This window comes from Triticum aestivum, chromosome 3B (genome assembly GCF_018294505.1).
Source record: "Triticum aestivum cultivar Chinese Spring chromosome 3B, IWGSC CS RefSeq v2.1, whole genome shotgun sequence".
NCBI lineage: Eukaryota > Viridiplantae > Streptophyta > Magnoliopsida > Poales > Poaceae > Triticum > Triticum aestivum.
Genome location: NC_057801.1, coordinates 70,617,724 through 70,689,812, shown reverse-complemented (window position 1 = coordinate 70,689,812; position 72,089 = coordinate 70,617,724). Strand labels below are relative to the sequence as shown.

General features: G+C 46.2%; 2 protein-coding genes across 2 annotated transcripts in view; both read left to right on the top strand.

The window, feature by feature from the left end:
* LOC123064825 (BTB/POZ and MATH domain-containing protein 2-like) overlaps positions 1 to 1,478 on the top strand; it is a 2,245-nt gene extending 767 nt beyond the window's left edge. The window contains exon 1 of the mRNA XM_044488228.1: positions 1 to 1,478. This exon is cut by the window's left edge and continues 767 nt beyond it. Within this exon, the coding sequence (XP_044344163.1) occupies positions 1 to 1,384 (1,384 nt within the window). The 3' untranslated portion in view covers positions 1,385 to 1,478.
* A 36,849-nt stretch (positions 1,479 to 38,327) lies between these two features.
* Positions 38,328 to 40,906, top strand: LOC123064824 (BTB/POZ and MATH domain-containing protein 1-like). The gene has a single exon (XM_044488227.1). It carries the CDS (start codon positions 38,370 to 38,372, stop codon positions 40,527 to 40,529), a length of 2,160 nt encoding a protein of 719 aa, XP_044344162.1. The 5' UTR covers positions 38,328 to 38,369; the 3' UTR covers positions 40,530 to 40,906.
* Positions 40,907 to 72,089: the final 31,183 nt, after the last annotated feature.

The window sequence follows — 72,089 nt, the reverse complement described above, 5'->3', positions numbered from 1 at the left end:
CATCTACACCGATCAGCTCGAATTAAAGAGCGCTGATGGTGGTCGTGTGGCTATGGCGCTCGACCTACTTGTGGCGGCAGATCGGTATGATATCGGAAGCCTGAGGCTCATGTGTGAGAACATATTGTCCGAGAGCATGGGTGTCGTGTCAGTCATGTCGACATTGATGGAGGTCCATGGCCGGCATAGCTGTCGGGCGGTGGAGGCCTTGTGCATCGAGTACATGGCATCAGATCCCGCCGTGTACGCAGCCGTGAAGGCGACAGAGGACTACAAGGAGCTAAAGGAGAGTTGCTACTCTTCCGTACTCGAGGTCGTCGAGAAAGTAGCAGCCGTCAACATGGCTCATAACATGTGCTCCAATGCTCCTTCTTCCTCCAGCAGTCGGCCGCAGATGAATGCGGCCACGTATTACTCACTGGAGGTTGTCGAGGGAACACACAAGTTTAAAATTCCCGGTTTTCTCTTTGTGCAAAGGAGGCATGGAGTTGGGAAAGAAATCAGTTCAGAAGCTTTCCAGGTTGGTGGTTACAGTTGGAAGATAAAGGTATACCCGTCGTCATCATCAGAGAAGGCACAAGGGCACATCTCCGTGTATGCTGAGCTGTTGACTGATCCTGGAACCGAAGGTGTCAATGTGACATTGGGCTTTAAGTTGGATGGTCATAGTGGCCAGTCACGCCATTTGATAAAATGGTCAGAGAAAACCTTTACAACCAAGTCAGACCGGGGATATGCGAAGTTCGTCACCGTTGAAGCCGCCAAGTCATGGCACCTAGCACGTGATGCCTCCCTTACCGTATGTTGCGATGTTGCCATCACCAAGAAGGTCTACACTAGCACTACTAGCACCAGCACCGTCGGCACCGGAGCCCCAATGCCACTGTCCAATATTACCTCGCACCTGAAGCAGTTGCTGGTGAGCGAGCACGGGTCGGATGTAAGGTTCCTGGTCGAGAACATCGAGCTCCGCGTCGTGATCGCCGCACGGTTACCAACCCTATGTGAAATGATGATGATGGGCATGAAGGATGGCGACGGCATACCGGTTGATGGCGTGACAGTTGCGGTTTTCAAGGCTGTGCTCCATTTCATCTACACCGACGAGCTGCCTCCTATTCAAGACCTAACCCATGATGGTGCTGCCCAAGATGAGGTGATGATAGCCGAAGATATGTTGGTTGAGGCGTGTTGGTTCGGTCTAGGCAGGATAAAGGCCATGTGCGAGAATCTGCTAGCCGGATTAATCGACTTGGAAGAAGATGCACTAAGCACGCTAGAGCCTGTCAGCGATCTCCAATGCTCGAACCTCAGAGATTACTGCAACCAGTTCATCGCGTCGATGAGTAATTACATCATAGTCGACTCATCGCAAATATATTGATTGATTTTCTTATTTCGGTCGCAGTTTCACCATGTGCACATAGTCACTTCACCTTTAAAACACTGGCACTTTGTTAAAATGGTGGATGTCGCTTACTCGATCACTTGTATATGGAATTTCATTTTTACCGAGGATAAAAAAAAAGGTTTCGTTCCTTTTGTAGGCAGCAAAATGAAGACACCTCTTCGTTGTTCTCTTGCTGGCCTGGACATTAGTAATCCTGGCATATGATCAAAGAATGGGACCTGGTGCCGCACGTGTAAAAAAGATGGTGCTATCTTAGTGAAATTACTATTGCATGCAATGAAATCCCATCCGATATGTGTACGATGGTAAGACCAGCCCACAGGGCCACGACCAATGGATTGGAGGAGTTTGGTTCGGTGATTCGAAATAACTGTGCGTACGACCAATTCACATACGAAGCTTGTATGATACAGTTATCAATGGCTGTGACTCATACGAAGGGATAAGATGAGCAACTGTTAATTAATCAGTGTCGAACTTAAATCATACAAGGTTGCTTTCTTTCTTCCAGGGGAAGAAAGAAAGGCGATCTCACCTCCTGCCGCTGCCAGGGCGTCTTCCTCCGCCGCCGTCCTCCGGCGGCTCCCCTCCGCTGACGACCTCGGTCGTCGGTGGTGAGGGGGGTCGCCGGATCCACGCGTGTGGATTACTTTAGGCATTAGTTTTTTAGGATTTTGGGTTGTTCATCGTCATGGCTTCGGCGGTGTTGATGGCGGCGCCGACAAATAAATCTTCAGATCCTTCCCCAACGAGGCGATCCGCTTTTGGGGTGGATTTGGAAACCAGACTGTTCAAGTAAGGATGGTGCAGCGGCGGCGGCATCCTCGTGGTGGACCTGTGTCCTCGGGCTCCGCCGTTGTGCCGGCGTTTGCTCCAGCGCCGCCATGGAGCTTGGGAGGCAGTCCAGGAGCGGATGCAGATTGTGGTCTGCATCGACGACATCTGGAAGATGGTGGATCTGGGTTCGTGGTTCGTGGTTTCCTCCTCCAACGTCTTAGTTGGGCGGGGGTGCCGGATCTGGAGTTTGATGGCGTGTCCGGGGTATTGCCCTGGTCTGATTCGTTCAACGGCAATGGCTTCGCCTTTATTGGCGAGCCACCTTGGAGGTCCGCAAAGCTGCATATCAGCGATGGAGCCGCGTCGAGCTCGGGTGTGGAGGTGATCCGTCATTTTCTCCTTTGGTGGCTGCTATGGTGGTGCCAGAGACAGGTGACGGGCGTTGATGTCAAGCTCAGAGAATTCTTCGGTCTTGTTTGTAATTTTACTTCTTGGCTGGTGTTCCTGTGTGCAAAGGCTAGTGTTCTGCTGTCTTTTCAGTTTTGTCAGGTCGGTATGTACATGGCTTGTATGATCCTTATGATATAAATGAGACACGTATTAGCATGCAAAAAAATAAATAAATCATACAAACAGAATCGTAGGCATAGCAATTCTCTCCTTGATTTGACCTCCCTCAAAACGTGCGCCTCTGCTGTCGTATTAAGTTTGTATATAAACAGGATTCCCCAGATTTCGGATTGCTTCCGAAGATTAAATCCAATCTAAAACCACGTGAGAATAACATTGTTATCAGATTTATTTTCTCTTATTTTTAGGAAAGTTTATTTGACAAAAATGTTTCCAACGTTTGCTTCTATTGATCAAAATTTTGTGTGTAATGTAGCCACACGTGTGGGCGTTAAGGGATCTGGCCACACGTTTTATATGGTGTTTAAGGGAACCAGCCCACACATCTACGTGTGGGCAAAACAAGTAATGTTCACACATCTTTTTTTTCTTTGTGGTCCCTCTCACACGTCTACGTGTGGGCGAAATAGATAACGTCCACACGCCCATACGTCAGGCCTCCTACCTCATGGTCCCGCATGCCCCGCGTGACAGTCACCGCGCGTCCCCGCCATGGTCCCGGACCCTCTTCCATGTTCGTTTAACTACAGTTGTCATGTTGCTGAACTACAGTTGCCATATCGGAAAACTACAACTGCCATGGTTGCTCAACTGCAGTTTTTATATCAGGTCAAGTGCCAGATGCCATTTTTGGAAAATTACAGTTGTTGCCATGGTTGTTACCGCGTGTCTACTACAGCTGCCATGATTTAAAAACTGTAGGAGTTACCACCTACTAACAATAGGCAATTACCATGTAGCACTACAAAAAGACATGGCAAAATAACATATTCGGGTAAAGAGAGATTTGCCATCTGCTTACAAGCACACTAGTGGCAGTTGCCATGTACTCCCTCCGGTCCTTTTTACTCTGCACATTGGATTTGCCGAAAGTCAAACTTAGCTAAGTTTGACCAAATTTATATTAGAAATTATTAGCATCTATAATATCTAATAAATATAATATGAAAATATATTCCGAGATGAATCTAATGATGTTGGTATTGTTATGTAAATGTCAATAATTTTTTATATAAACTTGGTCAAAGTTGGATGAGATTGACTTCAGACAAACCTAATATGCAGAGTAAAAAGGACCGGAGGGAATACCCTGCAAAACACATGACAACTGACAGCTTTGGGTGTGGGAGAGGAGACAGGTGTGTGGGCGCGGTGGTATCTTTAGGAGTTGACATCTACTAAACACTAGGCAGTTGTCATGTAGCACTACAAAAATACATGGCAAAAAAGCATGTTCGGGGAAAGAGAGAGTTGCCATCTGCTTACAAGCATACTAGGGCAGTTGCCATGTACCCTGAAAAACACATGGAAACTGATAGCTTTGGGTGTGGGAGAGGAGACGGGCGTGTGGGCGAACTGATAAACGCCCACACACCAGCCCCTCTGCGTGCGTTAAAAACTGGTGTGTGAGCGAACTGCTAAACGCCCACACACCAACACCTCCACGTATGGAAACGAACATGTGGGCTATCGGATGAATGCCCCCACACCAGCCCAATCCTACATGGCATAAAAAATTTGGCAAAACATGCCAAGATTCGTATAAACTCAAACCGACACTGATCCATGCGTGTGGCGAGATGCAAACGCATACACATGTGGGCGTTAGTGTTTCCGGTTATGTAACAGTGTTTTCCATGATACAACGAAAAATGTGTTTCCAATTATTAGCGAATTTGCATTGCTTTAAACACAGCTGAACGTTGCTCTTCGATCAAATTGTTTTATTTCCAACAAAACAAAAAAGAAATACAAATTTGGTTCTAGCTAAAAATCATCGACATGTGAAAATGTTGTCCAGCCAGAGGACACGCACGGTTCATCATGGTCATCTATTCTGCAGTGCCAGCCAGAAGTACACACACGGTGCAGGAGGCACTTGCGGGAAGCTGGTCAGGGGATGTTGGCCCGAACCTCACAGCAGAATTGCTATCGGAATATCTAAGGTTATGTGAGTCAACAGCGCAAGTTCTGCTTCCGAAAGGGGCCGAGGACAGGGTGTGCTTTGGGCCTGGGAGCCATCTGGTGTTTTTCTCTACGCAATCGGCATATGCGGCCAATTGCGGCCAAGTTGGGACGATCTCGCAGCAACGTTCACATGGCAGTCGCGAGCTCCTCTTAACTGCAAGGTTTTCTCCTGGCTGGCACTGTAGAATAGATGCTGGATATCCGATCATTTGGCTCGTCGTGGTCTACCTCACGAAGCCTCCTCTTGCCCGCTATGCGAACAAAGCCGGGAAACGATGGATCACTTGAAGGTGGCATGCCCTTTCTCGCCATCTATTGGCACAAGGTCATGACAGCATGGGGTTATGGCATTCAGCCTCTTGGCCCGGCGGATCAGCTCTTGGCGTGGAGCACGTCTGCCAAGCCAGGGTGACAGAGTCGATTCTGATGAGTCTTGGGTAGGGTGTCCTGATTTGATAACCTAAGTACGATGGTAACAAGAGACATGAGGTTTAACCGAGGTTCGGGCACTCTCGAAGAGATAATACCCACATCCTATTTTTGATTGTATTGATTGTCAACGAAGAACAGATTACAGGTAATTCTAGCACGAGGTTGTCTATGAGCCTCTATGTACCCACCCCTTGGTTTATATCGATACCGTGTGTGTGTGTGTGTGTGTGTGTGTGTGTGTGTGTGTGTGTGTGTGTGTGTGTGTGTGTTAGGGTTACAGACAAATACACTACGTATGGTAAATTGTGTTGTAGTCGACCTCTAGATACTTGAAGTATGTGTCAAGTCTTCGGGAACCTTCCTTGCATACGCTTTGGGTCTACTAGGTGCGGCCCATTATCAAACCACCATGAGGGCCCAGGCCCGGCCCACCTAGCTGGAAGATGACATGGTGAGTACTCTTTGGTCCAGGACACCATCACAGGGCTGCGACATACGAATGATGGATTGCTCTCATACGCCTCATAATGTGGGAGTTGCGGAAGCATCGAAATGCGATCGTTTTTGACAATGCCAATCCAAATGAGAGGATAGTCTTACATAGGATCCTAGAAGAGGGTAGGTCTTGGGCATCGATAGGTATTCTAAGATGGGACATGCAACCCTTCTTCCAAGCGTTGTATATGTTGTGTAGGCGGGATGTCGACGAGTAGTCGCCCGATGTAATTACGGACAGCCTTTTGGCCAGTGCTTAATATGGTGGCGGGTGTCTACCCTTTCTTCTATAAGAGATGATACACATGCTTATGCGCATTCAGGAAAAAAGTAAATTTTGTCCAATGTGTGTTGTTACATTTTCTTCCACCTGAAGAAATGTGTTCTCGGTAATACTTAAATTTTCGTATGGATTGCTTCAAGACGACGAAAACTTGTGTCTCACGCAGGTGTTTTTTTTCCTTTCCAACCACATGAATTTTATGTTTCGTCTGACTAGAGAACTTGCTTCCTTGGCGACATGGAGATGTTTCAATGTGACACGGTACAATGTTAGTATGCATGATGCCCCATGCTTCATCTATTTACAAATATGTTTCCGGCAACCTGTACATTTCCTTTTTCGCACGGATGTATATTTGCTTCTTTAAGTGGTCAGCGGTAGAGTGGTTCATATATTCATATGACATGCTTCTTACAGTCTGTAAATTTGTTTCCACCTACTAGAAAGTGTGATTTGGTACTTATGACACATGCTTGTAACTATTTGAATGATTTTGCAAAAGAAATAAAAAGTGCTTCTATCAAATTGACAAAAACAATTCATGGCAATGGAACATATGGTTTCATTGCTTGGACTAATTGCTTTGTGCTTGGGCCCCGGTAGTTCCTCAAGGACGGGCAGAGAGCACAAGCACTGATGGCGCCCAAGAATGTGTTGTGCGTTGTGTAGCTACTGGAGTTTACCGACCGCATCGAGCTCTCAGTGTTGTGCATCCACAAATCTAATATGAAAGCAGAGACATGAGGTGCATGATGACATGTGTTGGTTGTCGGCGGAGCACATGAATGCGCCCATGTCCATTATATGCAACAAGAACATTGGAAAATTCCTAGACGTATACGACATGGCCAGCGGAAGCCACACGGTCCACAATAGCTGCCCAAAGGCAGGTGGTGTCGGCCGCGGTTGCCACCACCCCACACCTACACCTGTCGAGCCCACTACCCACTCCGCCACCATGGACAAAAGGCAGGAGGTGTTGGAAATATGCCCTAGAGGCAATAAAACGATTATTATTATGTTTCCTTGTTCGTGATAATTGTCTTTTATTTATGCTATAATTGTATTATCCGGAAATCGTAATACACGTGTGAATACATAGACCACAACATGTCCCTAGTGAGCCTCTAGTTGACTAGCTCGTTGATCAACAGATAGTCATGGTTTCCTAACTATGGACATTGGATGTCATTGATAACGGGATCACATCATTAGGAGAATGATGTGATGGACAAGACCCAATCCTAAGCATAGCACAAGATCGTGTAGTTCGTTTTGCTAGAGCTTTTCCAATGTCAAGTATCTTTTCCTTAGACCATGAGATCGTGTAACTCCTGGATACCGTAGGAGTGCTTTGGGTGTACCAAACGTCACAACGTAACTGGGTGACTATAAAGGTGCACTACAGGTATCTCCGAAAGTGTCTGTTGGGTTGACACGGATCGAGACTGGGATTTGTCACTCCGTATGACGGAGAGGTATCTCTGGGCCCACTCGGTAATGCATCATCATAATGAGCCCAAAGTGATCAAGTGTTTGGTCACGGGATCATGCATTACAGTACGAGTAAAGTGACTTGCCGGTAACGAGATTGAACGAGGTATTGGGATACCGACGATCGAATCTCGGGCAAGTAACGTACCGATTGACAAAGGAAATTGTATACGGGGTTGCTTCAATCCTCGACATCGTGGTTCATCCGATGAGATCATCGAGGAGCATTTGGGAGCCAACATGGGTATCCAGATCCCGCTATTGGTTATTGACCGGAGAGCAGTCTCGGTCATGTCTGCGTGTCTCCCAAACCCGTAGGGTCTACACACTTAAGGTTCGGTGACGCTAGGGTTGTAAAGATATTAGTATGCAGCAAACCGAAAGTTGTTCGGAGTCCCGGATGAGATCCCGGACGTCACGAGGAGTTCCGGAATGGTCCGGAGGTAAAGAATTATATATGGGAAGTCGAGTTTCGGCCATCGGAAAAGTTTCGGGGGCACCGGTATTGTATCGGGACCACCGGAAGTGTCCCGGGGGTCCACCGGGTGGGGCCACGCATCCCGGAGGGCCCCATGGGCTGAAGTGGGAGGGGAACCAGCCCCTGGTGGGCTGGTGCGCCCCTCCTGGGCCCCCCTCTGTGCCTAGGGTTGGGAACCCTAGGGGAGGGGTCGCCTCCACTTGCCTTGGGGGCAAGTTTCCCCCCTTGGCCGGCGCCCCCCTAGGAGATCCCATCTCCTAGGGCCGGCGCCCCCTGGGGTCCCTATATAAAGAGGGGGGGGGGGGGGGGGGGGGAGGGCAGCCGCACCCTGACACCTGGCGCTCCCTTCCCCCTTGCTACACCTCTCCCTCCCGTAGTCGCTTGGCGAAGCCCTGCCGGGTCCCTGCTGCATCCACCACCACGTCGCCGTGCTGCTGGATCTTCATCAACCTCTCCTTCCCCCTTGCTGGATAAAGAAGGAGGAGACATCATGCTGACCGTACGTGTGTTGAACGCGGAGGTGCCGTCCGTTCGGCGCTAGGATCTCCGGTGATTTGGATCACGGCGAGTACGACTCCCTCAACCCCGTTCTCTTGAACGCTTCCGCTCGATCTACAAGGGTATGTAGATGCACTCCTCTCTCTCGTTGCTAGATGAACTCAGAGATTGATCTTGGTGAACGTAGGATTTTTTAATTTTATGCAACGTTCCCCAACAGTGGCATCATGAGCTAGGTCTATGCGTAGTTCTCTATTGCACGAGTAGAACACAAATCTGTTCTGGGCGTAGATGTTGTCAACTTTCTTTCCACTATGTAACGCCCCGGATACAACTTTCCATATTTGTAACTCCAACTCTTGCCTTTTCCGGAGATGCGATATGTTATTTCCGTCGTGGTTGGGTTTTTGTCGTTCGTTTTGCTTTTTGTTCTTGTTATGCATCTCATCTCATAGCATCATGCGCATTGTATCGGCATCGTTTTCATAAAACTTGCATCCGTTCGGGGTTTCCCCGGTCCTCTCTGTTGTCCGTTCGGAGTCCAGACACACTCGCACGCGCCCGCGGCACCTCCAAAATATTATTTTATAAGTGGCATAAAAATGTTCTCGGAATGGGTTGCAACTTGTCGTGCGGTCTTATTATAGTGTAGACAGGCCGCCTGCCAAGTTTCGTCGCATTCAGAGTCCGTTTGACTGCCCAACCGTTATATTTATAACCGCGATATAGTCGGTTCAATCATCGGACGTTTCGGTCTCCGAAACTGCCACCGGGCCGCACCTCTCTTTCTCTCCTCTTCTCTCAGCCCACTAAACCCTCTCCTCACAGCCCACCTGTAGCCCACCTAAACCCCCCTCCGCTCCGGACCGTCCGATCGAGATCGAACGGCTCCGAAACGGCCTCAAACCCCCTAACCCTAGCCCCTAGCCTATTTAAGCACACCCACATGCCATTTTTGGCCTTCTCCTTCCTCCTCCTTGAAATCCGCACCCCCAATCATCAACCAGCCACCTCCCACCTCCTCTCCTCGAATTCCGGCGCCGGCCAACCCCTCCAGCGCCACTTGGCGCGTTCCCATTCGCCGGCCGCCACCCGCGCCGCTGCACCCCTCCACTCCCGCGTCGCCACGTCCTCCCCCGCGCCCCACTTCACCGCGGCCCGCCAGGAACCCAGCTCGGGCCCTGGGAAGCCCATCGGGGCCTGATCCGTCCCGCAACGTGCCGGAGCGCTCGCCCGAGCTGCTCTGCTCCGAGCGTACCGCCGCCCGTCGCCTCGATCCCGCCGACCGCGCCCGCCGGCGTCAGCCGCGTCTCCGCCGTCCCAGGCCAGCGCCGCCTGCCTCCTGTCCTTCTCCTCCTTTCCCCTCCTCCGGTCCTCTCGCCTCACCCAACTCCCTCTCTCTCTCCCGCAGGGATCTCGCAGAAGCTCGCCGCCGCTGCTCGGTTCTCGTCGCCGGAGCCCCTCCGACCTCCTCCCGCGGCCGGATCCGGCACCGCGCCACCCTGATCCGCCCGTTCCCGGCCCTTCGGTGTTGCCCCGCTCGCCGGAGCGCTGTCCCGCCTCGCAGGCGCAGCGCCGCCGCCTCCCTTGCGTCGGCCGCAACGAGCAGGAGCTCGACGACCGGTGCCCCGCTGACCGTTTCGACCCCCCTGTGGGCCGGCCGCCCCTCCCCAGGCCCAGCCGCAGCTAGCCCCAGGCCCCGCCGAAGCCGCGCCAAGGCCCAGCCCAGCTACCGCAGCCCCATGCCGGCCTCCTCCAGATCTGACTGGGCCGAGCCCATGGGTGAGGCCACTCCCCCAGTGCCTCCTGTTTTTTTACTGATGGGCCTGCTCCAGTTTCAGTTTCAGCCCGTGACTCGTTTTTTTTCCTTAACTGTGATTTAATCAATTTCCAGGGAATTACAGTTTTACAGAAAACCCCCTAGACTTCATGCATTTAATAACTAATAAACCGTGCATCACATGTAAATAATTTATATATGTAACATGCTCAGAAAATTGTGTGGATTAATAATATGCCATTTTCATCCCATGTTTAAAATGTTTAACTTACTGTTTGTTTAAATTTGCATAAATGCCATGCTAAAATGCTTTATTTCATAACTAAATAACCGTAGCTCGGATTTTAATAAACTTTATATGTAAATGGGGTGGAAAAATGCCTAGTTTAACATGGTGGCATTGTTTTGCATGTCTAACACCTCTAAAATATGGTTTAGGGCAGAACAGTACCAAATCCATAATTTGCACATGGGGATATTCCGGAATTGTTGTTTGTAACTTCCGGCCTCATTTAAACTTGCCTAGTTAGGTAATTTTCATATGCTTCACATCTTGCCATGTTTAATAACATTTAACATTGTTGTGTACCTAAACGAGAGCGAACTAAATAACTCAGATGTGGTGTTTTGCCAATATGCAACTCGTTGCATATTGAGCTCCACTTAACTTGCAGTATTGTTTGTTGCACTTTGCCATGCCATGCCTCATTAAACCGGACATGCATCATACTTGATTGTGCATCATGCCATGTTTATGCTTGTGCATTTACCATGTTGTTTGTTTCTTTCCAGTGTTGCTTCTTAGTCCCAGTAATGTTGCGATTGTGAGGATTCGTTCGACTACTTCCGCTTGTCTTCTTCATGGACTCGTTCTTCTTCCTAGCGTGATTTCAGGCAAGATGACCGTTACCCTGGATCTCACTACTATCATTGCTATGCTAGTTGTTTCGTTCTATCGCTATGCTGCGCTACCTATCACCTGTTTATCGAGCCTCCCATATTGCCATGAACCTCTAACCTTTGACACCTTTCCTATGCAAACCGTTGTTTGGCTATGTTACGCTTTGCTCAGCCCCTCTTATAGCGTTGCTAGTTGCAGGTGAAGTTGAAGATTTCTCCATGGTGGACAGGATTTTGGTTGGGATATCACAATATCTCTTATATTATTAATGCATCTATATACTTGGTAAAGGGTGGAAGACTCGGCCTTTTGCCTGGTGTTTTGTTCCACTCTTGCCGCCCTAGTTTCCGTCATACCGGTGTTATGTTCCCGGATTTTGCGTTCCTTACGCGGTCGGGTGATTTATGGGACCCCCTTGACAGTTCGCTTTGAATAAAACTCCTCCAGCAAGGCCCAACCTTGGTTTTACCATTTGCCTCACCACCACCTACCCTTTCCCTTGGGTCGGCCAACCCGAGGGTCATCTTTATTTTAGCCCCCCCCGGGCCAGTGCTTGTCTAAGTGTTGGTCCGAACTGAGCTGCCTGCGGGGCCACCTCGGGGCAACTCGAGGGTTGGTTTTACTCGTAGCTGTCTCATCCGGTGTTGCCCTGAGAACGAGATATGTGCAGCTCCTATCGGGATTGTCGGCGCATCGGGCGGTTTGCTGGTCTTGTTTTACCATTGTCGAAATGTCTTGTAAACCGGGATTCCGAGTCTGATCGGGTCTTCCTGGGAGAAGGTCTATTCCTTCGTTGATCGCGAGAGCTTGTCATGGGCTAAGTTGGGACACCCCTGCAGGGTATAATCTTTCGAAAGCCGTGCCTGCGGTTATAGGCAGATGGGAATTTGTTAATGTCCGGTTGTAGATAACTTGACACCAGATCCGAATTAAAACGCATCAACCGCGTGTGTAGCCGTGATGGTCTCTTCTCGGCGGAGTCCGGGAAGTGAACACGGTTTCTGGGTTATGTTTGACGTAAGTAGGAGTTCAGGATCACTTCTTGATCATTGCTAGCTTCACGACCGTTCCGCTTGCTCTCTTCTCGCTCTTATTTGCGTATGTTAGCCACCATATATGCTTAGTCGCTGCTGCAGCCTCACCACTTTACCCCTTCCTTTCCCTTTAAGCTTTGCTAGTCTTGATACCCATGGTAATGGGATTGCTGAGTCCTCGTGGCTCACAGATTACTACAACAACAGTTGCAGGTACAGGTTATGCGATGATCATGACGCGAGAGCGATGCTTGCTTGCGTTGAGTTCTTCTTCTGCTTCTTCTTCGATCAGGGGATAGGTTCCAGGTCGGCAGCCTGGGCTAGCAGGGTGGATGTCGTTTGAGTTTCTGTTTGTGATTCATCCGTAGTCGGATGATGCTCTATGTATTGTGATGTTGTATTCGTGTGGCATTGTATGCCTTATGTATGTATCCCCATCTATTATGTAATGTTGATGTAATGATATCCACCTTGCAAAAGCGTTTCAATATGCGGGTCTATCCTTGGTGGGACCTTCGAGTTCCTTTTGGATAGGGTCGCATATTGGGCGTGACAAGTTGGTATCAGAGCCTCGACCGACCCTAGGAGCCCCCTTGATTGTTGGCCGTTGTTGAGTCTAGAAGAAAACTATTTTGAGTCTTAGGATTATATATATCGGAGAGTAGGATTCTTTTTACTCCTCAGCCCCTTCGTCGCTCTGGTGAGGTCTCCTGACGTAGATGTTTTGTCTTTCCTCTCCTCAAATTTCACTAAAATTTTTTAGGATCACGCGGGTATCTTGGAATCGTTCCGATGGTTTTGTGACGAGAACATTGTTCTTGGTGCCTCCTGTCTATTTAGGTGTGGCTTTGACCCGGGGAGTTGAGCTCCGAGGTGTTGTCGTCACAATTTTATCGTTGCAGTTCTGGAATACCTGAGATTTGCCGACATCGAAAATCTCTTTTATGCAGTTGTTGGTGAGATAACCCCGATAACCCAGTACTGGGGCGAGCTCGGGAGTATTGCCATAACTCGTATAACGGATGCTTTTCAAAGGTTGAGGTACACGATTTCCGAAGGTTTCTTGGTTATGTGTTGACGGATGGATACAGCTGGATGTAGGTATTGTTAGTTTGGGTGAGATATATTGCTTCCCCTGTATCCCCAACACCAGATTGCATAACCAGAAAGTTTCGGGAGTTTTATAGGTGGGAATTCAAGTAGCTCCTAGAATATCTTTTCGACAGATGCATGATATGAGATTGGGGTTCGACGTCTAGTGGTCCGCCTTTCCATGGTCGTTTTTACAGTGGTCTCGTTGTGTCTTAAAGAACCCTTGGCTATGCTGGTTCGGGGACACTTCGTATGTCATGTGCACTGCCTTGTACATGATGGTGCTGTACACTCGAGCCCGTGTGGGCCCCACCACGAAAACTTCGGACGGAATCTCTATCATATGTTTGTTCCGGCTTATTCTGCAAGCCAATCCTTTGTTTTGTTTTATTTGTGGTATTCGAGTTGCTTCGAAGTCAAATGTTGATTCCATACCTTTCTTAAATGGTGTTCTCATATTTCTATGGGAGTGCTAATCCTTTTGATCATCGAGATTGTCATGTCAATTCTTTCCAACCGGTGCGCTTCTCTTCGAGATGATCCCATCATTCTCCCCATCCGCAAGATCAATTCTAAGTTTTCTCAATGGTGTTTGTTCCGTTTTTCCCAAGTTGCCTTTGTTTTCCCGCCCTCCCACCCTTTTCTTCAAGGACTCAGATTTCTTAATCAAGTATCCATTTATTCATGTGAAGTCTCTTCACTCTTTTCAATCAATGTTTTGATCCGGTGATCCCTCGTGAAGATGCTCACGAGCTTCAAGTTCATCATTCTTCATTCTTGTATTCTTTTCTGGTGGATTTAATTCAAGCTTTCAGTGTTGATCATATTCCTTTCCTCGTGTCAAATGCTTTTTCATACCGGTGCACCTCTTAATCTTTCACTTCTCGCTATTCAATTGTTCCGGAGTGTTGAAGATATCTCAGAAGACTTGTGTTTCCATTCTCAATCCGTTCAAGATATTTCGAGGTTGTTATCTCATTCAAGCTATTTAATTCAACCGGTGCAATCTCCCTTTCAAGTAATCTTTTTCAATGGTGTTTCTTTTGAGTGGGCCCTAGCCCACAGGTCTTTTCCCAGGATCTTACCTGACTCTTCTAATTATTCCGGAGCTATTCCAAATTCTTTTCAAAGTTTGATGTAAGAATGGGTTATCATCAGTCATATGTCTTTCTCCAAGATCTTTCAAATTATTTTCATCGTTGGTTCATCATTTCTATTCTTCTTTGTTCCGGAGCATCTCAACAATTCATGGTGGTTCTCATCATCTTTCTCAACATTTGAAGACCGAAGAAGGATTTCTATTAAATCTTGCTCCATTCTCTTCAAGATTCATAGTTCAAGTTTGATGCCATCCTCTCATAATTGTTTTCGATTGTGAGAATTCTTTTCACCCATCCGGAGCAATTCAAGAGTCTTTTCAGATTGATTCTCTGTAGCCCATCATCTCATAATTCTTCATCCTCAGCTTGCAGCTCTCGTTCTCCAAATCATACCGGTGCATCGTTCAAGTATTATCTAATCAGCTCGGGATCTCTGTGTTCACTTGTATCTAAATTCTCTCAAGTATCTTTGTTCATTTTCAAATTCTTCCCGGTGTTTCTTTATTTTTTTCTTCGTTCATTTTCAATTCTTATGGTGGTTTGTTCAAGATTTCACTTCCTTTGTTATCATATCAAATATTTTTTGTTTCCAAATTCCACCGGTGATTCCATCAATATCTTCTCAAGTTTGCATTATATCTATCTTAATCCTTTCTACGAGAATAAGTAGTATGCCAAATCCGTTGCTTGTCATCAATTTAAATTGGTGAAGGATAGGCATGACATAATTCTTATTCTTGTTTCATCCAAGTGATTAATTCCTTCTTTCGGAGATTGTTCATGATGAAGTAATTCTCGGTTCTAGTATTCATCTTTTCTTTCCGGAATTCCAAGTTCTCTCGGTTATATCATCGCAAAGCTCCATCTAAATCATCGCAACGCTTTACCTTGTGTTTTCAACTTCTCTTTCTTTCTATCATCCTTTTTATTACCGGAGTTCTTCATGAAAGATCTACATGATGGTTCGTCAAGGATTCTTTTCATTCTTCAATTGTTCTTCAAGATTTCTCTCGAAGTTATGATCTGCTAAGCTATACTCTAAAATAAACATGGTGCCCAACACATGTTTTGTTTTGAGGCGTTCAAGTATTCTTCTCCTTGCATTCCGAAGTGCAATTCCTTCTATCTTATCTTTTGAGGTGGTTTTATGTCACTCTTGACAATTTTCATGTTTCGTGATTCAACAATTGTCAAGAATGAGGTATTTTAAATCCATCATTTTCTCTTTGTTCAAGAGATCTTTTCGACCAATCAACTTCTTCTTTGGAGTTATCTTGGTATAGATTTCACCTAAAGCCTTCCGTAAGGAATGTTGCTATTGTGGTGCTTATCAATGATTCAAGCTTTCTCCATATCCTTCTCGATGAAAGAGGTTTTTCATCTCTTCTTTGATCTCAAACAAGCAATTGTTTTTCGTTAGTGGCAGAATGTCACCTCATAGCCTTGCGATGTTTTTCATAAGCCCACTACAAGCTTGTCCTTCACGTTGTTGGTTTTCCAACAACTCCGTTATAACCTTCTTGCAAGGATGCTTTCCAAGCTCAATTGTGGCAGAAGTTGGCATTTTCTTCTTCTTCATTCTGTTATTCCAATGATATATCTTCTATTCTTTCTTCCGGAGGCATTGTGATGTTGCTCTTTTCTCTAATCATCTCGTTTTGTCAAGATCATGTCATTTTCGTGCTTATCCATTTAACCAGAGTGTTGTGTTCTCATTCATGTTCTTTCATCTTATCATGTTTTGCCTCCTTCCTCAATCGGAGTGCTGTCTGAAATCCTTCTTACCCATTGTGCCATTCTTTCAATAGTTCCGGAGGCAGTGTGTTGTTGATTTCATCAAGTTTCATCCCATCTTCTCAAGTTCATGTTCAATTTCTTCCATTTACAGTCGGAGTGCTGTCAAAATTATATCATTCTTATTCATTCTTATCTCGTTTCAACCAGAGTGGTTTCAATTCCTTCTTGTCCATTGTGCTCGTCATTAATGTCTTTGCAACCTTCAAGGTTCTCGAATGTTCCTTGTTCCTCTTTTCTAACGGATTGTTTGCAATCTCGTTCATCTCTACTTGCTCAACCTCTCAAGGTTCATGGTTTCACTCATTCGTCAAAGAAGCAACTTAGTTTTACCACTTATCTTCCTCTTCCTTTTCCCTCCGGTGCCATCCTAGATCTTGGGACGAGATCCTCTCGTAGTGGTGGAGTGTTGTAACGCCCCGGATACAACTTTCCATATTCGTAACTCCAACTCTTGCCTTTTCCGGAGATGCGATATGTTATTTCTGTCGTGGTTGGGTTTTTGTCGTTTGTTTTGCTTTTTGTTCTTGTTATGCATCTCATCTCATAGCATCATGCGCATTGTATCAGCATCGTTTTCATAAAACTTGCATCCGTTCGGGGTTTCCCCGGTCCTCTCTGTTGTCCGTTCGGAGTCCAGACACACTCGCACGCGCCTGCGGCACCTCCGAAATATTATTTTATAAGTGGCATAAAAATGTTCTCGGAATGGGTTCCAACTTGTCGTGCGGTCTTATTATAGTGTAGACAGGCCGCCTGCCAAGTTTCATCGCATTCGGAGTCTATTTGACTGCCCAACCGTTATATTTATAACCGCGATATAGTCGGTTCAATCGTTGGACGTTTCGGTCTCCGAAACTGCCACCGGGCCGCACCTCTCTTTCTCTCCTCTTCTCTCAGCCCACTAAACCCTCTCCTCACAGCCCACCTGCAGCCCACCTAAACCCCCCTCCGCTCCGGACCGTCCGATCAAGATCGAACAGCTCCGAAATGGCCTCAAACCCCCTAACCCTAGCCCCTAGCCTATTTAAGCACACCCAGATGCCATTTTTGGCCTTCTCCTTCCTCCTCCTTGAAATCCGCACCCCAATCATCAACCAGCCACCTCCCACCTCCTCTCCTCGAATTTCGGCGCCGGCCAACCCCTCCAGCGCCACTTGGCGCGTTCCCATTCGCCGGCCGCCACCCGCGACGCCGCACCCCTCCACTCCCGCGTCGCCACGTCCTCCCCCGCGCCCCACTTCACCGCGGCCCGCCAGGAACCCAGCTCGGGCCCTGGGAAGCCCATCGGGGCCCGATCCGTCCCGCAACGCGCCGAAGCGCTCGCCCGAGTTGCTCTGCTCCGAGCGTACCGCTGCCCGTCGCCTCGATCCCGCCGACCGCACCCGCCGGCGTCAGCCGCGTCTCCGCCATCCCAGGCCAGCGCCGCCTGCCTCCCGTCCTTCTCCTCCTTTCCCCTCCTCCGGTCCTCTCGCCTCACCCAGCTCCCTCTCTCTCTCCCGAAGGGATCTCGCAGAAGCTCGCCGCCGCTGCTCGGTTCTCGTCGCCGGAGCCCCTCCGACCTCCTCCCGCGGCCGGATCCGGCACCGCGCCGCCCTGATCCGCCCGTTCCCGGCCCTTCGGTGTTGCTCCGCTCGCCGAAGCGCTGTCCTGCCTCGCCAGCGCAGCGCCACCGCCTCCCTTGCATCGGCCGCAACGAGCAGGAGCTCGATGACCGGTGCCCCGGTGACCGTTTCGACCCCCCTGTGGGCCGGCCGCCCCTCCCCAGGCCCAGCCGCAGCCAGCCCCAGGCCCCGCCGAAGCCGCGCCAAGGCCCAGCCCAGCTACCGCAGCCCCATGCCGGCCTCCTCCAGATCTGACTAGGCCGAGCCCATGGGTGAGGCCACTCCCCCAGCGCCTCCTGTTTTTTTTACTGATGGGCCTGCTCCAGTTTCAGTTTCGGCCCGTGACTCGTTTTTTTCCTTAACTGCGATTTAATCAATTTCCAGGGAATTACAGTTTTACAGAAAACCCCCTAGACTTCATGCATTTAATAACTAATAAACCATGCATCACATGTAAATAATTTATATATGTAACATGCTCAGAAAATTGTGTGGATTAATAATATGCCATTTTCATCCCATGTTTAAAATGTTTAACTTACTGTTTATTTAAATTTGCATAAATGCCATGCTAAAATGCTTTATTTCATAACTAAATAACCGTAGCTTGGATTTTAATAAACTTTATATGTAAATGGGGTGGAAAAATGCCTAGTTTAACATGGTGGCATTGTTTTGCATGTCTAACACCTCTAAAATATGGTTTAGGGCAGAACAGTACCAAATCCATAATTTGCACATGGGGATATTCCGGAATTGTTGTTTGTAACTTTCGGCCTCACTTAAACTTGCCTAGTTAGGTAATTTTCATATGCTTCACATCTTGCCATGTTTAATAACATTTAACATTGTTCTGTACCTAAACGAGAGCGAACTAAATAACTCAGATGTGGTGTTTTGCCAATATGCAACTCGTTGCATATTGAGCTCCACTTAACTTGCAGTATTGTTTGTTGCATTTTGCCATGCCATGCCTCATTAAACCAGACATGCATCATACTTGATTGTGCATCATGCCATGTTTATGCTTGTGCATTTACCATGTTGTTTGTTTCTTTCCGGTGTTGCTTCTTAGTTCCAGTAATGTTGCGATTGTGAGGATTCGTTCGACTACTTCCGCTTGTCTTCCTCATGGACTCGTTCTTCTTCCTAGCATGATTTCAGGCAAGATGACCGTTACCCTGGATCTCACTACTATCATTGCTATGCTAGTTGTTTCGTTCTATCGCTATGCTGTGCTACCTATCACCTGTTTATCGAGCCTCCCATATTGCCATGAACCTCTAACCTTTGACACCTTTCCTATGCAAACCGTTGTTTGGCTATGTTACCGCTCTGCTCAGCCCCTCTTATAGCGTTGCTAGTTGCAGGTGAAGTTGAAGATTTCTCCATGGTGAACAGGATTTTGGTTGGGATATCACAATATCTCTTATATTATTAATGCATCTATATACTTGGTAAAGGGTGGAAGACTCGGCCTTTTGCCTGGTGTTTTGTTCCACTCTTGCCGCCCTAGTTTCCGTCATACTGGTGTTATGTTCCCGGATTTTGCGTTCCTTACGCGGTCGGGTGATTTATGGGACCCCCTTGACAGTTCGCTTTGAATAAAACTCCTCCAGCAAGGCCCAACCTTGGTTTTACCATTTGCCTCACCACCACCTACCCTTTCCCTTGGGTCGGCCAACCCGAGGGTCATCTTTATTTTAGCCCCCCCCCGGGCCAGTGCTTGTCTAAGTGTTGGTCCGAACTGAGCTGCCTGCGGGGCCACCTCGGGGCAACTCGAGGGTTGGTTTTACTCGTAGCTGTCTCATCCGGTGTTGCCCTGAGAACGAGATATGTGCAGCTCCTATCGGGATTGTCGGCGCATCGGGCGGTTTGCTGGTCTTGTTTTACCATTGTCGAAATGTCTTGTAAACCGGGATTCCGAGTCTGATCGGGTCTTCCTGGGAGAAGGTCTATTCCTTCGTTGATCGCGAGAGCTTGTCATGGGCTAAGTTGGGACACCCCTGCAGGGTATAATCTTTCGAAAGCCGTGCCTGCGGTTATAGGCAGATGGGAATTTGTTAATGTCCGGTTGTAGATAACTTGACACCAGATCCGAATTAAAACGCATCAACCGTGTGTGTAGCCGTGATGGTCTCTTTTCGGCGGAGTCCGGGAAGTGAACACGGTTTCTGGGTTATGTTTGACGTAAGTAGGAGTTCAGGATCACTTCTTGATCATTGCTAGCTTCACGACCGTTCCGCTTGCTCTCTTCTCGCTCTTATTTGCGTATGTTAGCCACCATATATGCTTAGTCGCTGCTGCAGCCTCACCACTTTACCCCTTCCTTTCCCTTTAAGCTTTGCTAGTCTTGATACCCATGGTAATGGGATTGCTGAGTCCTCGTGGCTCACAGATTACTACAACAACAGTTGCAGGTACAGGTTATGCGATGATCATGACGCGAGAGCGATGCTTGCTTGCGTTGGAGTTCTTCTTCTGCTTCTTCTTCGATCAGGGGATAGGTTCCAGGTCGGCAGCCTGGGCTAGCAGGGTGGATGTCGTTTGAGTTTCTGTTTGTGATTCATTCATAGTCGGATGATGCTCTGATGTATTGTGATATTGTATTCGTGTGGCATTGTATGCCTTATGTATGTATCCCCATCTATTATGTAATGTTGATGTAATGATATCCACCTTGCAAAAGCGTTTCAATATGCGGGTCTATCCTTGGTGGGACCTTCGAGTTCCTTTTGGATAGGGTCGCATATTGGGCGTGACACACTACTAGTCTTATTTTGCTTCAGCGGTATTGTGGGATGAAGCGGCCCAGACCGACCTTACACGTACGCTTACGTGAGATAGGTTCCACCGACTGACATGCACTAGTTGCATAAGGTGGCTAGCGGGTGTCTGTCTCTCCCACTTTAGTTGGAGCGGATTCGATGAAAAGGGTCCTTATGAAGGGTAAATAGAAGTTGACAAATCACGTTGTGGTTATTCGTAGGTAAGAAAACGTTCTTGCTAGAACCCTATTGCAGCCACGTAAAAGATGCAACAACAATTAGAGGACGTCTAACTTGTTTTTGCAGCAAATGCTTTGTGATGTGATATGGCCAAAAGTTGTGATGAATGATGAATGATATATTGTGATGTATGAGATCATGTTCTTGTAATAGGAATCACGAGTTGCATGTCGATGAGTATGACAACCGGCAGGAGCCTTAGGAGTTGTCTTTATTATTGTATGACCTGCGGGTCAATGATTTAACGCCATGTAATTACTTTACTTTATTGCTAAACTGTTAGCTATAGTAGTAGAAGTAATAGTTGGCGAGCAACTCCATTGAGACACGATGATGGAGATCATGATGATGGAGATCATGGTGTTGTTGGAAATATTCCCTAGAGGCAATAATAATTAGTTATTATTATATTTCCTTGTTCATGATAATAGTTTATTATCCATGCTATAATTGTATTGAAAGGAAACTCAAATACATATGTGGGTACATAGACAACACCATGTCCCTAGTAAGCCTCTAGTTGACTAGCTCGTTGATCAATAGATGGTTACGGTTTCCTAACCATGGACATTGGATGTCATTGATAACGGGATCACATCATTAGGAGAATGATGTGATGGACAAGACCCAATCCTAAGCCTAGCACAAAGATCATAGTTCGTATGCTAAAGATTTTCTAATGTCAAGTATCTTTTCCTTAGACCATGAGATTGTGCAACTCCCGGATACCATAGGAATGCTTTGGGTGTACCAAACGTCACAACATAACTGGGTGGCTATAAAGGTGCATTACAGGTATCTCCGAAAGTGTCTGTTGGCACGAATCGAGACTGGGATTTGTCACTCCGTGTGACGGAGAGGTATCTCTGGGCCCACTCGGTAGGACATCATCATAATGTGCACAATGTGACCAAGGGGTTGATCACAGGATGATGTGTTACGGAATGAGTAAAGAGACTTGCCGGTAACGAGATTGAACAAGGTATCGGTATACCGACGATCGAATCTCGGGAAAGTACAATACCGTTAGACAAAGGGAATTGTATACGGGATTGATTGAGTCCTTGACATCGTGGTTCATCCGGTGAGATCATCGTGGAACATGTGGGAGCCAACATGGGTATCCAGATCCCGCTGTTGGTTATTGGCCGGAGAGTTGTCTCGATCATGTCTGCATGGTTCCCGAACCCGTAGGGTCTACACACTTAAGGTTCGATGACGCTAGGGTTATAAAGGAAGTTTGTATGTGGTTACCGAATGTTGTTCGGAGTCCCGGATGAGATCCCGGACGTCACGAGGAGTTCCGGAATGGTCCGGAGGTAAAGATTTATATATGGGAAGTCTTATTTTGGTCGCCGGAAAAGTTTCGCACTTTATCGGTATTGTACCGGGAGTGCCGAAAGGGGTCCGCGGGTCCACCAGGGGGGGTCCACCTGCCCCGGGGGGGCACATGGGCTGTAGGGGGTGCGCCTTGGCCTATATGGGCCAAGGGCACCAGCCCCAAGAGGCCCATGCGCCAAGATATAAGAAAAAGGGGAGAGTCCTCAAGGGGGAAGGCACCTCCGAGGTGCCTTGGGGAGGATGGACTCCTCCCCCCCTTGGCCGCACCCCTTCCTTGGAGGAAGGGGCAAGGCTGCGCCTCCCCCTCTCCCTTTCCCCTATATAAAGGGAGGGGAGGGAAGGGCAGCCGCACCTGAAGCCCTGGCGCCTCCCTCCCTCCCGTGACACCTCCTCCTCTCCCGCAGGTGCTTGGCGAAGCCCTGCAGGATTGACACGCTCCTCCACCACCACCACGCCGTTGTGCTGCTGTTGGATGGAGTCTTCCTCAACCTCTCCCTCTTTCCTTGCTGGATCAAGGCATGGGAGACGTCACTGGGCTGTACGTGTGTTGAACGCGGAGGTGCCGTCCGTTCGGCACTAGGATCTCCGGTGATTTGGATCACGACGAGTACGACTCCTTCAACCCCGTTCTCTTGAACGCTTCCGCTTAGCGATCTACAAGGGTATGTAGATGCACTCTCCTTCCCCTCGTGCTGGTTTCTCCATAGATAGATCTTGGTGACACGTAGGAAAATTTTGAATTTCTGCTACGTTCCCCAACAGTGGCATCATGAGCTAGGTCTATTGCGTAGATTCTTTGCACGAGTAGAACACAAAGTAGTTGTGGGCGTTGATTTTGTTCAATATGCTTACCGTTACTAGTCCAATCTTGTTTCGACGGTATTGTGGGATGAAGCGGCCCGGACCGACCTTACACGTACTCTTACGTGAGACAGGTTCCACCGACTGACATGCACTTGGTGCATAAGGTGGCTAGCGGGTGCCAGTCTCTCCCACTTTAGTCGGAACGGATTCGATGAAAAGGGTCCTTATGAAGGGTAAATAGCAATTGGCATATCACGTTGTGGTTTTGCGTAGGTAAGAAACGTTCTTGCTAGAAACCCATAGCAGCCACGTAAAACATGCAAACAACAATTAGAGGACGTCTAACTTGTTTTTGCAGGGTATGCTATGTGATGTGATATGGCCAAGAAGAATGTGATGAATGATATGTGATGTATGAGATTGATCATGTTCTTGTAATAGGAATCACGACTTGCATGTCGATGAGTATGACAACCGGCAGGAGCCATAGGAGTTGTCTTAATTTATTGTATGACCTGCGTGTCATTGAACAACGCCATGTAATTACTTTACTTTATTGCTAACCGGTAGCCATAGTAGTAGAAGTAATAGTTGGCGAGACAACTTCATGAAGACACGATGATGGAGATCATGATGATGGAGATCATGGTGTCATGCCGGTGACGATGATGATCATGGAGCCCCGAAGATGGAGATCAAAAGGAGCAAAATGATATTGGCCATATCATGTCACTATTTGATTGCATGTGATGTTTATCATGTTTATGCATCTTATTTGCTTAGAACGACGGTAGTAAATAAGATGATCCCTCATTAAAATTTCAAGAAAGTGTTCCCCCTAACTGTGCACCGTTGTGAAAGTTCGTCGTTTCTAAGCACCACGTGATGATCGGGTGTGATGGATTCTTACGTTCACATACAACGGGTGTAAGACAGATTTACACACGCGAAACACTTAGGTTAACTTGACGAGCCTAGCATGTACAGACATGGCCTCGGAACACAAGAGACCGAAAGGTCGAGCATGAGTCGTATAGTAGATACGATCAACATGAAGATGTTCACCGATGATGACTAGTCCGTCTCACATGATAATCGGACACGGCCTAGTTGACTCGGATCATGTAATCACTTAGATGACTAGAGGGATGTCTATCTGAGTGGGAGTTCATAAGATGAACTTAATTATCCTGAACAGTCAAAAGATCTTTGCAAATTATGTCGTAAGCTCGCGCTTTAGTTCCACTATTTAGATATGTTCCTAGAGAAAATATAGTTGAAAGTTGACAGTAGCGATTATGCGGACAGTAGAAAGCTTATGTCCTTAATGCACCGCTTAGTGTGCTGAACCCCAATCGTCGTCTGTGGATGTTGCGAACATCGGACATACATGTTTTGATAACTACGTGATAGTTCAGTTAAACGGTTTAGAGTTGAGGCACCAAAGACGTTTTCGAAACGTCGCGGAACATATGAGATGTTTCGAGGGCTGAAATTGGGATTTCAGGCTCGTGCCCACGTCAAGAGGTATAAGACCTCCGACGATTTTCTTAGCCTGCAAACTAAGGGAGAAAAGCTCAATCATTGAGCTTGTGCTCAGATTGTCTGAGTGCAACAATCACTTGAATCGAGTGGGAGTTGATCTTCCAGATGAGATAGTGATGTTTCTCCAAAGTCATTGCCACCAAGCTGCTAGAGCTTCATGATGAACTATAACATATCAGGGATAGATGATGATCCTTGAGATATTCGCGATGTTTGACACCGCGAAAGTAGAAATCAAGAAGGAGCATCAATTGTTGATGGTTGGTGAAACCACTAGTTTCAAGAAGGGCAAGGGCAAGAAGGGATACTTCATGAAACGGCAAATCAGCTGCTGCTCCAGTGAAGAAACCCAAGGTTGAACCCAAACCCGAGACTAAGTGCTTCTGTAATAAGGGAACAACCACTGGAGCAGAATTACCCTAGATACTTGGTAGATGAGAAGGCTGGCAAGGTCGATAGAAGTATATTGGATATACATTATGTTAATGTGTACTTTACTAGTACTCCTAGTAGCACCAGGGTATTAAGATACCGGTTCGGTTGCTAAGTGTTAGTAACTCGAAATAAAAGAGCTACGGAATAAACGGAGACTAGCTAAAGGTGAGCTGACGATATGTGTTGGAAGTGTTTCCAAGTTTGATGTGATCAAACATCGCACGCTCCCCCTACCATCAAGATTAGTATAATTGTCATTTGGTGTTTGCATTGAGCATAGACATGATTGGATTATGTCTATCGCAATACGGTTATTCATTTAAGGAGAATAATGGTTACTCTATTTATTTGAATAATACCTTCAATGGTCTTGCACCTAAAGGAATGGTTTATTGAATCTCGATCGTAGTGATACACATTTTCATGCCAAAAGATATAAGATAGTAACGATAGTACCACTTACCTATGGCACTGTCATGTAAGTCACATTGGTATAAAACGCACGAAGAAGCTCCATGTTGATGGATCTTTGGACTCACTCGTTTTTGAAAAGTTTGAGACATGCGAACCATGTCTATTGGTGTATATGCATGAAGAAACTCCATGCAGATGGATCGTTTGGACTCACTTGATTTTGAATCACTTGAGATATGCAAATCATACCACATGGGCAAGATGACTGAAAAGCCTCGTTTCCAGTACGATGGAACAAGATAGCAACCTGTTGGAAGTAACACATTTTGATGTGTGCAGTCCAATGAGTGCTGAGGCATGCAGTGAATATCGTTATGTTCTTACTTCACAGATGATTAGAGTAGATGTTGAGTATATTTACTTGATGAAACACAAGTCTGAATTATTGAATGGTTCAAGTAATTCAAGAGTGAAGTTGAAGATCATCGTGACAAGAGGATAAAATGACTATGATATGATCATAGAGATGAGTATCTGAGTTACGAGCTTTGGCACGCAATTAAGACATTGTGGAAATTGTTTCACAATTGATACCGCCTGGAACACCATAGTGTGATGGTGTGTCTGAACATCATAGTTGCACCCTATTGGATATGGTGCGTACCATGATGTCTCTTATCTAATTACCACTATCGTTCATGGGTTAGGCATTAGAGACAACCACACTCACTTTAATAGGGTACCACGTAATTCCGTTGAGACGACACCGTTTGGAGAAACCTAAGTTGTCGTTTCTTGAAATGTTTGGGGCTGCGACGCTTATGTGGAAAAGTTTCAGGTTGATAAGCTCGAACCGAAAGCGGATAAAATGCATCTTCATAGGACACCCAAAACAGTTGGGCGTACCTCCTAATTCAGATCCAAAAAGCAATAGGGATTGTTTCTTGAATCGGGTCCTTTCTCGAGGAAAGGTTTGTCTCGAAAATTGAGTGGGAGGATGGTGGAGACTTGATGAGGTTATTGAACCGTCACTTCAACAAGTGTGTAGAAGGGCACAGGAAGTTGTTCCTGTGGCGCCTACACCAATTGAAGTAGAAGCTTATGATAGTCATCATGAAGTTTTTGGATCAAATCACTACCGAACCTCGTAGGGTGACAAGGACGCGTACTGCTTCAGAGTGGTACGGTGATCCTGTCTTGAAGGTCATGTTGCTATACAACAATGAACCTACGAGTTATGGATAAGCGATGGTGGGCCCATATTCCGACAAATGGTTAGAAGCCATGAAATCCGAGATAGGATCCATGTATCACAACAAAGCATGGACTTTGGTGGACTTGCCCGATGATCGGCAAGCCATTGAGATAAATGGATCTTTAAGAAGAAGACGGACGTGGATGGTAATGTCACCATCTATGAAGCTCGACTTGTGGCGAAGAGTTTTTCACAAGTTCAAGGAGTTTACTACGATGAGATTTTCTCATCCATAGCGATGCTTAAGTCCGTCGGAATCATGTTAGCATTAGCTGCATTTATGAAATCTGGCAGATGGATGTCAAAACGAGTTTCCTTACCAGTTTTCGTAAGGAAAGGTTGTATGTGATACAATCAGAAAGTTTTGTCGATCCTAAGGATGCTAAAAGGTATGCTGGCTCCAGCGATCCTTCTAAGGACTGGAGTAAGCATCTCGGAGTTGGAATGTGCACTTTGATGAGATGATCAAAGATTTTGGGTTTATACAAAGTTCATGAGAAACTTGTATTTCCAAAGAAGTGAGTGGGAGCACTATGGAGTTTCTGATGAGTATATGTTGTTGACATATTGATGATCGGAAATGATGTAGAATTTCTGAAAAGCATACAGGGTTATTTGAAAAGTGTTTTTCAATAGAAAACCTGAATTAAGCTACTTGAACATTGAGCATCAAGATCTACGAGGATAGATCAAAAATGCTTAATGGTACTTTCAAATGAGCACATACCTTGACGTGATCCTGAAGGAGTTCAAGATGGATCAGTCAAAGAAGGAGTTCTTGCTTGAGTTGTAAGGTATGAAGTTAAGAGTTAAAACTCGACCACGGCAGAAGAGAGAGAAAGGACGAATGTCGTCCCCTATGCTTCAGACATAGGCTCTATAGTATGCTATGTTGTGTACCGCACAGGAAGTGTGCCTTGCCATGAGTCAGTCAAGGGGTACAAGAATGATCCAGGAATGGATCATTGGACAGCGGTCAAAATTGTCCTTGGAGTAAATAATGACATGTTTCTCGATTATGGAGGTGATAAAGAGTTTGACATAAAGGGTTACGTCGATGCAAGCTTTAACACCTATTCGAGTGACTCTGAGTAGCAAACCGGATACGTATAGTGGAACAACCATTTGGAGTAGCTCCAAGTGGAGCATCGAAGCAGCATTTACAATATGACCTATAGATTTGCGAAGTACATACGGATCTGAATGTTACAGATCCGTTGACTAAAACCTCTCTCACAAGCAAAACATGATGAAACCCCAGAACTCATTGAGTCTTAATCACATGATGATGTGAACTAGTTTAGTGACACTAGTAAACTCTTTGGATGTTGGTCACATGGTGATGTGACCTGTGGTGATGTGAACTAGATTATTGACTCTAGTGCAAGTGGGAGACTGTTGGAAATATGCCCTAGAGGCAATAATAATTAGTTATTATTATATTTCCTTGTTCATGATAATAGTTTATTATCCATGCTATAATTGTATTGAAAGGAAACTCAAATACATGTGTGGGTACATAGACAACACCATGTCCCTAGTAAGCCTCTAGTTGACTAGCTCGTTGATCAATAGATGGTTACGGTTTCCTAACCATGGAAATTGGATGTCATTGATAACGGGATCACATCATGAGGAGAATGATGTGATGGACAAGACCCAATCCTAAGCCTAGCACAAAGATCGTAGTTCGTATGCTAAAGCTTTTCTAATGTCAAGTATCTTTTCCTTAGACCATGAGATTGTGCAACTCCCGGATACCGTAGGAATGCTTTGGGTGTACCAAACGTCACAACGTAACTGGGTGGCTATAAAGGTGCATTACAGGTATCTCTAAAAGTGTCTGTTGGGTTGGCACGAATCGAGACTGGGATTTGTCACTCCGTGTGACGGAGAGGTATCTCTGGGCCCACTCGGTAGGACATCATCATAATGTGCACAATGTGACCAAGGGGTTGATCACGAGATGATGTGTTACGGAACGAGTAAAGAGACTTGTCGGTAACGAGATTGAACAAGGTATCGGTATACCGACGATCGAATCTTGGGCAAGTACAATACCGTTAGACAAAGGGAATTGTATACGGGATTGATTGAGTCCTTGACATCGTGGTTCATCCGGTGAGATCATCGTGGAACATGTGGGAGCCAACATGGGTATCCAGATCCCGCTGTTGGTTATTGGCCAGAGAGTTGTCTCGGTCATGTCTGCATGGTTCCCGAACCCGTAGGGTCTACACACTTAAGGTTTGATGACGCTAGGGTTATAAAGGAAGTTTGTATGTGGTTACCGAATGTTGTTCGGAGTCCCGGATGAGATCCCGGACGTCATGAGGAGTTCCGGAATGGTCCGGAGGTAAAGATTTATATATGGGAAGTCTTATTTTGGTCGCCGGAAAAGTTTCGCACTTTATCGGTATTGTACCGGGAGTGCCGAAAGGGGTCCGGGGGTCCACCGGGGGGGGGGGTCCACCTGCCCCGGGGGGCCACATGGGCTGTAGGGGGTGCGCCTTGGCCTATATGGGCCAAGGGCACCAGCCCCAAGAGGCCCATGCGCCAAGATATAAGAAAAAGGGGAGAGTCCTCAAGGGGGAAGGCACCTCCGAGGTGCCTTGGGGAGGATGGACTCCTCCCCCCCTTGGCCGCACCCCTTCCTTGGAGGAAGGGGCAAGGCTGCGCCTCCCCCTCTCCCTTTCCCCTATATAAAGGGAGGGGAGGGAAGGGCAGCCGCACCTGAAGCCCTGGCGCCTCCCTCCCTCGCGTGACACCTCCTCCTCTCCCGCAGGTGCTTGGCGAAGCCCTGCAGGATTGCCACGCTCCTCCACCACCACCACGCCGTTGTGCTGCTGCTGGATGGAGTCTTCCTCAACCTCTCCCTCTCTCCTTGCTGGATCAAGGCATGGGAGACGTCACCGGGTTGTACGTGTGTTGAACGCGGAGGTGCCGTCCGTTCGGCACTAGGATCTTCGGTGATTTGGATCACGACGAGTACGACTCCTTCAACCCCGTTCTCTTGAACGCTTCCGCTTAGCGATCTACAAGGGTATGTAAATGCACTCTCCTTCCCCTCGTGCTGGTTTCTCCATAGATAGATCTTGGTGACACGTAGGAAAATTTTGAATTTCTGCTACGTTCCCAACAGGTGTCATGTCGGTGACGAAGATGATCATGGAGCCCCGAAGATGGAGATCAACGAAGCTATATGATATTGGCCATATCATGTCACTACTATTTAATTGCATGTGATGTTTATTATGTTTTTGCATCTTGTTTACTTAGAATGACGGTAGTAAATAAGATGATCCCTCATAATAATTTCAAGAAAGTGTTCCCCCTAACTGTGTGCCGTTGCTAAAGTTCATTGTTTCGAAGCACCACGTGATGATCGGGTGTGATAGATTCCTACGTTCACATACAACGGGTGTAAGACAGTTTTACACATGCAAAACACTTAGGTTAACTTGACGAGCCTAGCATGTACAGACAGGGCCTCGGAACACAGAGACCGAAAGGTCGAACATGAGTCGTATGGAAGATACGATCAACATGGAGATGTTCACCGATGATGACTAGTCCGTCTCACGTGATGATCGGACACGGCCTAGTCGACTCGGATCATGTAACACTTAGATGACTAGAGGGATGTCAAATCTGAGTGGGAGTTCATGAAATAATTTGATTAGATGAACTTAATTATCATGAACTTAGTCTAAAATCTTTGCAAAATATGTAGTGTAGATCAAATGGCCAACGGTCATGTCAACATGAACTTCAACGCGTTCCTAGAGAAAACCAAGCTGAAAGATGATGGCAGCAACTATACGGACTAGGTCCGGAACCTCAGGATCATCCTCATAGCTGCCAAGAAAGCATATGTCCTAGAAGGACCGCTAGGTGAAGCACCCATCCCAGAGAACCAAGACGTTATGAACGCTTGGCAGTCACGTGCTGATGATTACTCCCTCGTTCAGTGCGGCATGCTTTACAGCTTAGAACCGGGGCTCCAAAAGCGTTTTGGGCAACACAGAGCATATGAGATGTTCGAGGAGCTGAAAATGGTTTTCCAAGCTCACGCCCGGGTCGAGAGATATGAAGTCTCCGACAAGTTCTATAGTTGTAAGATGGAGGAAAATAGTTCTATCAGTGAGGACATACTCAAAATGTCTGGGTTGCACAACCGCCTGTCCCAGCTGGACATTAACCTCCCGGACGAGGCGGTCATTGACAGAATCCTTCAGTCGCTCCCACCGAGCTACAAGAGCTTTGTGATGAACTACAATATGCAGGGGATGGTGAAAACTATTCCTGAAGTATTTTCAATGCTGAAGTCGGCAGAGGTAGAAATCAAGAAAGAACATCAAGTGTTGATGGTCAATAAAACCACCAAGTTCAAGAAAGGCAAGGGTAAGAAGAACTTCAAGAAGGAAGGCAAGGATGTTGCCGCGCCCGGTAAGCCAGTTGCCGGAAAGAAGTCAAAGAATGGACCCAAGCCTAAAACTGAGTGCTTTTATTGCAAAGGGAAGGGCCACTGGAAGCGGAACTTCCCCAAATACTTAGCGGACAAGAAGGCCGGCAAGACTAAAGGTATATGTGATATACATGTAATTGATGTGTACCTTACCAGTACTCGTAGTAACTCCTGGGTATTTGATACCGGTGCCGTTGCTCATATTTGTAACTCACAGTAGGAGCTGCGGAATAAGCGGAGACTGGCGAAGGACGAGGTGACGATGCGCGTCGGGAATGGTTCCAAGGTCGATGTGATCGCCGTCGGCATGCTACCTCTACATTTACCCACGGGATTAGTTTTAAACCTCAATAATTGTTATTTAGTGCCAAGTTTGAGCATGAACATTGTATCTGGATCTCGTTTAATACGAGATGGCTACTCATTTAAATCCGAGAATAATGGTTGTTCTATTTATATGAGAGATATGTTTTATGGTCATGCCCCGATGGTCAATGGTTTATTCTTAATGAATCTCGAACGTAATGTTACACATATTCATAGTGTGAATACCAAAAGATGTAAAGTTGATAATGATAGTCCCACATACTTGTGGCACTGCCGCCTTGGTCACATTGGTGTCAAGCGCATGAAGAAGCTCCATGCTGATGGACTTTTAGAGTCTCTCGATTATGAATCATTTGACACATGCGAACCATGCCTCATGGGCAAAATGACCAAGACTCCGTTCTCCGGAACAATGGAGCGAGCAACCAACTTATTGGAAATCATACATACTGATGTGTGTGGTCCAATGAGCGTTGAGGCTCGCGGAGGATATCGTTATGTTCTCACTCTCACTGATGACTTAAGTAGATATGGGTATGTCTACTTGATGAAACACAAGTCTGAGACCTTTGAAAAGTTCAAGGAATTTCAGAATGAAGTAGAGAATCAACGTGACCGAAAGATAAAATTCTTACGATCAGATCGTGGAGGAGAATATTTAAGTCACGAATTTGGTACACACTTAAGAAAATGTGGAATCGTTTCACAACTCACGCCGCCTGGAACACCTCAGCGTAATGGTGTGTCCGAACGTCGTAATCGCACTCTATTGGATATGGTGCGATCTATGATGTCTCTTACCGATTTACCGCTATCATTTTGGGGATACGCTCTAGAGACAGCTACATTCACTTTAAATAGGGCTCCGTCTAAATCCGTTGAGACGACACCGTATGAATTATGGTTTGGGAAGAAACCTAAGCTGTCGTTTCTAAAAGTTTGGGGATGCGATGCTTATGTCAAGAAACTTCAACCTGAAAAGCTCGAACCCAAGTCGGAAAAATGCGTCTTCATAGGATACCCTAAGGAAACCATTGGGTATACCTTCTACCTTAGATCCGAAGGCAAGATCTTTGTTGCCAAGAACGGATCCTTTCTGGAAAAAGAGTTTCTCTCGAAAGGAGTAAGTGGGAGGAAAGTAGAACTCGATGAAGTACTACCTCTTGAACCGGAAAGTAGTGCAGCTCAGGAAAATGTTCCTGTGGTGCCTACACCGACTAGAGAGGAAATTAATGATGATGATCAAGGTACTTCGGATCAAGTTGCTACTGAACTTCGTAGGTCCACAAGGACACGTTCCACACCAGAGTGGTATGGCAACCCTGTCCTGGAAATCATGTTGTTAGACAACGGTGAACCTTCGAACTATGAAGAAGCGATGGCGGGCCCAGATTCCAACAAATGGCTTGAAGCCATGCAATCCGAGATAGAATCCATGTATGAAAACAAAGTATGGACTTTGACAGACTTGCCCGATGATCGGCGAGCGATAGAAAACAAATGGATCTTTAAGAAGAAGACGGACGCGGATGGTAATATTACCATCTATAAAGCTCGACTTGTCGCTAAGGGTTATCGGCAAGTTCAAGGGGTTGACTACGATGAGACTTTCTCTCCCGTAGCGAAGCTGAAGTCCGTCCGAATCATGTTAGCAATTGCCGCATACTATGATTATGAGATATGGCAGATGGACGTCAAAACGGCATTCCTTAACGGCTATCTTAAGGAAGAACTGTATATGATGCAGCCAGAGGGTTTTGTCGATCCTAAGAATGCTAACAAGGTATGCAAGCTCCAGCGATCCATTTATGGGCTGGTGCAAGCATCTCAGAGTTGGAACATTCGCTTTGATGAGATGATCAAAGCATTTGGGTTTATGCAGACTTATGGAGAAGCCTGCGTTTATAAGAAAGTGAGTGGGAGCTCTGTAGCATTTCTCATATTATATGTAGATGACATACTTTTGATGGGAAATGATATAGAACTTTTGGACAGCATTAAGGCCTACTTGAATAAGTGTTTTTCAATGAAGGACCTTGGAGAAGCTGCTTACATATTAGGCATCAAGATCTATAGGGATAGATCGAGACGCCTCATAGGTCTTTCACAAAGCACATACCTTGATAAGATATTGAAGAAGTTCAATATGGATCAGTCCAAGAAAGGGTTCTTGCCTGTATTGCAAGGTGTGAGATTGAGCTCGGCTCAATGCCCGACCACGACAGAAGATAAAGAAGAGATGAGTGTCATCCCCTATGCCTCAGCCATAGGATCTATTATGTATGCCATGCTGTGTACCAGACCTGATGTAAACCTTGCCGTAAGTTTGGTAGGAAGGTACCAAAGTAAACCCGGCAAGGAACACTGGACAGCGGTCAAGAATATCCTTAAGTACCTGAAAAGGAAAAAGGACATGTTTCTCATCTATGGAGGTGACGAAGAGCTCGTCGTAAAGGGTTACGTCGACGCTAGCTTCGACACAGATCTGGATGACTCTAAGTCACAAACCGGATACGTGTATATGTTGAATCGTGGAGCAGTAAGCTGGTGCAGTTGCAAGCAGAGCATCGTGGCGGGATCTACATGTGAAGCGGAGTACATGGCAGCCTCGGAGGCAGCGCATGAAGCAATATGGATGAAGGAGTTCATCACCGACCTAGGAGTCATACCCAATGCGTCGGGGCCAATCACTCTCTTCTGTGACAACACTGGAGCTATTGCCCTTGCCAAGGAGCCCAGGTTTCACAAGAAGACCAGGCACATCAAGCGTCGTTTCAACTCCATCCGTGAAAATGTTCAAGATGGAGACATAGATATTTGCAAAGTACATACGGATCTGAATATCGCAGATCCGTTGACTAAACCTCTTCCGCGAGCAAAACATGATCAACACCACAACTCTATGGGTGTTCGATTCATCACAATGTAACTAGATTATTGACTCTAGTGCAAGTGGGAGACTGTTGGAAATATGCCCTAGAGGCAATAATAAAAGGATTATTATTATATTTCCTTGTTCATGATAATTGTCTTTTATTCATGCTATAATTGTATTATCCGAAAATCGTAATACACGTGTGAATACATAGACCACAACATGTCCCTAGTGAGCCTCTAGTTGACTAGCTCGTTGATCAACAGATAGTCATGGTTTCCTGACTATGGACATTGGATGTCATTGATAACGGGATCACATCATTAGGAGAATGATGTGATGGACAGACCCAATCCTAAGCATAGCACAAGATCGTGTAGTTCGTTTTGCTAGAGCTTTTCCAATGTCAAGTATCTTTTCCTTAGACCATGAGATCGTGTAACTCCCGGATACCATAGGAGTGCTTTGGGTGTACAAAACGTCACAACGTAACTGGGTGACTATAAAGGTGCACTACAGGTATCTCCGAAAGTGTCTGTTGGGTTGACACGGATCGAGACTGGGATTTGTCACTCGTATGATGGAGAGGTATCTCTGGGCCCACTCGGTAATGCATCATCATAATGAGCTCAAAGTGACCAAGTGTCTGGTCACGGGATCAGGCATTACGGTACGAGTAAAGTGACTTGCCGGTAACGAGATTGAACGAGGTATTGGGATACCGACGATCGAATCTCGGGCAAGTAACGTACCGATTGACAAAGGGAATTGTATACGGGGTTGCTTGAATCCTCGACATCGTGGTTCATCCGATGAGATCATCGAGGAGCATGTGGGAGCCAACATGGGTATCCAGATCCCGCTGTTGGTTATTGACCGGAGAGCAGTCTCGGTCATGTCTGCGTGTCTCCCGAACCCGTAGGGTCTACACACTTAAGGTTCGGTGACGCTAGGGTTGTAAAGATATTAGTATGCGGCAAACCTAAAGTTGTTCGGAGTCCCGGATGAGATCCCGGACGTCACGAGGAGTTCCGGAATGGTCCGGAGGTAAAGAATTATATATGGGAAGTCGAGTTTCGGCCATCGGGAAAGTTTCGGGGGTCACCGATATTGTACCGGGACCACCGGAAGGGTCCCGGGGGTCCACCGGGTGGGGCCTCCCATCCCGGAGGGCCCCGTGGGCTGAAGTGGGAGGGGAACCAGCCCCTGGTGAGCTGGTGCGCCCCTCTGGGCCCCACTCTGCGCCTAGGGTTGGAAACCCTAGGGGAGGGGGCGTCTCCACTTGCTTTGGGGGGCAAGTTTCCCCCCTTGGCCGCCGCCCCCCTAGGAGATCCCATCTCCTAGGGCCGGCGCCCCCCTGGGGTCCCTATATAAAGAGGGGGGTGGGAGGGAAGCCGCACCCTGACACCTGGCGCCTCCCTTCCCCCCTTGCTACACCTCTCCCTCTCGTAGTCGCTTGGCGAAGCCCTGCCGGATCCCTGCTGCATCCACCACCACGCCGTCGTGCTGCTGGATCTTCATCAACCTCTCCTTCCCCCTTGCTGGATCAAGAAGGAGGAGACGTCACGCTGATCGTACGTGTGTTGAACGCGGAGGTGCCGTCCGTTCGGCGCTAGGATCTCCGGTGATTTGGATCACGACGAGTACGACTCCCTCAACCCCGTTCTCTTGAACGCTTCCGCTCGATCTACAAGGGTATGTAGATGCACTCCTCTCTCTCGTTGCTAGATGAACTCATAGATTGATCTTGGTGAACATAGGAAATTTTTTATTTTATGCAACGTTCCCCAACAGGAGGTGGCGGCCGCCGAAGCCCAGCCACTTCGCATTTGCGGCGGCGACCTTGGGCGCTACCTCGACTTTCTGGGGGGAGGAAGAGGAACGGCGCCAGGTCGTTCGCGCAATGGCGGAAACTGCCGCGGTAGCAGCCATAGTGTGGCACGGAATGCAGAGATCTACGAGGAGTCCCGCCGCCTCAAGGAGGACTATCAAGCATGGGCGAGGGCGTACGTGTGGCATGTCGCCCATGCAACATCGATAGGAGCCAGAGCCCACTCCTCCTGATCGTCGGTTGTCTCCTCCTCTTCTTCGTCTTACTGAGTGCGCTCGGTAGAGAAGGCTGCTAGAAGTACTACAATTCTTAAATCTTGAACATTTTTCAAACTCGCAAATATTTGTTGATAGTCATGAACATATTTTCAAATTTTGAACATTTTATAAATCGGTGAACATTTTTTGAAAATTGGGAGGAATTTTTTGCAATTCATGAACATTTTAACAAGAATATTGTTTTTGAAGAGAGAATATTTCTGAAATTAATGAACTTTTAATGATATTTCAGAACTTTTTTGAATTTATTGAACAATTTTCTAAAATTCATATTTTTTGAATTCATGGATATTTGTTCAAATTTACATTTTTTGACCAGATGAAAGTTTTTGCAAAATCATGAACATTGTTTGAGTATGTGAACCTTTTATGATCCATAAACATTTTATGACTTCCTGAAGATTTTTTTAAAACCGTGATTTTTTTTGGAATTTTAAGAACATTTTAAGATTTCCTCAACGTTATTTCCAAATTTTACAATTCTTAGGAAATTTGGAACTTTGGTATATTCCCGGAATATTTCAAAGAAGATTTTTTTTAATCAATAAAACATAAAAGGAAAATGAATAGAAAAGGTGGGGGTTGCCTGTTTGCTTGTCAGGAGGTCCCCTCTCCATGCCCCCCTTGCTTCCTCCCGGAGCTCGCCTCCCTGCACAACCTCCCGCTCCTAAACGTTGCTCGTCGACGGGTTACCTTCCTCCATCGTCTCCGCCCCTCTCCTCCTCCCAACGTTGGCACAACGACAAAGTGAGCCCAAGAGAAAACGGGTCGGAGTCCAGATGATGTGAGAAAGAACCCATGAACGGAAAAGGCCACTAAGAAACAAGACCCACCCACGACCAATAAAACACACGCAACGCGTTGAGATTCATTACAAGTTTGCTCTCATGGCGGTTACCCTATGGTCCATATGGCATGCTCGACGCAAGGCCATCCATGAGGCAATCTTCCAGAGCCCTCAAGCGCACATAGTTTTATAAACAGGGTCATCGAAGACCTTGGCATTATCAGAGACAAACATAATGGCACTCGCCGGAATGCTCCCATACCACATTTACTATAGTCAAAGCCAAAAAAAGCCACCGCCGGGATATTGCAAGATCCATGTTGACGTAGGAGTTTTGGCAGGTAGAAGAGGCTCAGCGGTGGCAGTATGCAGGGACGAAGCGAGCAATTATATGGGGAGCTCGGCACTAGTTGTCGAACGAGTTCTGGATCCAGCCACTTTGAAAGCTGCAGCATTCCGTGAGGCCCTGTCTCTAGCAGAAGACCTAAACATTCAAAACATCATGATTGCATCAGACTTTCAACAAGTCGTCTTAGATATCAACAAGAGTGCTCGGGGGAGATATGGAGCAATCCTCAGTGAGATAAACCTTAAAACTTCTGTTTAACAATGTATTTTTTTTTCTTTTGAAGATTGTGCTGTTAATTATGAAGCACATAGCCAGCTTAGCCAAGTTTTCTCTCTCTAGACGACCGGGTCGCCATGTTTGGTTTGGCGAACCCCACGACCTATGTTGTACCTCATACCATGTGGACTTTGATGAATAAACTTGGTGTTTACCCTTAAAAAACCACGCAACGCGTTGAGATTCATGACGGAGATTGGAAGGACAGTGCTGACTGATATTTAGTAAAAGTGTTCTTTTATGTAACAAAACGTATGAACTACAATCTGATCCATCATTGTTTATACCCCTAGAAAAAAGACCTGATTATTGTTTTTTCCAAAAAAAAAGATTGTTTTTTCCAAAAAAAAAAGAGAAGAAGATTGTTTTTCCAATTTCCACTACGTCTCTTGCGTGACCATTGTGTATTGGCCCCCGGCCCTCACGTCAAATTACAAAAGGTCATGCGCGTGCTACTTGGAAAGAGATAGAAACTTTTACGGCTGAGATCGAATCAAACCATCAACAACCATATATGGTTTTTGGCGTCTCAAAACAAAAATATATTCTCAATGCAGGCCAATCCTGGATAGATCGATCTATAGCAAACCCTGAAGCTGGCCGCCATGGCTTCCACGCCGGAAAAGACGGCGTCGACGCATAGAGCGTCGATTTTCAGAGGCACACACAAGTTTCACATCGTCGGCTACGGAGTGCCGAAGGCCAACAAACCTATTAGGTCCGGCGATTTCCTTGTCGGCGGCCACACCTGGGCCCTCGTCTGCGGCTTCGGTGACAACGGAGATGATCACCTCGCGTCCATCACCCTCGAGCTTGTCAGCCTCCGCAAGGGCGATGCCGTCGCCATGGCCAGCCTCCGCATGGACGACCCGCGCGGCCGGTGGCCGGCTGCCGTGTGGCGGAGCGACGATCGCAACGTCTTCTCCAAGACCGGCAAGAGCTGGGAGCTGACGGTCCCAGATTTGTTCTGTGGCCATGAGGCGCACTACGTGGAGGACGACTGCCTCACCATCTTCTGCACCGTCGACGTGGTCGAGGAGAAACCCGCTACCAGCACGGAGAACACGAACCGCTTCGTCGTCGCGGTGCCATCATCGCCGACCATCTCCCAGGATCTCGGAAAACTTATGCTAATGGACGCATCCGGCGGCATGCCGCCGGACGTGACGTTCGTGGTGGAGCAGACGGAGATCAAGGCGCACAAGCCCGTGCTCGCCATACGGTCGTCCGTCTTTGCCGCGGAGTTCAGGTGGCACGGTTCCACTTCCAGAGCGGGGTCGTGCCCCATCAGGATCGATGACATGGGCGTCTCCACCTTCAGGGCCATGCTCCGCTTCATCTACACCGACGAGCTGCCCATCAAACCAAGCAAAAACGTGGCACGGCGCCCCTCCAAGGCGAGGCGCTGTGAAGCCATGGCACGCGACCTGCTGGTGGCAGCCGACCGGTACGACCTGGACAGGCTGCGGCTCATGTGTGAGAAGATCCTCTCCGAGAACCTCAATGTATCGACCGTCATGGCGACGCTGCTGCTGGTGCGTGGCCGGCAGAGCTGCCAGCAGCTCGAGAATTCCTGCATCGAATACATTGCGTCGAATCCAGACGTATACGCTGCCGTGAGGGCCACTGACGACTTTGAGCAGCTCCATGAAACCTGCAGCTCTTTGATAGTCGAGATCGTAGACAGAGTTGCCATTGCCATGCACAGTCTTGACCGCAACCCCTTCCACTCCGTCAACATTAAGGGCCAACCACTTCCATCAGAGAGGAGCTCGTCGACGTTCGACTCGTCAGAGGAGGTGCCCGGCTGGCACGATTTCAAGATCCCCGACTTTAACGCCGTGCAGAGGAGCCATGGCGTTGGCCAGGGGATCAATTCCGGCAGTTTCAAGGTCGGCGGCCATGACTGGATGTTACACGTGTACCCATCGGGCAAATCCGATAACGTTGGTGGGCAGTACATCTCCATCTTCCTCTCACTCATATCTCATCTTCCTAGAGGAACCGGTGTCAAGGCGTCCAGGTGCTTCAAGATCCAAGACCCGAGCGGGATGTGGCCGCTCACCGTGAAGAGCGGCCCTGTTACCCTCTTTGCAAGGAACGCTATGTCAAGCGGTTGTAGCAAGTGTATCCGCATACAAGATGCAAAATCAAAGTACATGGCGAATGATGGCTCCTTAACCATACGCTGTGAAGTCAACGTCGTTAAGGAACCCTACACTAGTAGGACTAGCACTACTGGCAGCAGAGTCATGGTCACCGTGCCGCCCTCCAAAGTCTCCACGCAACTTGAGCAGCTACTGACCAGCGAGAATGGCTCGGACGTCAGCTTCCTAGTTGAGGAGAGCAAGATCCGTGCCCACAGGCTCGTAATCGCCGCGCGTTCGCCAGCCTTATACGAGGCAGTGATGGCCAACAAGGAGGATGACCATGCCACCGCTATGGTACGGGTCGATGATATGAAGGTTGCTGTGTTCAAGGCCGTGCTCCATTTTATCTACACTAACGGGCTCCTTCCTGGAGATGACACTAGGTTGCTCGCCGGGGAGATGCTCTCGGCGGCGTGCCGGTTTGGGCTAAGGCGAATGAAGGCCATGTGTGAGAACTTGTTGTGCGACTCGTTGTCAAAAGAGAACCTGTTGGCCACTGCGAAGTTGGCGCGCCGTCACCATTGCAAGGAGCTTGAACATTACTGCCTCGAGTCTGTCTTGACCCCGGACGTGGCCAAGGAACTGGTGAAAACTTTCATCGGCTTGGAGGACTAGCTAGTATCTAGTACCAGTTAAAAGCTTGTTTTGTTTGCCCACAAGTTAGTACACGCATGCATCGATCCCAACCCAACAGCCTGTAGTATAATCCAATAGATGCTTGTTTTTTTAAAACTTTCGAATGATGCTTATGCTAACTTGCTAAGCACCGGCAGCTGGTCTTTTTTTAAGGAAAACATGATCGCTTTATTGTATAACTAGACCATTGATGGCGCGCATTGTTGCGTGCAGGCTCAAACTCGCGTCCTCATTATTTCGAGGATACAACACAAACCACTACGCCACCTGCTCGTTCGTGCTCTTGTACTTCCGTTCTTCTATTTCTATGTATAGGAAATGCATTCTGTGTTTTTTACGATTTATTCTTTCCTTTTTCTTCTGTTCGTTTCCTGTTTCTTTTTTTATTTTTCTTTAAAAGCGTGAACTCGTTCCAAATCGATGGTTTTTTTTGGAAAAAAATTGACCAACTTTTTTTAATTTTGATGAACTTTTTCCAAATTGGAATGAACATATTTTCAAATTCGATGAACTTTTTTGAAATTTGATATTTTTTAAATTTCAATGAACTTTTTCAAATGCGATGAAATTTTTTCAAATTTTATGAACTTTTTTCAAATTCAATGAACTTTTTTTAAATGACATGAACTCTTTTTCAAATTCGATGAACTTTTTAAAAAATCGGTGAACTTTTTTTTCCAAATTCCGTGAACTTTTCTAATTATAATGAACTTTTCGAAATTCGATGAACTTTTTCCAATTATGATGAACTTTTCTTATAGTCGATGAACTTTTTTTCAGATTCGATGAACTTTTTTTCAATTTTGATGAACTTAAAAGGAGTTTCTTTTGATTTCTTTTTAGAAAGGTGCACATATTTTAGCAAAAAAGGGAAGGAAAAAAGGTGAACAAAACTGTTACAGAAAAAGAAAAAATAAATGGTTTCGGAAGCTTCTCGGGGCTTTGCGATATGGACAAAGGATAAAATAAAGCAAACGAAGGTTAACAACACAACTCGTTGGCTGGCGTAGTGGTTCGTGCACTTCTAAGTGAAGAGCGAGGTGCTGAGTTCGAATCCCACGTTCTGTACATATCCTTTTTATTCTTTTAGTTTCTGGGCCAGCCCACTAGACGTCTCCAAGCGAGCAGCTCAGCAGCAGCGGTCGAGCGAGGAGAGATCAAGAGAATGGGCCACAGCCCACTAGCCCACTAGGGACGCGCGTGAGCGCCAGGAAAGCGATCGGGCGCTGAAGGCGCCAGCGAGGAGGCTGCCCTCATGATTCTCTAGGTACGAGGGAATCGATCCCCCGAACGAATTCGTTCGGCAGAGGGAACGCACATCCCGGACGCCTCCTTGACGTCAGGCCTTTTCCCTGCAAAAACTAAAGAAGGAACAGAAGGCCCACTTTTTTTTTTGCAGGGAGACAGAAGGCCCACTTTAATAGCAAATTAAATGAAAAGGCCTAGATTTTGGTTTTTCCCTGTGACAAATAAGGCCCAGTTCTTGCTCAACTACGAACAAAATGCCATCTGCTTTAATAGCAGAAAAAATTGAAAATTAAAAAAAAAATCCCTTCGAGTTTGACCAAATTTATAATTTTCCATTATATTTAACTTTTTTACAATAGCAAGGTTTATAAAAAATATTTGATTCCCTAAATGAAAGCATGGCAAATCTGCCATCACAAAAAAATATTGCCATGGCAAAAAATATGTTTGGAAAAATGACATGGCGATTTTCCATGTCTATCCAGCACCAAAAAATGCCATGGAAATTTTGGAAAACGCAATGCAGGTGTGTCCAGCCTCAATTTTGGCATGGCGAACTTCAGAATCACTACGGCAACAAATATTATGTGTGTCCATAAAAGTTGCACAAACAAAAAAGGTTTATCAAGTTAGCACAAAAACCTATCCAAATCCTGGCAAAAATGCCATGTGAGAAAGAAACTAAAGTGGATCACAAATTTGCATGGCAAAAAATCATCAGTAGTTGATGTTGTGTTGTTACAACTTTTCCAGAATTGCCATGACAGCAATTTATGTTTAGAAAATGTTGTGGCAAAAGAAATAGAATGATTAAAAATGAACTTACAAGAACTATATTTGCCCATCTATCTTAAGAAAAATTTGCCAGGACAATAAAAGATAAAATTGCCATGGCATTTTTTATTAATTGTTCTGTCCGACGGCTACGGCAAGAAAGTGTAGCATGACTCCTGTCAAGTTTAGACTATTGTAACACGGGATACCACTTGGGTGTATATACACCCTATATGAGAAAAACAAATCCAGAAAAAGTCAAAAATGTTCAGAAGTTTTTTGGAATAAACCTAACTTTCTTTTTGCAGTAGTATATAAATTTTAGTGAAAAAACCCAGCGTTGACTTCAGGGCAAAGAAAAACAAAAAATATTGATATATACAAGTCCCTATTCACACTATTTTGACCAAAAAAGTTAAATTTTTTGCCCTGAAGTCAAGGGGGGGGGGGGTTTCTTGTGTGGATTTTCCTTTTACGAATACCATGAAAGGTCAAGTTTATTTCAAAAATATTTTTTAGAATGTTTTAAGTTTTTATTTAATAGTATCATATAGGGTGTATATACACCCATAGACCAAACGTACGCTCCCATTGTAGGCTTTCTTTAAAAACATATTCCCCACTTTATTACGGTGTTACAAGAGTTACATCACTGAGTAAAAGCGGGATAAGTTCTCCAAGAGGCTCCTCGAAAAAACTATTACATAAAGACCTCTTAGCCAAATTTGCTACACTAGTAAAAAAAGGGCCTATGTGAAGCACATTAGTCCCAGTTTATAACTGAACCAGCACTAATGTGACCATTAGTGCCGGTGCCAACGGCTAGGCGGGCGGCGCTCATTAGTACCGGTTTGTGGCTAACCTTTAGTACCGGTTCGTGCCACGAACCGGTACTAAAGAGGTGGTGGCCGACTGGTGTCAGGCTGCGGCCCCACCAACACCTTTAGTCCCAGTTCGTGGCACGAACCGGTACTAGAGGCTCACCTTTAGACCCGGTTTGTGCCCTAAACCGGGACTAAAGGTATTCCTATATAAACCCTTCGTTCACCCGCTATCGAGCTCGCTTTGTTCTTCCCCTTTCCCCTCTTCCTCGAGGTTATCACACATTTTGCCCAAATTTTATCAAGATTTGAAGGCCCCCATCCATTCAAGTGATCATAAAGGTTAGCAACTTTGTCCTTTCATCTCTCATTGCTAGATTAGCTCTTGCAATGCTCTATATAGTGATTAATTTGTGGGGTTTAGTAATTTTCGAGGAATTATATGTGGTAGTTTATTTGAATTATATGCAATTTTAGCTCAAAATAACTCTTAGTTTGCATATGTAGGTGTGGTTTACTTAGTGCCTTCCCGTCTCCGTCCTAACTATCGTTGATCGCCCGCACCGTCCCGTCGCCGGCACCACCTTGTGGTGAGCCTCTTGTTCTTATATTTTTTTAATATAAAAAAGTCATGTTTTTGTGTGATTTAGATATATAGTTACTTGTATAGTTATCTTACCCGTACGTTCTTTGTTATACATAGTGTCATGGTTTTTATATCCGTCCCCGTCGGCCCTCGTCCGGGTTATGATTCGAATGTGATATATTCTCTTTTATAACTATTTGTTGCATTTCGTGTTTATGACTAATTATGCCCATCAAGTTGACATAGATATTTTTATCTAGGAGGTATGTGAACCGGAAATTCCAACCGACCCTATCGTCAAGAAGTTAAATTTAGTTGAAAAAGAAAACGAGTATTTGAAAGAAAAATTGAAAAGAATTGAGGGAGAGAAGATGGAACTGGAGTTGCATGTTGCCGATGTCGTCGATGATCACAAGATCAAGATGAAGAAAATGCGCTTCAAGATTAGAAAGATTAGAAAATATGCCATCGATACTGAGGCTTGATATCATTATGTTGTTGGATCAATTGTTACCTTAGCTGCAATCTTGATCGCATTTGTTATTGCATTTAAATGCTTTAGCTAGAGAGTTATTTGTATGTTTTTTTATGAGAATAAGTGTTGTATGAACTTGTATTAATTTTGTCTTTTCGGTGTTGTGTAATGAAGATGAGTCGGCAATGGATGTACGATGACCGATGCTCTCCCCAGTTCATTAATGTTGTGCATACTTTTCTGCTTGCGGCTGAGGCAAACAAGCGGGTGGATGATTTTATGCCTTGTCCATGTGCTGGCTGTAAGAATGATCAGAATTACTCTAAGTTAAAAACAATTCACGTCCACCTGTTTGAGTCAGGTTTCATGCCCCACTATAATGTTTGGACCAAGCACGGAGAAAGATGGGTTATGATGGAAGACAATGAAGAAGAAGAGGACGACGACAGCTATCCTGGCCATGGGTTCCCTGAATATGATGGTACAACAATGGGGGAAGAAGCTGAGCCGGCAATACGGGAAGAAACTGAAGAAGAGGCATCAGATGAACCCGCTGATGATCTAGGCCGGGCCATTGCCGATGCAAAGAGAAACTGCGTAAGTTAAAAGGAGAAGAAGAAGTTGCAGCGCATGTTAGAGGATCACAAAAAATTATTATACCCGAATTGCAAAGCTGACAAGAAAAAGCTGGGCACCACACTAGAATTGCTGCAATGGAAGGCAGAGAATGGTGTATCTGACAAGGGATTTGGAAAGTTGCTGATAATGTTAAAGAAGATGCTTCCAAAGGATAACGAATTTCCCGAGAGTACGTACGAAGCAAAGAAGGTTGTCTGCCCTCTAGGGTTAGAGGTGCAGAAGATACATGCGTGCCGTAATGACTGCATCCTCTACTGTAGTGAGTACGAGGATTTGAACGCATGCCCGGTATGCGGTGCATTGCGCTATAAGATCAGCAGCGATGACCCTGGTGATGTCGAGGGCGAGCGCCTCAGGAAGAAGATTCCTTCCAAGGTGATGTGGTATGCTCATATAATACCACGGTTGAAACATTTGTTCGAAAGCAAAGAGTATGCCAAGTCGATACGGTGGCACAGAGAAGACCGTAAGAAAGACGGGAAGTTGAGAGTACCCGCTTACGGGTCGCAGTGGAGAAAAATAGAGAGAAAGTATTGGGAGGACTTTGCAGGTGACACGAGGAACGTATGGTTTGGTCTAAGCGCAGATGTCATTAATAATTTTGGGGAGCAAAGCAGCAACCATAGCACCTGGCCTGTGACTCTATGTATGTAAAACCTTCCTCCTTGGTTGTGCATGAAGCGGAAGTTCATTATGATGCCAGTGCTCATCCAAGACCCTAAGCAACCTGGCAACGACATCGATGTGTACCTAAGGCCATTAGTTGAAGAACTCTTACAGTTGTGGAATGGAAAAGGTGTACGTGCGTGGAATGAGCACAAATAGGAAGAAAATGACCTACATGTGTTGCTGTTTGTGACCATCAATGATTGACCTACTCTCAGTAACCTTTCAGGACAGACAAACAAGGGATAGTGCGCATGCATGCACTATTTGGATGATACCGATAGTATATATTTGGATAATTGTAGGAAAAATGTGTACCGGGGACATCCTCGATTTCTTCCGAGCAGGCATTTCAAACGTGAGGTGGATCACCAGATGAAGCCTCGCCACCGCACTGGTGATGATGTACATGATATGATCAAGGATTTGAAGGTAATCTTGGGAAAGGGTCCTGGCAGACAATCTGTTCCGAATGACGCTAACGGACGCGCACCCATGTGGAAGAAGAAATCTATATTTTAGAACCTACCCTATTGGAAAGACCTAGAGGTCCGCTCTGCAATTGACGTGATGCAGGTGATGAAGAATCTTTACGTGACCCTACTTGGCTTCTTGGACGTGTATGGGAAGACAAAAGATACACCGGAGGCACGGGAGGACCAGCGACGTATGCACGGAAAAGACAGCATACATCAGGGTCATGCGAGCTATGCTCTTACCAAAGAAGGGAAGGAAATCTTCTTTGAATGCCTACTCAGTATGAAGGTCCCGTATGGCTTCTCATCGAATATAAAGGGAATAATAAATATGGCAGAGAAAAAGTTCCAAAACCTAAAGTCTCATGACTGCCACGTGATTATGACGCAACTGCTTCCGATTGCATTGAGGGGGCTTCTACCGAAAAATGTTCGATTAGCCATTGTGAAGCTATGTGCATTCCTCAATGCAATCTCTTAGAAGGTAATCGATCGACAAATAATATCAACGTTAGAGAATGATTTGGTGCAATATCTTGCCAGTTTCGAATTGGTGTTCCCACCATCCTTCTTCAACATCATGACGCACGTCCTAGTTCACCTATGCAAAGAGATTAACGTTCTTGGTCCTATATTTCTACACAATGTGTTCCCCTTTGAGAGGTTCATGGGAGTCTTAAAAAAATATGTTGATAACCGTGCTAGGCCAGAAGGAAGCATCTCCAAGGGCCATGAAAATGAGGAGGTCATTGAGTTCTGTATTGACTTTATTCCTAACCTTAAGCCGATTAGTGTTCCTGAATCGTGGCATAAGGGCAGACTGGGTGGAAATGGCATGCTAGGGCCGGAACAAATAATGTGTATGGACGGGCATTCTCTCACTCAAGCACACTATACAGTTCTACAAAATTCCGCCTTGGTGGCTCCGTATAAGGAGGAATACAAGAATTTTCTACACTCCAAAAACCCGGAGCAGTCTGACGACTGGATTACACGTGAACAAACAGGGACTTTCGCTGGTTGATTGCAGACACGTGCCATGCATGACGCGCTATTGAAGATGACCTGCTTGCTGTCCCAGTTAACATCTTCAAATATAATGACTTTCAAAGGGTACGAGATAAATGGGAATACATTTTACACGATCGCCCAAGATAAGAAGAGCACCAACCAAAACAGTGGTGCCCGCTTTGATGCAGAAACCAAGAGGGGAAAGGACACATATTATGGTTACATAGAGGACATATGGGACCTTGACTATGGACGTGGTTTGAAGGTCTTTGTTTCGGTGCAAATGGGTCAATATGACATGAGGCGGGGTAACAGGAGACCCGCAGTACGGAATAACAACAGTGAATCTCAACAATTTTGCGTACGCAGGCGAACCATTCGTCCTAGCCAATCATGTGGCGTAGGTTTTCTATGTGAATGACATGTCTACCAAGCCGAGAAAAAAAATAAGAAAGCAAATACATCATACGATGAGCCAAAGCGCCACATAGTTCTTTCAGGGAAAAGAAACATCGTGTGAGTGGATGACAAGACAGACATGTCAGAAGATTATCAAAAGTTTGATGAAATTTCTCCCTTCACAGTGAATATTGACCCGAGCATCCAGTTAAATGATGAAGATTGTCCATGGTTACGGCACAAAGCGACACACGCGAAGAAAAAGTTTCACACCTAAAGACAGTAGGGAATCTTTGTAATAGTTAGGGTGCTTATGTGTTTTGCATTTGAAACGTGTACTTTTGTGCTTCGGACAAGCGTGTACCTTTATGTTAATTGAAAAGCACTAAAAATGAACTCTGAAAAGGTTGAAAGTTGGCATGGTTTCATCATTTCACCCACATAGCATGTGCAAAAAGTAGAGAGGATTACGGCAAAAACTGGATGCACTTTGTGTACAAAATGGACAATCTCTTTCGAAGTATCCGGGTTTCGGACGAAAACTCATCTGTTACAAAGGCATTTCATTTTTTTAACTTATTACAATTACAGACTTTTTGTGCATTTAGTATGCACCATTCAAAGCCACGTCATCCACTTTCAACCCTTTCTGACATCATTTGCTATTTTTCAGCTCATTTACTGATTTTTTTGAGCTAAATGACCCTGAAATTGAAAAACACTACAAATGAACTCTGAAAAGGTTGAAAGTTGGCATGGTATCATCATTTCACCCACATAGCATGTGAAAAAAAGTAGAGAGGGTTACGGCAAAATTTGAATGCACTTCGTGTACAAAATGGACAATCTCTTTCGAAGAATGAGGTTTCCGAACGAAAACTCATGTGTTCCAAAGGCATTTCATTTTTTAAATAATGTAAGTATTGCCAAATTGAATATAATGATAAAACACACTAAACATAAAAAAAGAATCACTGAAAAATCTATTTTTAAAGTAAAGTTATTCAAAAACTAGTGATTCACACAAATTTCAAATAATTCAAATTTAAACTATTAAAATTTGAAAACTACTAGCACTAACAGAAAGTTTGTAATTTTTTGTACCTAAAGCAAAAATATTCGCAAAGAAACTCTAAATACAGCAAAAAACCACTCACAAATAAATAAAAGAAAATAAAGAAGCAGAAAATAAAAAAAAATTAAAAAAACCCACCTACTAGGCCACAACAGCCTGCATACGACTAGAAACCCAACATGTAGTTGGGCTAGGATGCAGGCCCGCAAGGCCCAGTAGGCCCGTAGGGCAGCGTAGCAGTTTAGGCCCAGAAGCCTGCTACAGAGAGGAGTTCAATACAGCGCCCGCGTCGGGGCTTTTAAACAAGTGCGGCCGCTCTTCACTAGGCGAGGTGGGACTATACTTCTGCACCGCTGCTACGTCTTGAGCTTGCGTTGGTTTTCCTTGAAGTGGAAAGGGTGATGTAGCACAGTATTGTAAGTATTTCCCTCAGTTTCTGAGAACCAAGGTACCAATCCAGTAGGAGGCTCCTCACAAGTCCCATGAACCTACACAAACAAACAAAGAACTCGCAACCAACGCGATAAAGGGGTTGTCAATCCCTTCACGGCCACTTGCAAAAGTGAGATCTGATAGAGATAATATGATAAGATAAATATATTTTTGGTATTTTTAATATAGATGCAAAAAGTAAAGATGCAAATAAAAGTAGATTGAAAGCTTATATGATAAAAGATAGACCCGGGGGCCATAGATTTCACCAGAGGCTTCTCTCAAGATAGCATAAGTATTACGGTGGGTGAACAAATTACCGTCGAGCAATTGATAGAAAAGCGAATAATTATGAGATTATCTAGGCATGATCATGTATATAGGCATCACGTCCGTAACAAGTAGACCAACTCCTGCCTGCATCTACTACTATTACTCCATACATCGACCGCTATCCAGCATGCATCTAGGGTATTAAGTTCATAAGAACAGAGTAACACATTAAGAAAGATGACATGATGTAGAGGGATAAACTCAAGCAATATGATATAAACCCCACCTTTTTATCCTCGATGGCAACAATACAATACGTGCCTTGCAACCCTTTCTGTCACTGGGTAAGGACACTGCAAGATCGAACCCAAAGCTAAGCACTTCTCCCATGGCAAGAAAGATCAATCTAGTAGGCCAAACCAAATTGATAATTCTAAGAGACTTGCAAAGATAACTCAATCATACATAAAAGAATTCAGAGAAGATTCAGATATTTCTCATAGATAAACTTGATCATAAACCCACAATTCAACGGATTTCGACAAACACACTGCAAAAAGAGTTTACATCGAATAGATCTCCACAAGAGAGGGGGAGAACATTGTATTGAGATCAAAAAAGAGAGAAGAAGCCAACTAGCTAATAACTATGGACCCGAAGGTCTGTGGTAAACTACTACAACTCATCGAAAGGGCTATGGTGTTGATGTAGAAGCCATCCATGGTCAATTCCCCCTCCGGCGGAGCGCCGGCGAAGGCTCCAAGATGGGATCTCGCGGATACAGAAGGTTACGGCGGCAGAAATTTTCTTCGGTGGCTCCCTGGATGTTTTCGGGGTACGTAGGTATATATAGGAGGAAGAAGTACGTCGGTGGCCGCTCGAGGGGCCCAGGAGACAGGGGCGCGCCCAGTAGGGGTGGGCGCGCCCTGCTATCTCCTAGCCGCCTCGATTGCTTCTTGACTTGCACTCCAAGTTCTCCGGATCACGTTTCTTCCAAAAATCACGCTCCCGAAGGTTTCATTCCGTTTGGACTCCGTTTGATATTCCTTTTCTTCAAAATACTGAAATAGGCAAAAAAAACAACAATACGGGCTGGGCCTCCGGTTAGTATGTTAGTCCCAAAAATGATATAAATGTGTAAAATAAAGCCCATAAACATCCAAAATAGGTAATATAATAGCATGGAACAATCAAAAATTATAGATACATTGGAGATGTATCAAGCATCCCCAAGCTTAATTCCTGCCCGTCCTCGACTAGGTAAATGATAAAAACTGAATTTTTGATGTGGAATGCTACCTAGCATAATTCTCAATGTATTTTCTCTTTATTGTGGCATGAATGTTCAGATCCAAATGATTCAAGATAAAAGTTCATATTGACAAAAGAAATAGTAATACTTCAAGCATACTAATAGAAGCAATCATGTCTTCTCAAAATAACATGGCTAAAGAAAGTTCATCCCTACAAAATCATATAGTTAGGCTATGCTTCATTTTCATCACACAAATATGTTCCCAAATTCTACACCCCCGTTGACAATCCAAGCAATTGTTTCGTACTTAAATAATCTCAAGCTTTTTCAACCTTCACGCAATACATGAGTGTGAGCCATGGATATAGCACTACAGGTGGAATAGAATAATGATTGGGGATTGTGTGGAGAAGACAAAAAAGGAGAAAGTCTCACATTGACAAGGATAATCAACGGGCTATGAAGATGCTCATCAATTGATGTCAACATGAGGAGTAGGGATGGACCTGCAACTGATGCACTAGAGCTATAAATGAATGAAAGATCAACAAAAGAAAACTAGTGGGTGTGCATCCAACTTGCCTGCTCACGAAGACCTAGGGCATTTGAGGAAGCCCATCGTAGGAATATACAAGCCAAGTTCTATAATGAAAAATTCCCACTAGTATATGAAAGTGACAACATATGAGACTCACTATATGAAAAACATGGTGCTACTTTGAAGCACAATAAATGAGACTCACTATATGAAGAACAAGGTGCTACTTTGAAGCACAAGTGTGGAAATAGATAGTATCATTACCCCTTTTTATTTATTTTCTTTATTTCCTTTTTTCCTTTTCTTTTTTCTTTTTTTTCTTTTTTGGGCCTTTCTTTTTTTCTTCTTCATTTTTTTCTTTTTGGGCAATGCTCTAATAATGATGATCATCACACTTTCATTGATTACAACATATAAATTACAACTCAAAACTAGAACAAGATATGACTCTATATGAATGCCTCTGGCGGTGTACCGAGATGGTGCAATGAATCAAGAGTGACATGTATGAAAATTATGCATGGTGGCTTTGCCACAAATACGATGTCAACTACATGATCATGCAATGGCAATATGACAAAAGTAATGTATGTCATGATGATGATGAACGGAACGATGGAAAGTTGCATGGCAATATATCTCGAAATGGCTATGGAAATGCCATAAATAGGTAGGTATGGTGGCTGTTTTGAGGAAGATATAAGGAGGTTTATGCGTGATAGAGCTTATCATATCACGGGGTTTGGATGCACCGGCGAAGTTTGCACCAGCTCTCAAGGTGAGAAAGGGCAATGCATGGTACCGAAGAGGCTAGCAATGATGGAAAGGTAAAAGTGCGTATAATCCATGGACTCAACATTAGTCATAAGAACTCATATACTTATTGCAAAAATTTAGAAGTCATCAAAAATCAAGCACTACGCGCATCCTCCTAGAGGGATAGATTGGTAGGAAAAGACCATCGCTCGTCCCCGACCGCCACTCATAAGGATGCACAAGCCAGGTACACTTCATGTTTCAAATTTGTTACACAACTTTAACCATATGTGCATGCTACGGGACTTGCTAACTTCAACACAAGCATTCTTTAAATTCATAATCACCCAACTAGCATGACTTTAATATCACTACCTCCATATCTCAAAACTATTATCAAGTATCGAATTGATCATAGCATCCAATTCACTTCCATTGATAGTTTTTATTATACCCAACTTGGATGCTCATCATTCTAGGACCAATTTATAACCATAGCAAATACCATACTGTTCTAAAAGACTCTCAAAATAATATCAGTGAAGCATGAGAGACTAGCAATTTCTACAAAATTAAGCCACCGCCATGCTCTAAAAGATATAAGTGAAGCACTAGAGCAAAAATTATCTAGCTCAAAAGATATAAGTGAAGCACATAGAGTATTCTAATAAATTTCAATCAAGTAGGCTTCTCCCAAAAGATGTGTACAGCAAGGATGATTGTGGTAAACTAAAAAGCAAAGACTAATATAATACACGACGCTCCAAGCAAAACACATACCATGTGGCGAATAAAAATATAGCTCCAAGTAAAGTTACCAATGAACGAAGACGAAAGAGGGGATGCCTTCCAGGGGCATCCCCAAGCTTAGGCTTTTGCCACTCCTTATTCCATAGTCCATCAAATCTTTACCCAAAACCTGAAAACTTCACAACACAAAACTCAACAGGAAATCTCGTAAGCTCCGTTAGTGAAAGAAAACGAAACCACCACATAAGGTACTGTAATGAACTCATTCTTTATTTATATTGGTGTTAAACCTACTGTATTCCAACTTCTCTATGGTTTATAAACTATTTTACTAGCCATAGATGCATCAAAATAAGCAAACAACACACGAAAAACAGAATCTGTCAAAAACAGAACAGTATGTAGCAATCTGTAACTAAGGCAAACTTATGAAACATTAAAAATCCTACCAAAATAGGACGTCCTAAAAACTTTGTTTATTGAACAGAAGAAAAAAGAATCAATGCAAAATATCATTTCTGTGATTTATTGAATTTTTTCTCGTGAGCGCAAAGTTTCTGTTTTTCAGCAGAATCAAATCAACTATCATCATAGGCTATCCTATAGGTTCTACATGGCACAAACACTAATTAAAACATAAAAACACATCTAAACAGAAAGTAGATGCAAAATTTATTGAATAACAGGAAGGAAAAATATTGGGTTGTCTCCCAACAAGCGCTTTTCTTTATAGCCTTTTTAGCTAGGCATTGAGAATTTTATTGATGCTCACATGAAAGACAAGAATTGAAGCACAAAGAGAGCATCATGAAACATGTGACAAACACATCTAAGTATAACATAATTACTATGCATAGGCATATTATAAGAAAACAAATTTGCAAGGCAAGCAAAAACTAGCATATGCAAGGAAGAAGAAAGAGACGATAGCAATCTCAACATGACGAGAGGTAATTTAATAAGATAAAAATTTCTACGACCATATTTTCCTCTCTCATAATAATTACATGTAGGATAATAGGAAAACTTAACTAAATAGCTATCACAAAACATATTCTCAACATGATCCACATGCATGCAAAGTTGACACTCTTTCAAGATAGTGGGATTAACATTAACTAAAGTCATGACCTTTCCGAACCCACTTTTATCAAAAATATCATAAGATTGAACATACTCCAAATATGTGGGATCTAAAGTTGACACTCTTCCAAACCTACTTTCAATATTATTGCAAACACTATTATCAATCTCATATTCATCATGGGGCTTAAATAAATTTTCAAGGTTATAAGAAGAATCACCCCAATCATGATCATTGAAACAAGTAGTAGACATAGCAAAACTAGCATCCCCAAGCTTAGGGTTTTGCATATTATTAGCACAATTTACATCAAGAGAATTTATAGGAAAATCATTGCAATCATGCTTTTTATTCAAGGAGTTACCGTGAATCTCTTCATAAATTTGTTCATCATAATTTTCAGATTCACAAATTTTGAGCAAAGCTTCATAAAGATAATCTAGTGCACAAAACTCACTAGCAATTGGTTCATCATAATTGGATCTCTTAAAAAGATTAGCAAGTGGATGAGGATCCATAGATCTTAGGTTCTCTGTTTAGCAATAAATAAACATATATTCCAACCAAACAAGCAAACGAAAGGGCAAGCAAAAGAGAGAGGAGAAGATTAAGAAAGAGAGGGCAAATAAAACGACAAGAGTGAAGTGGGGGAGAGGAAAACGAGAGGCAAATGGCAAATAATGTAAATGCGAGGGAGATGATTTTGTGATGGGTACTTGGTATGTCTTGACTTGAGCGAAGGCCTCCCCGGCAATGGTGCCAGAAATCCTTCTTGCTACGTCTTGAACTTGCTTTGGTTTTCCTTGAAGAGGAAAGGGTGATGCAGCACAGTAGCATAAGTATTTCCCTCAGTTTTTTAGAACCAAGGTATCAATCCAGTAGGAGGCTCTTCACAAGTCCCATGAACCTACACAAACAAACAAAGAACTCACAACCAACGTGATAAAGGGGTTGTCAATCCCTTCACGACAACTTGCAAAAGTGAGATCTGATAGAGATAATATGATAAGATAAATATATTTTTGGTATTTTATAATATAGATGCAAAAAGTAAAGATGCAAATAAAAGTATATTGAAAGGTTATATGATAAAAGATAGACCCGAAGGCCATAGGTTTCACTAGAGGCTTCTCTCAAGATAGCATAAGTATTACAGTGGGTGAACAAATTACTGTCAAGCAATTGATAGAAAAGCAAATAATTATGAGATTATCTAGGCATGATCATGTATATAGTCATCACGTTCGTAACAAGTAGATCGACTCCTGCCTGCATCTGCTACTATTACTCCACACATCGACCGCTATCCAGCATGCATCTAGAGTATTAAGTTCATAAAAATAGAGTAACACATTAAGAAAGCTGACATGATGTAGAGGGATAAACTCAAGCAATATGCTATAAACCCCATCTTTTTATCCTCGATGACAACAATACAATACATGCCTTGCAACCCTATCTGTCACTGGGTAAGGACACTGCAAGATCGAACCCAAAGCTAAGCACTTCTCCCATGGCAAGAAAGATCAATCTAGTAGGCCAAACCAAACCGATAATTCGAAGAGACTTGCTAAGATAACTCAATCATACATAAAAGAATTCAGAGAAGATTCAGATATTTCTCATAGATAAACTTGATCATAAACCCACAATTCATTGGATCTTGACAAACACACCGCAAAAAGAGTTTACATCAAATAGATCTCCACAAGAGAGGGGGAGAACATTGTATTGAGATCAAAAAAGAGAAGAAGCCAACTAGCTAATAACTATGGACCCGAAGGTCTGTGGTAAACTACTCACAACTCATCGGAAGGGCTATGGTGTTGATGTAGAAGCCCTCTGTGGTCAATTCCCTTCTCAGCGGAGCGCCGGCGAAGGCTCCAAGATGGAATCTCGCGGATACAGAAGGTTACGGTGGAGGAAATATTTCTCTGGTGCCTCCCTGGATGTTTTCGGGGTACGTAGGTATATATAGGAGGAAGAAGTACGTCGGTGGCCGCTCGAGGGGCCCAGGAGACAGGGGGCGCGCCCTGCTATCTCCTGGCCGCCTCGATTGCTTCTTGACTTGCACTCCAAGTTCTCCGGATCATGTTTGTTCCAAAAATCACGCTCCCGAAGGTTTCATTCCGTTTGGACTCCGTTTGGACTCCGTTTGATATTCCTTTTCTTCGAAATACTGAAATAGGCAAGAAAATAGCAATACGGGCTGGGCCTCCGATTAGTACGTTAGTCCCAAAAATGATATAAATGTGTAAAATAAAGCCCATAAACATCCAAAGCAGGTAATATAATAGCATGGAACAATCAAAAATTATAGATACGTTGGAGACGTATCAACTGCACCTGCGCCAGCGCACCCCTTTAGTACCGGTTGGTGGCTCCAACCGGTACTAAAAGGGGGGGTCTGTAGTATCGGTTGGAGCCACCACCTGGTACTAAAGGGGTCGCTTCCCGCCGCTTGGCCTGGCCAAATTTGACCTTTAATTAGTATCGGTTGGTGGTTCCAACCGATACTAAAGGCCCATCCTATATAAGAAGCACTTACGAAATTTTCAGTTTTCTTCTCTTCTTCCTTTGCTTCAACCTCGTTGCCGCCCCGTCGTCGCGCCCGTCCCCGTCGCCTCCCTGGCCTGTCGCCGCCCCCATCGCGTGCGGTCGCCTTCGCCGTCCCCATCGTCACGCCCGTCCCCATCGCCACGCCCGTCGCCGTCGCGTGCCGCCCCGGCCCGTCCACGTCGCCGCCCCAGCCCATCGCTACCCCTCGTTGCCTCGCATTGGCGGCCGTCGCCCCACTGTAAGACCGCCCCCTGCCGCGCCATGGCCGCCCTCACACACACAGTACACACACACACACACATAGAGTACACACACAAAGAGACATATTTTCCTTAATTATTTTCTGTTTTCAGTTTTTTAGTTTTTTATACTTTTAGTATATATAAATGTTAGATTAATGTCAAATTGTTAGATGAATTAGATAGAAATGTTAGATATTAATGTCAAATATTAGATGAATTAGAAAGAAATGTTAGATATTAATGTCAAATGTTAGATGAATTAGATGAATTAGCTAGATATTAATGTTAGATGAGTTAGTTTTTTTATATTTTTAGTTATATATGAATTACATATATTAATGTTAGATGAATTAGTTTTTATACTTTTGTCAAATGTTAGATGAATTAGCATGTGTATAATAATGTTAGATGAATTAGCTAGCTAGCTAGATTGCATATAGAATTTGTATATAAGAAATCGCAATCCAATCATTTAAAAAAAGTTACATTTGCATATAGTAGTTGTTCTCGACGTCAACGATGACCGACCCGCATCCTCGCCGTCGACCCGTTTGCTACGACGTCCTGCTTCAAAGGAGCCATGTCCAGACTGGGCTCCGTCGGGCTGGCACTGGGAGGTGCTACCTTCAGGGGCGTGCCGCTCGGTGAGGAACCCGACCCCGGGTCCCATCGTCGACCTGGAGCTCTTTTGGTGGCGTTCGTGCGGGCCACTTTCGGTGTGGAGTGAGCCGGCCCTGCTGGAGGTGGTATGTCGCCGTGTCAGGGAGGAGGACGAGCACGTCCGTCGCTACATGGCTGCTATGGACGTCACGTTCTCCAATACCTGGCAGGTTCTTCGGGGATCTCACCCGAGTTATAATCATGTGATGGTTCCTTTTCTTTGGGTGTCCACCGCCCGCGCCTCAGGAACTGCGAGTGAACTAGATTATTCGATAGTATTCGATCTATATTCGATAATATTCGAGTGAGCTAGTGATGTATTCGATAATATTCGAGACGATGTATTCGAGATTATATATATTATTCGATAATATTCGAGATGATGTATTGGAGATTATATTTGATGATGCATGTTATCTACTATTATTCGAGATGCATATCAATTATCTACTCTTATTCGACATGCGTACTAAATTGTTTTATATTTCTTCTGGATTAGTTAAATAAAAGCTATGTCGGACAATATCGGCAGAGAAGGAGAAGAGGCCCTGTCCGAGATCATACGCTCCCCTCGCCGCCTAGATGATCAGAATGAAGAAGATGATGGCTCGCAATATTTGAACAATACCGGGGACGGTGATATGGTATTCGATCAAGACGACCGATTTAATGAAGTCTAGAACTATGATGATCTTGAAATAGCAAATAGTGGCGAGGTATATTTATAGAAGCGGGCATCTGGTGATCATCACGTGTTTTAAATGATTTTGTATATATATATATATATATATATATATATATATATATATTAACGAATCAATATTTCTTCTTTCATCCCTCCGGATCAAGCAAATCGTCTACAGGCAGTAGGACAGTGCAAGGCCCGACGAAAAATTTGAAGGATGGCGTAAAGTACAACATCGATGCCATCAAACCTAATGGCAAACCAAGTGAGCCTAAGAAGAAGACGGGCAAGTTCGTTGGTCAGTGCGGAGTTCTTGTGAAGGACCAAATCCCGATCTCCATTCAAGAATGGAAAAAGCCAGCAAAGGAACGTCCAGATCTTACTTTTGTTGACCAAAGAGCAAAAGATCTGCTTTGGGAATCTCTCATGTCACATTTCACCCTACCAGATCATTTCACAGATGCAGATGTGCAGAAAGTCAAGGACGCTGCTCTTAGGAAGATGGTGATTGCATTCAACAACCACAAGAAAACTATATGGGCCAAGTACGTCAAAGGAGGAAAGAAGACTCGAGAATTCACAGGAACACTGGAGAAGCAAAGAGATCACTGGCCAGCTTTCGTGAAATTCAAGGAATCGGAATTAGCTAAGGAACGGTCGAGAATAAACAAGATCAATGCCGTGATAAAAGAGCATTACCATAAGCTGGGGCCAGGTGGCTACGCGGTGGCAAAACCTAAGTGGGATAAGACTGAGAGATAGATGGTGGATGAAGGGGTCATTCCAGTTAGATTGAGCTGGGCCCCCAGGGTCAGGACTCGGTTCTATGCACATGGGGGGACGTTGGACCCAAAGACAGGCCAGGTTTGGAGAAGGCAAGTCTTAACGGAGCCGACCTCAAAATACATGTTGCAATAGAAGAGGCTCGAACGGGGGTGTTCACGCCCAACAGAGAGAACGACGAGCTTACACGCGCCCTGGGAAATCCTGAACACCCGGGAAGAACATGAGGCAAAGGCGTTGTTTCGTGGTATGAGGGGTTTGAGGACTGGAACGCCAACTACAGAAGCCGTGCGAGAAAGAAGATGGAGGAGGAGGAGAAGAGGAAGCTGGAGGAGGAGCAGAGGAAGCAGGAAGCAGAACGCCTTCAAGGCCTAGAATCAGCGCACATGGAGTTGGCACTCCAATTCCAGCGGCAGCAGCAGCAGATCGACTCACTTAGCCTGGAAAGGGGGTCTCTGCAGCGGCAGCAGCTAGCGGATCCAGCATTGGATAGCACCGTCCCATCCATGCTGAGAAGCAACATGGGTTCTACCCCAGGTGAGGAGTCACTACTGCTGGATAGATACCTTGTGAATGACATCATGGATAACACTAATTGTGAGCTACACTTCAAAATGAAGAACATATCCATGAAGGTGGCGGACGCCGTTGCTTATACAAATCCCCCTGACGCAACCTTCCATTGCAACCTGATTCCAGCTGGCTATGCTCGTGTCGTGGTTGATGAAGTGGTGGGTGACGACGAGCACACACTGGTAGAGGCCATACATCGTATCATTCTATGGAGAAAGGATTGCATCATCTTTCCAAGGCCACCGACACCGCGTCAGCCAACTCGTACTCGAAGTCCGCCACCACATCAGTAGACTCCCGCTCCTCCAAGTCATCAGCCATCGCCTCAGCAGAGTCCTGCTTCTTCAAGTCTGCCAACGCGTCAGGCCACTCCTCCTCCTCCAAGTATGGCACCGCATCATCCTACTCTTCCTCCTCCAAGTCATCAGGCACCACGTCAGCTGTCTCTGCCGCCTCAGCGGGCTCTGTCGCCTAATCAATAGCGGAAGAGAGCCGCCGCAGCTCCAACGGCTAGCGGTACACGTATAGGAGGCAAGAGATACCAATTTGGTCCAAGCCTCGCGCCTCTTCCGAAGAGGCCTTACGACATGACCGAGGAGGAAAATGAAGCCAAATGCAGGGTCTAATTGGACGCCCATTTTGAACCGAAACTGCCACCGCCGCCAAAGGAGAAAGTGCCTGAGCATGTCATTGACCATTTTATTCATATGGCTGAAGCACCATCTCCCAAGCCTATTGACTCAGACTATGAGCGCCAAATCAGGAAGGTACATCGAGCACAACAAAAGGAGTCAAGCTCGAACTCGAGCCAAGCAGCTGCCAAAAAAAGCAGGAAAATTGTTCCACAGCTGGGAGAACAGGCGGTGCAATCGATCCCCTTGCTCATTGTACCAACACATGTGAGTACTAGCATCGATCAGCTGGTAATAACCGACGAGCATATAAGGCAGGCTGCAGAGCTCGGTATAACTGTTTATCAACTCCTAGAGATCGAGCCCATGGATACGCTTAGAGAGGATGGCATAAAACGGAAATATGTCCGAGGCGAACCTTTGGTCAAGCCTGAGGAGGTCAAGAAGCTCCCAACGAGAATGTATGAATTGTAGGAGTGGTACATGAAAATTGCCAAGACTACCAATCGAGAGTCCCTCATGGTGAAAGTCAAGGCAGAGCATTACTTCAATGAGAATGCTCTGTATGTTGAGTTTACAGAACTGTTTCAGTTATTCAATCAAGACACACTCGACAAATCTATCGTCAGTTGCTATTGTCTGTAAGTGATTTCTTTCTGTAATTCAAGTCTCAAGCTAGTTGTAGTGCTCGTTGATCATTACCAGTAATTATCCTCACTATATTCTTTTCTATGGTATTATGCAGGATGAAGATCTACGAAATGAAAAAAGTTGGATGAGGGAGTCCCGGACTAGGGGGTGTCCGGATAGCCGAATTATCATCATCGGCCGGACTCCAAGACTATGAAGATACAAGATTGAAGACTTCATCCCATGTCCAGAGGGGACTTTCCTTGGCGTGGAAGGCAAGCTTGGCGATACGGATATGTAGATCTCCTACCATTGTAACCGACTCTGTGTAACCCTAGCCCTCTCCGGTGTCTATATAAACCGGATGGCTTTAGTCCGTAGGACGAACAACAATCATACCATAGCCTAGCTTCTAGGGTTTAGCCTCCTTGATCTCGTGGTAGATCTACTCTTGTAACACACATCATCAATATTAATCGAGCAGGACATAGGGTTTTACCTCCATCAAGAGGGCCTGAACCTGGGTAAAACATCGTGTCCCTTGTCTCCTGTTACCATCCGCCTAGACGCACAGTTCGGGACCCCCTACCCGAGAGCCGCCGGTTTTGACACCGACATTGGTGCTTTCATTGAGAGTTCCTCTGTGTCGTCGCCGATAGGCTCGATGGCTTCTTCGATCGTCATCAACGACGCAGTCCAGGGTGAGACCTTCCTCCCCGGACAGATCTTTGTATTCGGTGGCTTTGCACTGCGGGCCAATTCGCTTGGCCATCTGGAGTAGATTGAAAGCTACGCCCCTGGCCGTCAGGTCAGATTTGGAAGCTTGAACTTCACGGCTGACATCCGTGGGGACTTGACCCTCGATGGATTCGAGCCACAACCGAGCGTGCCGCACTGTCACGGCGAGCATGATTTAGCCCTGCAGCCAGACAGTACCCTGGAGGCCGCACTTGAGCCCGCTCCGATCTTCAATTCGGAGCTGGCTGCACAGATCGAGGACGATGGCTAGACGCCGCCTCGGGGGCTGCAACCTCTACGGTGATAGAGCCGAACACTGACCTTGTCCCTCACGAAGCTCGTGACTCCGAGGTGCCGGACTCCTTGCCGGACTCCGAACCTCCCGCGCCCCCTCCGATCGGATCGGATAGGGCGCCGATCATGGAGTTCACCGCAGCGGACATCTTTCAACACTCACCTTTCGACGACATCTTGAGTTCGCTAAAGTATCTCTCGTTATCAGGAGAGCCCTGGCCGGACTGCGGTCAGGACGGGTGGGATGTGGACGACGAAGAAATTCAAAGCCCACCCACCACCCACTTGGTAGCCACTGTCGACGATCTAACCGACATGCTCGACTACGACTCTGAAGACATCGATGGTATGGACGACGATGCCGGAGACGACCAAGAACCAGCGCCCACCGGGCACTGGAAAGCCACCTCATCATATGACATATACATGGTGGATATCCCAAAGGATGGGAATGGCGAAGGAACAGCGGAGGATGACCCCTCCAAGAAACAACCCAAGCGCCGGCGTCAGCGGCGCCGCTCTAAATTCTGCAACAGCAAGAATGAAGATTCCGGCACCGGAGATAATAATACCCCGGACAGTGCCGTAGACAACCCACTCCAGCAAGATCCAGCGCAGGAGGACGGAGACGCCAGCCCTCATGAGAGGGTGGCAGAAGAAGAGGTAGAGGATTATATGCCTCCCTCCGGAGACGAGGCAAGCCTCGACGATGATGAATTCATCGTGCCTGAGGATCCCATCGAACAGGAGCGTTTCAAACGCAGGCTTATGGCCACGGCGAACAGCCTGAAGAAAAAGAAGCAACAACTTAGAGCTGATCAAGATCTGCTAGCCGACAGATGGACAGAAGTCCTCGCGGCCGAAGAGTATGAGCTCGAATGCCCCTCCAAAAGCTACCCTAAACGCAAGCTGCTCCCCCGATTAGAGGAGGAGGCGTATGAACCCGCATCACCAGGAGACAATACGGCTGACCGACCACCTCGTGGTCGCGACAGAGAGGCCTCTAGGCCCTTCACTAAACCCGTACCCCGGCATCGCTCGAAAAGCGCAAGGCCACAGGGGAACGCTCCGGACTTGCGAGATATATTGGAGGATAGGGCAAGACAATCAAGATCGATCTATGGATCGTGTGGGCGCCCCATGATACGTGACGACAACCGTCGCGCCGGACACAGTAAGTCCGGCCAGGCCGAACAAAACAGACAAAGCTCTTTTGAGCTCCGTGGTGATATCGCCCAGTACAGAGGCGCTGCACACCCACTATGCTTCACAGATGAATTAATGGATCATCAAATCCCTGAAGGGTTTAAACCCGTGAATATTGAATCTTACGATGGCACAACAGACCCCGCGGTTTGGATCGAAGACTATCTCCTTCACCTCCACATGGCCCGCGGTGACGATCTTCATGCCATCAAATATCTCCCCCTCAAGCTTAAAGGACCAGCCCGACATTGGCTTAACAGCTTGCCAGCAGAGTCAATTGGGAGTTGGGAAGACTCGGAAGCCGCATTTCTCGGTAACTTCCAAGGCACGTATGCACGACCACCAGACGCTGATGACCTCAGCCACATAATTCAGCAGCCAGACGAATCGGCCAGACAATTTTGGACACGGTTCTTAACCAAGAAAAACCAAATCGTCGACTGTCCGGATGCAGAGGCCCTAGCGGCCTTCAAGCATAATATCCGCGACGAGTGGCTTGCCCGGCACCTAGGACAGGAAAAGCCGAAATCCATGGCAGCCCTCACATCACTCATGACCTGCTTCTGCGCGGGTGAGGACAGCTGGCTAGCACGCAGCAATAACCTCAGCAAAAATTCTGGCAGTCCGGATTTCAAGGACCGTAATGGCAGGTCGCGTCGCAACAAAAACAAGCGCCGCATTAACGGCGATAATAGTGAAGATACGGCAGTCAATGCCGGATTCAGAGGCTCTAAACCCGGTCAGCGGAAAAAGCAATTCAAAAGAACTACTCCGGGTCCGTCCAATTTGGACCGAATACTCGACTGCTTGTGCCAGATACATGGCACCCCCGAAAAGCCAGCTAACCACACCAACAGGGACTGTTGGGTATTCAAGCAGGCAGGCAAGTTAATTGCCGAAAACAATGACAAGGGGCTGCATAGCGATGACGAGGAAGAGACCCGACCACCAAACAATAGAGGACAGAAGGGTTTCCCCGCACAGGTGCGGACGGTGAACATGATATACGCAACGCACATACCCAAAAGGGAGCGGAAGCGTGCACTCAGGGATGTATACGCGATGGAGCCAGGTGCGCCGAAGTTCAATCTATGGTCTTCCTACCCGATCACTTTTGACCGAAGGGACCACCCCACCAGCATCCGCCATGGCGGATTCGCCGCATTGGTCCTAGACCCAATAGTCGATGGATTTCACCTCACCAGAGTCCTGATGGACGGCGGCAGCAGTCTGAACCTGCTTTATCAGGACACAGTGCGCAAAATGGGCATAGACCCCTCAAGGATTAAACCTACCAAGACGACCTTTAAAGGCGTCATACCAGGTGTAGAAGCCAATTGTACAGGTTCAGTTACACTGGAAGTGGTCTTCGGATCCCGAATAACTTTCGAAGCGAGGAGTTAATCTTCGACATAGTTCCGTTCCGTAGCGGCTATCATGCCCTGCTCGGACGTACCATGTTTGCAAAGTTCAACACGGTGCCGCACTACGCATACCTCAAACTCAAGATGCCAGGCCCTCAAGGAGTCATCCCGGTCAACGGAAACACTGAACGTTCTCTCCGCACGGAGGAACATACAGCGGCTCTCGCGGCAGAAGTGCAATGCAGCCTCTTAAGGCAATTCTCGAGTCCGGCCGTTAAGCAGCCGGACACAGCTAAGCGCGCCCGGAGTAATCTACAACAAGACCACCTGGCACGTTCCAAGCACGCGTAGCAGTGCGGCCCCATCCCCAGCCCCTGTAAAATGTCAAGACATGTCCTTCACGTACACCATTACGCTCTGAAGATACCATGGGCATGGGGAGAGGGGCGCGACCACGATAGGCCCAGACTGCGGCTCAACCACACCAGGGTCTCTCAAGTGTGTCGTTCTTTTTTTTCCTTTTTATTTTTACCCACAGGACTCCGTTCGTCAGAGGCCCTGTCCGGCAGTAGACCTGCGAAACTCATGATGCAACAGCCAGGGAAGAAGAAAGGCTACAACGAATATGCAGGTGGTCTCCATTACGAGCATTAAATCTGTTTTATGCACCATTCCGCAGCCTACCCCTGGAGGGGGACACGTTTAACAGTCCCATCCCTTGCTTATCGCAACATTTGTATCGTTCTGCACTTATAGCAGTTTTTCTTGAATAAGTAATGCAGCACCTTTTTGCTTCCAATTGCATTTCTCTTTTTATACATATGTTCATTTGTGACATGTCGCATCCGTACGTTTTAAACGGCTAAATACACCAGGGGCTTATGTTTCCCGCATCACGGTGTGACAAGTCCGAACACTTTCACAAGTGCGGCACCCCGAACTTATAGCATTATATGCATCAGTTCCGAATCACGTCTTGGGTCAATAGTTGGGTTTGCCCGGCTCCCATGTTTTGGTACCTTACGTTCCGTTGTATCGGCTAAGGTAGCACTGGGAGAACCACTGCGATTGCGCCCCAGTTGAGCTAGGTTAACGCCTCAGTGGAGAAAGCTAAAACTGACCGTCATGATGAGGCGAGAGCTGGTCGCTGTTCGAGAGGTTTTTTGCGAGTCCCTAAAGACTTATGCCGCTTAGAGTGAGGAGCCGGTTTTTTGTCCGTCCTAGGCGTGGATAGCGCCCCAAATTCGGCCTTCCGAAGACTAGGGGCTTCGCCGAAATTTAAAATTATAGAATTCTATGGCTAAGTGAGAGTGTTCAAGCATTATAAGTCCGGTTGCCTTGTTCGTTGTGTTGAGCGCCTCCCTAGATGGACCCAAATATGGGAACAAGAGTGCTCAAATTTATCCCGAACACCCCAGCACTCGTGGCGTGGGGGCTGAAGCCGACGACTTGCCATCTCTCAGATTTGATAAACAGCCGCACAGAAGGTAATATTTTAAATTAAAAAGCGTTGCTTAGCGCAAATGAACTAAGTTTTCAGCGCACAGGATAACAAAATGCGAGTCTACTCAAATATTACATCTTTGGAGCACTCACCCGCAATAGTGCGGGCGCCCTTCAGCACACTCTTATAATACATCTCGGGCGTGCGATGCTCCTTGCCCTCCGGTGGTGGGTCCGTCACGAGCTTCTGGGCATCCATCTTGCCCCAGTGCACCTTTGCGTGGGCAAGGGCCCGACGGGCACCTTCAATACAGGCGGAGTGCTTGATGACTTCAACACACGTGCACGCATCCAGCAGCCGCCGCACCAGGCCAAAGTAGCTCCCAGGCATGGCCTCCTTAGGCCACAACCGAACTATGAGGCCCTTCATGGCTTGTTCGGCCGCCTTGTGGAGCTCGACCAGCTGCTTCAGCTGGTCGCTAAGGGGCACCGGATGTCCGCCTCAGCATACTGAGACCAGAAGACCTTCTCCGTCGAGCTCCCCTCCTCGACCCGGTAGAACGCGGCAACATCGGACACACTGCGAGGAAGATCTGCAAATGCTCCTGGAGAGCTCCGAATTCGGGTAAGCAACAGGTAATTAACACTCACATGCTTACTTTGCATGAAAAATGCCTTACCCGCAGCTATTTTCTTCAATGCCTCGATTTCTTGGAGGGCCTTGTAGGCTTCGGCCTTAGCGGCTTTGGCACTCTCAAGAGCCGTTGCAAGCTCAGACTCTCGAGTCTTCGAGTCACGCTCCAGGCTCTCATGTTTTTCCACGAGATCCTGGAGCTCTTGCTGTACCTCCGCCACCCGCGCCTCCTGCTTCTCTCGCTCAGTGCGCTCCGCGGCCGCATTGCGTTCGGCCGCGTCCACCGCCTCTTTCAGGGTCACCACCTCGTTAGTGGCCCCTGCAATACCCACGTTATCCTTGTCATTCTTTTTGCAACCAAAATCCTTTTCTGTAAGGTACAATTTTAATAAGGTGTTACTCACCTTCCTTCTCCTCGAGCTGCTTCTTGGCACGGCCGAGCTCGTTCTCGGACCGCTCGAGGCCTTCCTTAAAACTATTGACCTCCACTGTCAGTGCGGCAGAGGTCAGCAGCGCAGCCTGCAATCCCATATCGACATATTTTATATGACTCCTGCGTATATCTTCTTAGATCCTCAGTCCGGCTTTTCTTTCCGAACAGCAAACCGAGCATCAGGGGCTACTGTCTATGCGGTACTATTTTACATATATCAAAATTCTTACCTCAAAGCCTGTTAGAAGGCTGCTGCAGGCTTCGGCCAGCCTGCTCTTGGCGAGCTGCACCTTCTGAATCACCGCACTCATAACAGTGCGGTGTTCCTCTTCAATGGAGGCGCCATTGAGCGCCTCCAGCAAAGTATTCGGCACCTCCGGTTGGATGGAGGCTGCCCGTGTCACGGTCTTGCCCTTCTTACAAAGGGGCCGCCCACCGGACTCCGGAGCCACTATGGGATCCGGAGCCGAGTCCGGTGCAAAGTCTGGGAGGTTGTCCTGCGACACCTCCGGGGCCTCCTCCTCCTGGCGGGTCCCTTCCCGGGATCCCACCTCGGCATTGTCCGTGTCACGGGGGGTGGAGGCGGTCGGAAGAGAATCCATATCCGACGCACCTAAGGACCCGCTCGACGAAGCGGGAAGATCATCTTTGGGCGGACTGCAGGATTGTATGCGGCATTAGAAAGACATTGTGTGGCGAAAAAATAAAAACCATGAAGTTATTCGGGAGTCCGGATACTCACGATCTCGCCAGGGGCTTGGCCCTTGGAGGCCAGTCCTCGTCGTCGTCACTAGCGTTGGCAGAGCAGTCCGGGGGAAGAGTTTTTCCCTTCTTGGACCCTTCGGCCTCCCTTGTTGGGGAGGCCTTCCTTTTCTTCTCTCCCCCCGCTGGGGGAGAGGCTTTCTTCTTCTCCTCCTCACCTTGGTGAGAGGAGTCGGCCTCGGAGTCGTCATCCGATAGCACCTGAAAACAGGAACTCTTCCGAGTCCCCGTGGCCTTCTTCTTGGCCTTCTTCTCCGGCACCACATGGGGTGCCGGAGCCAGCAGCCCCGTTAGGCGGGCGTCCGCTGGGTCCTCTGGCAATGGGGCCGGACAGATAGTCCCCTCGGCCTTCGCCAGCCAGTCCTGTCAAAGGTAAAGGGAGTTTAGATCCCGCATAGAGTCAAACTATGAAAAACAAGCGTCCCGTAAAGGACAAAATCACTTACCTCGTCAGCTGGACGCTGCGAGCTGAATCCGCGATCTTCGGTAGCGGATGCGGGAGCCTCGGTGCCTTTGAACAGCACCTTCCAGACATCTTCGTACGTAGTGTCGAAGAGCCCGCTCAAAGTCTGGTGCTGCGCCGGATCGAACTCCCACATGTTGAAGCCCCGTCGTTGGCACGGGAGAATCTGGCGGATGAGCATCACCTGGACCACATTGACAAGCTTGAGCTTCTTGTCCACCAGCTTTTGGACGCAGGCTTGGAGTCCGGTCAGCTCCTCCGAATCACCCCAAGTCTGGCCGCTCTCTTTCCAGGAGGTGAGCCGTGTGGGGATGCCAGATCTGAATTCGGGGGCCACTGCCCATTCGGGGTCACGCGGCTCGGTGATGTAGAACCACCCCGATTGCCACCCCTTGATGGTTTCCACAAAAGTGCCCTCAAGCCAAGTAACATGGGACATCCTGCCCACCATGGCGCCTCCGCACTCCGCTTGGCTGCCCTTCACAACCTTCGGCTTGACACTGAAGGTCTTGAGCCACAAGCCGAAGTGGGGTTGGATGCAGAGGAAGACCTCGCACACGACGATAAACGCCGAGATATTGAGGATAAAATTCAGGGCCAAATCATGGAAATCCAGGCCGTAGTAGAACATGAGCCCCCGGACAAAGGGATGGAGTGGGAAGCCCAGTCCGCGGAGGAAATGGGGAAGGAATACTACCCTCTCATGGGGCCTATGGGTGGGGATGAGCTCTCCCTCGTCGGGGAGCCGGTGCGCGATGTTGTTGGACAAATATCCGGCGTCACGCAGCTTCTGGATTTGCCCCTCCGTGACGGAGGAGGCCATCCACTTGCCTCCTGCTCCGGACATAGTTGGAGAAGGTTGAGGTGAGGAGTGCGGACTTGGGTGCTGGAGCTCGAGTTCGCAGAGATGGATAAGCCAAGGAGGAAGAAGGCGCAGGTAAAAGGGTTGGATCTTTATCCCCTTATATGGGCGGTCGAAAACATGCGTCCCCACCGGCCTGATAAAACTCGCTTATCCCCCAAGCGCCGCAATCAATGGTGCGGTTGGGTTACCCACGTCCATATTGATGGGAATCCCGGAATAAGGGGAACATGATCTCTGCTTCGACAAGACGTGCCAAGGAAACCGCTTCGCTAAACGCGCTGAGGTGGTACAATAAAATCGATTCTAGTAAAGGCTTGGTAGTAGTGTGACATCACACCGCAGAATACGTCAGCAGATTGAACTTGTGTAATATTATTCTCTCTACGGTGGTGCGTGGAATTTATTTTTGCAGAGCCGGACACTATCCTGGTGTTCACAATCTTCTATAAATTATTCGGAGGAAGAACCCGCCTTGCAATGTCGAAGACAATATGCGCGTCGGACTCGTCGTCATTGAAGCCTGGTTCAGGGGCTACTGAGGGAGTCCCGGACTAGGGGGTGTCCGGATAGCCGAACTATCATCATCGGCCGGACTCCAAGACTATGAAGATACAAGATTGAAGACTTCATCCCGTGTCCATAGGGGACTTTCCTTGGCGTGGAAGGCAAGCTTGGCGATACGGATATGTAGATCTCCTACCATTGTAACCGACTCTGTGTAACCCTAGCCCTCTCTGGTGTCTATATAAACCGGATGGCTTTAGTCCGTAGGACGAACAACAATCATACCATAGCCTAGCTTCTAGGGTTTAGCCTCCTTGATCTCGTGGTAGATCTACTCTTGTAACACACATCATCAATATTAATCGAGCAGGACGTAGGGTTTTACCTCCATCAAGAGGGCCCGAACCTGGGTAAAACATCGTGTCCCTTGTCTCCTGTTACCATCCGCCTAGACGCACAGTTCGGGACCCCCTACCCGAGATCCGTCGGTTTTGACACCGACATTGGGCATTATGGCATTGGGTTCATTGACCCAAATACCATTAATTAAGAGACATGGACGCGTGAATGGGATCGAGCAGACACAGAGAAAAGCTTGCTAGAGTTCTTGAAGCGCCTCAATACAAATTGAGATATATTACTTCATTACAACTTTGGGTGAGTCTCACACTGTCTTGTACTACAAATTCTGTTTTTGCTTATATATATGCATAACGTGTACAATATGTAGTATCGTAAAATACGAGGAAATGAAAAAGAATTAAATGGAAAACACAAAATTAAAGGAAAAAGAAATCATAAACCCAGACCCCCTAAACTGTTTAGTACCGGTTGGTGTTACCAACCGGTACTAAAGGTCTCCCAGCCCCTGGCGCTGGCTCGTGCCACGTGGTGGCCCTTTAGTGACGGTTCGTGTTGAACCGGTACTAAAGGGGGGACCTTTAGTCCCCACCCTATTGTGCCGGTTACAAAACCGACACTATAGGGCCTTATGAACCTGTACTGTAGCCCGGTTCTGCACTAGTGCTAGTTCATGGGCTACCATATTTGCCTCTCTAGGGCAATGCACAAAAAAGTATAAAGAAAATCACAAGCCATGTGATAACAGTCGTCAAAGATAGCTACTACTAGTTCTGCCGATCTTCCTCCCTCATTCATAGTATTCACCACTTCCCAAATTATTAGAGTTAATGATGATGTTATTGCATCCTACAGTCTGTGCTAAAGATAAAAGAAAACTGCAGATGCTTCGGCTGAAAGAACATCATAGCAAAAACCAATTTTCCAATTACCCGCACTGATAAAATTACCTTTGTCATCTCTGATGATTGCACATGTCGTCCCTTCGAGCAGATCATGGTCAAAGGAGGCATCATCATTCAATTTCACGTGTCCTCTAGGCAGGAATTCCCATCCTCATGTTTTCCTCTTAGCTTTAGGGGCGGCCGCAGAAGTGTAGTTTGCTGTAAGGATTCTAATAGAGGAAGAAATCTGGGTAGCGGTTTGAATATATTTTTCTTCGTGGGGAGCTTTCTCCTTTCCCAGCATAGGTACCGGCAAGTTATCGTTGTCATTCCATGTAACTTTTCTTGGTTCTGGCCCATTATTTCATGTTGCGGCATCTCCAATAGGAATCCAACAACACTTTAGCCCGCCCTATCAATGAGGCACGCCTTCTGAATTACTTTTTCCAGACCAAGTTATTTTCAAACGTTCATTGGTGTGGGGCATTGAAACAAAACATGAGTCGTAGTGTCAGCCCCTTTCTTCCAAGATGGGCACTGCGGCGAAATCTTGACACCGCATGCTAGCACTAGTAGAAAAAGGGCCATTCGTCCCAGTTCGTGAGGGTCATTTGTCCCGGTTCCCGAACCGGGACTAAAGGGTTGTAACTAAAGCCCTATACCTTTAGTCCCGGTTCGCTCAGGAACCGGGATAGATGGGGCTCCACATGGCCGCTGCGGCTTGCCCAGGCAGGGGGACCTTTTGTCCCGGTTCGTGCCACCAACCGGGACCAAAAGGCTTCCACGCGTCAGCAGTTCAGGGGCTGGGTTTTTTGTTTTTTTCTGAAAGGGGGGGAGGGTTGGGGTTTTTGGGGGTTTTGTAGGGTTAATTTAGGGGTTTCATATATTGTGTTAGCTAGCTAATAGAGAGAAGTGTCCTCTCTTATCTACGTGCTTGGTCGACGCTACGTATAGAGAGGACTCGACATGCTAGCTAGCTAGTAAGCAAATGAAGGAAACCATTAAGTACAGAAGATCGTCATGAACATATACACAGAGAGAAGTGATCGACCTCTCCTTCTCCGATAGATTGGTCGAACAACAAGTTTTCGTATATCTATCCGACGCTACTGGCTATATATATATATATATATATATATATATATATATATATATATATATATATATATATATCCAGTACAAGATCTCTTACGTCCCCTAACATCTGAACTCAACTTCCACATGGTATTCTCCGTGTTTGTCGATGACGTGGTCAAGAAAGAATCCCGCCAATTCCTCTTGAATTGCTCGTATGCGATCTTGTGGTAGGAGTTCATCCCGCATTTGCCATATCTAATTTCAAGAAGGGGGTCAATACATATATATGTATGAAACTAAACACAAATGATGGTAATAAAATAAAATTGTGAATATTATTGCTTACGCACTTCATATTGTTGTTTAGAGTAGCCCTGCTCATAGGTGGTGTGGTGGATGAACTAGCAAATGTAGTATCCACAGAAATCATTCCCGAGTTCCTGCCACAACCACTTTACAAGAAATAGAGGTCAATCAAACTGATAAGCAA

Bases quoted from the DNA above. Each gene is read 5' to 3' on its own strand.
- LOC123064824 (XM_044488227.1), top strand. From the start codon at position 38,370: ATGGCTTCCACGCCGGAAAAGACGGCGTCGACGCATAGAGCGTCGATT.